This window comes from Ipomoea triloba, chromosome 11 (genome assembly GCF_003576645.1).
Source record: "Ipomoea triloba cultivar NCNSP0323 chromosome 11, ASM357664v1".
NCBI lineage: Eukaryota > Viridiplantae > Streptophyta > Magnoliopsida > Solanales > Convolvulaceae > Ipomoea > Ipomoea triloba.
In genome coordinates this window covers 6,715,550-6,778,206 of record NC_044926.1, presented here as the reverse complement: position 1 = coordinate 6,778,206, position 62,657 = coordinate 6,715,550, and the positions used below count along the sequence as shown (strand labels likewise).

The following is a 62,657-nucleotide window of genomic DNA, read 5'->3' as shown; positions in this document are numbered from 1 at the left end:
TATATATATATATATATATATATATATATATATATATATATATATATATATATATATGATCGCGCTTAGGTGCGAAGGAACTCCCAAGTGAAAAATGAGGTGAGATCTGAACTGCTAATCTAATCTAGATCAACGGCCTAGAATGAAGATTTAAAAAAAAAAAAATCAGCTTCCTAGAAGTATAATTCTTCAAATCTAAGGAGCAATTTTGCAATTCGCTGAGTTATGCACTCGTATCTTCTTCTTCTTTTTTTTTTTGAGTTTTCAAAGTTATACATAGTAAGTTCAATGTTATGTACGTAAATATTGAAAGTTATGCACTTGTATTTTTAAAGTTATGCACCTGACGATTAAAATTTATGTACTCGTAGGCTAAACTCTATGCACCCCAAGATGCAAATTTATGCACCTTACAATGCAAATTCAAACATTTTAAAGTTATGCACCCAACGGTCTAAACTTATGCACCTAAGTTCTAAGTTATGCACTTAAAAGAAGGAACAATATGCACTCGAAGAAGGAAAATAATGCACCCATCTTTTGAGAAGCTAATAAAGTAAAAGAAGATAAACTATGCACGCCAAGAGACAAAACGTGCATTCAAAGAAAGAACAATATGCACCCAAAGAAATAAAAATTGGACTTACACTAAATTACCATAATGTCACCGCATTACTGAAATTTAATCCTATTTTAGACCTAAGACCTTCACATATGATCCGTGACACACACACACACACACACACACACACACATATAATTCAGTTCGCGTGCGGTTATGCGGTGAGATGATAGTCATTATTGATCTTGTCAAAATCATCGTCCAGAATTAACAAAAGTACGAGTTTGAATTACACTCGAGTGAAAAACATTACTTGATAGTAGTCATAGTGCAAAATCTTTCAACATATATATAATCCGACACTAAAAATTGTGTCAATATATGAATGTAATCATGAAAAACTAACATTACATGCCTAACATGTGTAGAAAATAGATGACAATTCATACTTTGGCTTGCACAATGGTCATATTTTTATACTAGATGTTAGTCATAATTTACATAATTACTAAATATGGAGAGATGAGGTTTCAAAATCATGAAATCATCATTATCATCATCATCCAAGTGCACAACCTAATCATTCCATCAACAGAATCCAACCGCAGTAACTGAGCCCCGTGGTGTAACATTGACTTATATTTTTCCCAGCACTAACACCATTAATGGTGTTAGCAAGCCACCATAATAATGGGTATTATTTATTGCTATTGACCTTTGAAATAGATGTCCATGGATCTCTACTGTAATTTAATATTGACAACTAAAAATGAATTATGCATTGTTCTGAGTCTACTTTATGAATAGTTAGCTTATCAACCCTAATTTTGATTTATTTGACCACTATTAGATGTTTGACTTAGTTAAAAAAATTTAATATAAATGTTATGATTAATAAGTTTTTTAACTCCAAAATGCTAAAATTCAAAAAGCTACTCAAGCTAACTTTTTCAATTAACTTTTTGAGAAAATAAATTATACCAAACAACTATCAGGAGTTTTTTACATTTTTAGTCCCACGACTATGGTGTCACTTGCAGGATTGGTCTACGACTTTCAAACTAAGTGACACCATAGTAGTGGGACTAAAAATGCAAAAAACTCCAACTATCAGTTAACAACTAATTTACCAAACATTTTTCTACAATCAACTAATGTTATCAACTAGTCATACTTTTTAACAACTATCAGCTAACAACCATTTACGAAACAGGGTCATAGTTAGCTTATCGGTCAATTTTGGCTTATTTGACCACTATTATACTTGACTTGGTTAAACAATCAATATAAATGTTTGATTAACTATCTTTTTGTAATAGCTTTTTACTTCAAAACACTAAAATTCAAAAAGTTGTTCAAATCAGTTTTTTCGATAAGGTTTTTGGAAAAAGTCATTTTACAGTTAATCAACTATCAGCTAATTTACCAAACATCTTTTTACAATCAACTAGTCAAATCTACTAACACAATCAACTAATAACTGTTTACCAAACACTCCCACGGTGTTATTAAGAATGACTTACAAATAATTATTACAAAGATCCTACAGCTCCTACAAGTGAAATCAACTTAAGAACAGGCAGTGTGCTTATTCAGGTTTTTATTTATTATTTATTTTTTAAAATCATGTTTACCTTTAAAAAGGGGTCAATAGTGTTACCTATGTTTTTTTGTTTTTGTTTTTTTTTTTGGGAAAAAGTTACCTATGTTTTCTAGTTTTCTACTTTCCATTGAATAGTGAACTAGTGGTAACATAAATTAATTAAAATATCATGTGACCATAATATTTTTTTACCAACGTACCAAAAACATGGAAAGACTACCGAAGTTATTTAAACAAATAATTAAATTTATTAAATTTATTGTATACTTACTGTCGATCTAAAAAATGTTAAAATCATAGATAAAATAATCAATGTATTTATGCTTAATTTGACAAGAATTATGAGTATTTATGACTCTTTTGGGCTGTTTAATATTATAAAAACAATCAAATACATAATTCACCCTCACAATCATTACTTTAGCCACCTTTGAACACTACATATAATTACACAAAACTTGAATTCACTTACTACATACTAATACTTTTTGGGCCAAAATCATATTGGATGAACGCTGTATTGACTTTGGGCTTCCCATAACTAATTGGGCTTTGCTAGACAAATTAGGCCCTTTATTATTTCAAATACATTTTGGGCCAAGATATATTTCAATTTTTTATACGGATTGTGCCACCGCTGCAAAACGATGCAATGAGTAATATTACATGTATTTTCACATTACTCTTTAAAAAAAAATCATTGTTAATGTGGTATGTTTTTATTGATTTAGAAAAAAAAGAGAAGTTGCACTTTATATTCACTTCCTCTAATAAAACCAGACATGTGGCAAGAGTTTTACTTCCTAATGATACACAAAGTACTTATCATTTGGTTTCCAAAAAAAGTACTTATCATTTGTTGAGTGTAATTACAAGTGTAATACATTTTTAATTGGAATATTGATAGACAATTAGGAGATGTTTTAGGATATGATTGTATTTAAAGCATAATCCGAAAATAGTTATGTGTACTTAGATTGGTTTGTCTCCTTATGAATTTTTACTGGTTAGAATTAAAAGGCATGATTTAACATGTGCACATCCTAGAATAGTGATGACTACTTAAAAACAAGAAAAAAAAAAAAAAAAACGAAATGAGCGAAACGCAAAGATGTTAGATTGCGGTATGTTTATTAATGAGAAATGAATAGCGGTTGTTTCATAATTTCAGTCTGGTTTATACACATTATAGTATACGCAGTGTAGTAATAATGATCACGAGATGGGACCCCTGCCACCGGACCGGAGTTTCAAATTCGATCCATCGCCTTCTACCTTTTTAAATAAATATAAATACTTATTTTCTTTCAAATTCATCACAATCACAATTATATTTTCTACCACATACTCCATTTATACGGTTTAATCTCCATAATAAATCCTCTATAAATACATATGCATGTATTTTTAATTTGCATGTGGCATTTAGTATTATTATGTAGAGATAATTACCACTTATTTTGAATTTGACAAAATACTATAGAAGCCGAATTGAAATAAAAATCTTATATAAGGTTCTAGTTCCAAATTGAAAAATAAATAATAAATAATTTTAAATTAAGTGTAAGCACAAAATTATTATTATTATTAACATAAGAAATATGAATAACATGTAATATTATATTTCAATAAAAATAGTTTATCAAAAAAAAAAAAAAAAAAAGTGTTGCGTGTTGATGAAGTTCCCTCCCCTTCTATATAAGAAGCCTCCCGTTGTTGCTCTTTCTTCAACGGTAATTTTCCTTTTGCTCCGTTCCGAATCAATGGCAGAAGCCGAGGCGCCATGTTCGGAGCCTAGCCGCCGACCACTTTCCTCTAAACGCCCCAAGAGAGATAGAGATGAGCGGGTGACGTATAGAGGCGTGCGTATGCGGAGCTGGGGGAAATGGGTGTCGGAGATAAGGGAGCCGCGCAAGAAGTCTCGAATATGGCTGGGGACTTACTCCACACCTGAAATGGCGGCGCGTGCACACGACGTCGCCGCCCTCAGCATCAAGGGCACCTCCGCCATACTCAACTTCCCGCACCTCACCGACTGGCTCCCTCGCCCCGCTTCGCTCCACCCCAGAGACGTCCAAGCCGCCGCCGCTAAAGCCGCCGCCATGGAGGACCTCAACTCTGGCGCGTGCTCCTCTTCTTCTCCGTCGCAGGAGGAGGAGGAGGAACTGGCGGAGATAATCGAGCTTCCTACACTCAACGGAAGCTTCGAGTCAAGCTCCGAGTTGAAGCTGGTTGACTCGACGGAGTGGTGGGTGTTGGATGATGAATTTTGTGGGTATTTTGTTGATCATCAAGTAGGGGAAGGGGAAAGTGTGATTCTGTAATGGGATTAATTCTTGCTAAAAAAAATATGTTGGGTTTAATAATATAATCCATTTTATTTTATTTTGTAGCATTAAAGTTCATTGTGCATAAATATAATATGAACTTAATTGCATAATCATTTCATACATTTTAAATCTTTGATTTTTCCTGAAGTGTGTGTCAACCAAGCATAACTTCGCATGATATAGGTCTAGCTAATTGCTCAGCTCGTAAACAAGTATTAATAGTATCTGATATAATCCAAAATTTCAAATAGTACACATGACTTTACCCAATACAAAAAGTATTGTGCACTTAGATACTCATTACTCATTTTATTAAATAATTACTTATTTAATTTTATTTCACTTGTCATATTTATTATACCGTATTTATTAGTCGAACTAACTCTTTTTTCTTTGTTTTAATTTTTAAATATATCAATTTTACTGTATATAGTAACTCTAAATTAAATATTATAAAAAAATTAAATTAAAATAATTTAAGTATTATAAACTAAATTCAATATGTAAAATGAGACGAAAAAATATCATTATTTATCAATTTCCAATTACTAATTATTTTCTAACTTCGATCACAATCACTATAATATGTGTCTGCGTATATACACATCTGATAGTGATAATATGCAATGTACTTAATGGGGTTTTTAATTTTAATTCAATTTCAATGATATAGAGTAATGCAACTAATTAAGCCAAAACAATAATTAATTCATAAAATGTCGTTCTCATTGAACGTACTTTATGATTACTCCTTAACTAGTGTCATATATATTGCCAGGGAAGTGGTAGTTAGATATTTTTGTTTTTTGTTTCCCTCTCTTATTCCACAACTGACATCTTTTCTTGGATCCTTATGTACGATGCCGGCCTATCATGCTTAATTTTGATGTCTCTATTCCCCAGTTAACTCACATGTATATTGAAAATGTTGAAACTCAACCTCGAGAGTTTCTGCACATTTTTAATCATTCTGAAAATTTTATGAAGAAGGTTAATCACAAAATGTGCTTCAGTGACTCAAGAATTAAAAATTTGAAGTCTTATCCTACAATTGTCAACACCTCAATGTTTAAAATATTTACAAAAATATCATCACGTTTTTCTCAGATTCTCTTACTTTATAGTCGTTGATCTACTCCATATCAATGGAGATCCCACTTTACACACACACACACGCGCGTGTGAGAACCTATATTAACATGTGAATCTGAGAACTAATCCAGCCCCTTTATCTAGATTAGTGGACGGTGCATGTCATCCCACAATGCACACACACTGTGCATCACGTCCTGGGTTGACTTTTTTCGTGTACCATGTTCTAGGTTGTTGGATGATGCAACATCAAAGATATGCACAGTTTCTCAGGTTTACACAATATGGTAGGTTCTCAACATATATATATATATATATATATATATATATATATATATATATTGTTCTTGATGTAGTTCAAAGTCTTGACATAAAAGGCAACACATCACAACTCAATCAACCACTAGGTTAATGGTATGGTCATTGATAGCATAAATTATAAAAACATATAATTGAATAAAGTAAATCGATCAGATTCATCATATCTCAAAAAAATAAAGTGTGTATATCTGATATAATTCATGAGAAACTTTTAGGTATTGATGTTTGATAAAACATAGAAGAAAAGTGCTTTAAAGAGTAGAAGATTTTAAAATGTATTCACACTTTCACATGCCTTAATTTACCAAAATTGAATGAGATATTTCGTAGCATGTGATGCTTATTATAAACTTGTACTTACTTACCTAGGTCAAAGGGCAGGGGAAATTTGCTCGGACCGCCAGTGAGCATGCTAGGAAATTATTTGTAAAATTTCCTTGCAATTTTTCTTAATCAAAATTTACATTTTCTTAATGAATTGTTTTACAAAAATAAAAAAAAATCGAGCATATATAAGAGTTTCTTTTTTCTTAAATATTTGAAAAAGTTTGTGATTGCACTTGTGCCATTCTATATAAAGTTATCTTTATATCTATTATCTAGAGAATTCCTTGAAAATTTTCGATTTCAATATCAATCCAAATGCTTTTATTCTTATACCAATTAAATTAAAGCTAAGGTTGTGTTGTCTCAACTAAAGATTTCACATTTATTATTTTATATAGTTATGCTAGTAAGGTAAAAATCATAAAATACTAATTTATATATTAATGCCCTAAGAAATAATAAGCAGGGATTATTAGGATCCTATATTATTGCAAATCTATCTTTTATCATTTCTAACTTGACTACAATTAATTATTGTACTCTTATAAATACATATCTTTCTGTATTTTGTAAATTGGATTGATCAATATAAAATTCTTCGACTATTGTTCTCATCTGGTATCAGTAGATCAAACAATCAATGACTGTCAACCCTACTAGCACCGCAGTTAGCAAAACCACCACCACTGCTTCCTCCTCTCACATTGTCTCAGATATTGCCTCTCAAACCCCCGCCACAAAAACTACCTTATAGGCAACCCATAACTTTATATCCATTAAGCTTACTTCTTCAAACTATCTATTCTGGAAGACTCAACTTGTTCCCTTTCTCCGTAGTCAAAATCTCAGTAGATACATTAATGGCACATTAGTGTGTCCAACTTTGTTTATTCAGGCTCCAGATTGGTGCTCCATTGAAGCCAATTATATATGCAACAAAAAATTGAGTCCATCCAGATTCTTCTATTTTATCCACACCCATCTTGTCTCTGTCTGATGAAGTTATGTATGTTGAAGTAGGACATGCCACGTCCCGAGCTCTATGGCAGGCTATTGAAGCTGCATGATTGGGTCCTCTTCTTGGGTACAATCTCTAAGTCTCCTTAGTCAGCTATAGTCGTTGCGCTAAGGGGATTCCACTATAAGTGAGTATATTGACAAAGCCAAAGTTTTAATTAGACTACTTGCAGAAGTCGGATGACCAATTGGTCTGGATGAATAGAATCTCTATCCGTTCAAAAGCCTTCGCCCTGAGTAATGCGTTATCCTCTCCTCACTGACCACTAAGGAATCCATGACGATTTATCAACTTAACGACTATCTCACCGCAGATCAGTTCATCTACTATACGCTAATGACATCTCTTTGATCGCTCTGATCCCCCGGAGCCACCAACAGCAAATGTTGCCCAATGTGGACCATCCACTACCTCACAACTAGATCACACTGCTAATCAACTACATGGTTGTAGTCATGGTAATAGAGGAGGACGGGTTCGTGGACGTAGCCGTGGCTACGTCCGAAAGTGTCAAATCTACAACAAACTTGATCATACTGCCCTGCAATACTATAAGAGATATTCAGGAGCCTTCGATCCTAGCCTCAAGTGAGATAACCTATGCTAATGATCTAGCCACTACACTATTCTCTCGAAATTTGGTCCTAGACACTGGTTCCACTCATCATGCCAATTAGGATTCCTCTTCATTATAACAAGTGGAAGAGTACATAGGGAATGACGCTCTTCGAGTTGGTAATGATATAGGTTTGAATTTTTCTAGTATTGGATCGGAACTTCTCCTAATATTCTCCCTGGCTCGTGTCCCTTTCAACTACAAAATATGTTACATGCTCCTATCCTGATCAATTCTCTTCTATCATAGAAAAGGTATATGATTGAAATACTCAAAAGGTCAGGAATGTAACACTACAAACCAATCTCAACTCCAATTCCAATCAACAACAAGCTACATGCAATAACCTCATCTCAACTATATGAAAATCCAACACAATACTACAGTCTAGTTGGGAGCACTTCAGTATCTAACCATCACTCATCCAAATATCTCCTTTGCAGTCAACAAACTCTACTAGTTCAAGCATTCTCCAAACACTAATGAAGCATTGAGTTGCTCTAAAGCATGTTCTAAGGTATGTCAAAGGTATTCTAAACTATGGTTTACATTTTACAAAATCATACTCTGATGGTATCCATGCCTTTTTAGATTCTGATTGGGCGGGGTGTCTTGATGACCGAAAGTCCACTAGTGTTTTGTTGTATTCATTGACAAAAATTTAGTATCAGGTGTGTCACAAGCAAAATATAATGACTAGATCCTGAATAAAGCAAAACACAAAGTAATAGCTTATGTCTCAACTAAGGTATATAACATGGTTAGTTGCTCTCTTTCGAGAACTTGGTCTCACCTAAAACCATCCCGAATCTGGTGTGATAATCTTGGTGTTGCCTATTTGTGTGCAAATCTTATTTTTCATGCCTGAATGAAACATGTAAAAATACTCTCATTTTGTTCATGACAAATTAAAGTAGCATCAAAGGAACTGCAAGTGAATTACATCTCTACGAAAGATCAACTGGCAGACATCTTCACCAAACCACTCACCGCAGCTAGATTCAACGTTCTAAGGGACAAACACAATGTTCTCTCCAGAGAATGACCTTAAGCTTGAGGGGACATATTAGGACTCTGTATTCTATTCACATTAGAATTCATTCTTCCTCTCATTGTATTATTGCAAATCTATCTTTTATCATTCCTGACCTAACCATGACTAATCTTTGTACTCTTATAAATACATCTATTACTGTAGTTTGTAAATTGGATTGATCAATATAAAATTCTTCACAAAACTATTATTCTCATTGGCCGGGATGACAATTTCAATTTGTCCCGTGGATATCCACCGAAATCCCCTACATGGATTAGGTTAGATGAGGGTTTTATATACAAAACCCGCATAGAACCTCACCCGACGACCCACCATGTTAGTTTATATATGTGCGTGTTTATTTATTTATTTAATAGTAATAAAATAAGTACTAGTATATTGTTAATTCTAAAAATCTTTATATAACTCACGTTAACTTTTTACTAATTTTAGTTCTAGTAAGTTAATTTGAAAAAAAATTAACAATTTAGTTATGGTATTTGAATATTTTTATTATTTTATATTTTAATATAACTAGTAATTAAATTTTATTATGGGTAAATACTTTTAATATTATTATTACTTTTTAAAAAAATTAATAAGATAATAAACGATGTGTACTCGCATCCAATGAGGGGATAAGAACGTTTTGAAAAGGTCAACTCATTGCAAGTCGAAAGTGGGGATGTATGAAAAAAGTATAAAAGTATGTTGGGACTGCGGGTTCGAGGGTCGCGTTTAGCATCTTGCCATCGAATTGTGGCGCAGTGGCTTATTACCATAGAGGCATAGAAGGATATGCTTAAATGAATAATGTTCACCTACTCATTACAAATTGGTTTTAAGAAATAAAGATATATATGACAATCAGATAACCAAAGAATTATGTGATTAAGCATGTTTGACTACTGGAAAGTAAGCATAGTGCAGTGCTGAGATCCAATTAGTATCCGAGTCAAGGTCACGGATTTAATTAATTACCAGCTGGTTGGTTGGAAACATATTATATTGTTTTCCAAGTGAATCAATTCAATTAATTCATTCATTAAGAGGCATGTAATAAACACCACATGTTTAATGGTCATAAAACCCGGGCCTTACTTGGCATTAAATGCTACCTATTATGTGTGGCAGGGCCCGGATGAGTTTTAATTACTTGTACAGATAAGCTAAACCAGGTATTGGAACGGACAAAATCAGATTTCATTTTAGTATTATTACTCTCTTAATTATTAGATATTGCACAAAAGTTGATTGATACTATCAATACTAATATCGATTAATGTTATATGTTAAGTTTCTCCAAAATTATATATTCTTCATTATTATTATGCATTCTCCAATGGCATGTCAACAAAATAAATTTGTCTTATCACTCAACTAATCATCATTACTAAATTACCAATAGGAAGTCACAAGGAGGATTTGCACGTGGTATATATGATTTCTTAATTAGGTTGGAATAGATATAGAATTCTCAAGCTTTAATTTTGCAAGCTAGAATAAGTTGTCATGGTAGTTGGAAGATTATATATATTGTTTCTCACCATATTACTAAGTTTGACAATAGTTGTACTTGATTGTGTAGTTAAATTATATAATTGGATGTTAACCTCGATCTACATGAATGAATAGATTGCTTTTTAAAAAAAAAACAAAAAAAAAAAAAAACAGCATAGTGTATTGATATCGATATCTTGCGGGATGCAGAGACTAATACTACATACAAATAAATTGATATTTAGGTCCTTTGTATTAGTAAGAAGTTTAAATTTTGATGGTGAAATTTGTATTATATTATTAAATTTTGATTTAACTTAATATTTCTTTTATTGGCCACAAAATTTAAACGTCTTACAATCATACATGAAAAATAATTAAATTATTATTATTGAACTTTTTGGAATAAAAAGATATCCATTAATGAATCAGATCACAATTCAAAGCATCGTATAAAAATAGGGGAGCCCTACAATCATACATGACAATGGTTTCCCTAGCCATAAAGTAAGCAATGTGATTCGCAAATCATTTAATAAACATGAATCAGTTATTGAAAATTTAGCTTCTTAGCAGTTTCTTTTGTGTTATTAATGATCATCTCAAAATCAAACATTGAAAAATATCCTTAATATCATTTATTACTTGTAAAGTATTAACCTTTCTCAACTTGTATAAAATCATACTTCATCCCTTGATAAAGAACTAATTTATATTATATAAATTGTTAAAAGATTCTAAGTATCATCATTTTGATAAAAGAAATTAGATTAATGAATATCTCATTATCTTGTCAAAACTTGTAATATTGACTTGAAGGTGAATGGGAAAATGCCACTTTTTCTCCCTGGTATAAAAGCACTTTTTTCTTCCTGGGTTATTCATGTATCCACATTTGTCATCTCAATTATTTTGAAATGACGAGTTTCTCCCCTTTGATGTTAAATGGATAACTTTATCCTTAAAATAATTATTTCATTTATTTTTCTTCTCTAACAAGATTTATTTGGAATCAGTTAATTATATATAACCAGAAATAATTAAATTAAAAATGTTCTTAATTATTAAGTTTGAATATCAAATTTAAGGGTTTCTCGCCGTTCTTACCCTAGAGAATAATAGAAAAGGTAAATCGTGAGATATATCTCAACTGATCAAATACATACCTTTCTTTTTTAGGTATTGGTATGATTCGAACCTTGTATCTTACGGATGCTAGTAAAACAAAACTTATAAACTTATTTTGAGTTAAGTAGAAGTATGCCATGGGCAAAATGTTTTTAATTATTTTGCTAACAAGTGGTGGTTAGGATTTAGGAAGTTAATTAGGGTGTATTTATCTAGGCAAGACCTGGTTGTTAGGTCAATAGACAATAATAATGTATTTGTGGGCATTGATTATGAACTCCAAATTCATTGGTGAAAATAAATCAGCCAATGAACTATAGTCAATATTTGAAGATAATACATCATTGGCCACCATATTACAGAGACTATTTAATGATAAAGATTTGTGTTTCCCCAGATACGATCTTCTTTTATTTATTTTATTTTAATCATAAAAATATTATTTGTAGAGTGTCTCTACTATGAGACCGTCTCACGAATCAATAAAAGTATTACATTATTTCTTTTTCAAAAGTATTACATTTTCCTAGTAACAAACACTTTATTATTCCTGATTAGTATTACATTTTCATCTTGATCCGACCTATTCCATAGATAAAGATCCGTGAGATAATCCCGCACAAGTTTTTGTAGATATGAAATCGGAATATGTCACTACCATTCATATTTATAAATACTCATGCATTGATGCCACTTCCATAAATACTTAAAAATTGATAGATTTTGTTACAAGTTAATTAGATAAAGTAATATCAAATCATACAAATAACACTACCCTCACACCAAAAAAAAAAAATTAACACTGCCCTTACTTTATCGGATCGATTTAGTATATTATGAATTTGGCTGATAAACTTGGCTCTATTTAATGGAGCTTATTTAAAATAAATTATATAATTTCTATTTTGTGAAAAATTAATAATTTAAAATAAACTCAAAGATGGGTGTTTCATATATGTTTGCTTTGGTTATTTGGTGGGTTTGGTGATGGAAGAACAAGTTAAGCTAGTATGAGAACAACAATTTCATTTTCTATAGAAAGTTTTATTATTGACCAATCTATCTACAAAGTACATGAAGGAATGTATTTATAGAGATACAAGAGATAATTCTAGCTAGAATATGACTGGTAAAAGTATTGTTATAATAATTTTCAGAGATGAAATAGGAATCCTAAAGCTCATAAAATACGGAGTTCTAACACGCTCCTTCAAGCTTAAGGTTCTCTAGAGAGAACATTGAGTTTGTCCCTTAAAAGATTGAATCTAGTAGTGGTGAGTGATTTGATGAAAATGTCTGCAAGTTAGTCCTTTGTAGAGATATATTCCTCATTTGATGCTACTTTGTCACGAATAAAGTGATAGTCTATTTCTACATACTTAGTTCGGGCATGAAAAACAATATTTGCACATAGATACGTAGTACCATGATTGTCACACCAGAGTCGAGGTGGTTTTCCTACTATGAGCCAAAGTTCACGAATGAGAACAACCAACCATGTTACTTTTGATGAGACATCTACTATGGCTTTGTATTTTACTTCTGTAGTTCTATTGAAGAGCTAGCCACTGTCTTTGCTTACGACAAGTCCAAGAGATCAATTTTTTGTCAATGAAGACAACAAAACCACTTGTGGGTTTCAGTCACTAGGGCACCCTGCCCAATTAGAGTCTGAGAAGGGATGGACATCATCATAGTAAGATATTGTAAAACGCAATAGTCTAGAGTCCCTTTGACATACTTAGAAGTCGTTTGAGTGCCACCTAGTGCAACAAGTTTGGAGAGGGCATTAATTAACTCACAAAGTTTGTTGACTATAAAGGAGAGATAATTCAGACGATTGATGGTTAGGTACTAAAATGATCCAACAAGGTTGTGATACTGTGTAGGATTTTCATATGCACATTAATTAGCTAATTTAATTGCTTTCAACTTTCACACTTTTTAATTACTAACACTAACTTTGCTATAATTTTTAGCTAAGCATGCCAAAGAGAATCCTTCTATACGATTGTAAGAGAATAATAATGTAATATTGTATCCGTGATTAGATGATACATTCATTTCATTGTTTACTAAAATTTTTTTTTTTTTAAATAGTCTGCAAGCACTGAAAAAAGTAAAATATTAAACCAAAACCTTTGAAACGTTGAAAGTATATATGGTAGTTTCTCACTTTCTCAACTAACTAATCACTAATCAGGTAGGTGATTTTTATTATTTTATCTATATATATTGTTTTTTTCTTTCTTGTCTTTCTTATAATGTTTATGGGATATTGGCTCTGTTTGGTAATGTTCTCAAAATAAGTTAGTAGCTTAAAATAAGAGCTTATTTTGAAACGCTACTTGGGGTAGCTTTTAAAAAATAAGCTAGTAGCTTTTTAACTTTTTTCCATTTTTATCCTTATAATTTTAAATTAATTACATCTTTTACCCCTTTCAATTAAAACCATTTTAACATTTTCTTTTCATTATGTTTGGTTGTAATTTCAGTTTGGCATTTGTGTTTGAACATTAATTTTTGTATGAACTAATCTTATGGATTATAAACATTTTTTTTTACTTTATATATTTTTAAATACATGTTCTTACTTTATATTTTACTTAAATATATTGATTTCATTATTTTATATTTTAATATACAAACAAACCTATTTAAATTTAAAATTATTTAAATTGTATGAAGATGTCATTTTTAGTCTTTTTACATTTATCAGTTTATCAAAAAGCTAATTTTACCAAATACTTTTAAGTATGACAGCTAGCTTAACAGCTCTTCAGATTTCAGCTTCGAACTTATAGCTTTTCAGTTTTCAACTACTTTTCAACTTTCAGATTTCAGCTACCTTTTTAGCTAGGTTTGCCAAACATACCCATTATAATTATTTATATTATGGTGTAACTTCTAAAATGTTTTTGCACTGCCACATTACCACAATGAAAAATAATAAAAATTACAATTGAAGAGTTGATTGACAGTTCGACACGTACACAAAAAATGTTATTATTGGGACAGCAAGCTTGCTCATGAAACAACCCTATGTATTAAAATGAATGTGACTGTCAACTACCCACTCAATTAATATGATTTAGGGAAGGTCAGGCATTACAAGTTATCATATTAATCATTTGATATTTTGTACATCAACGCATGCAAGGTTAACAAGGAACCTCCTATTCATCATCAATATTCAATACACTTATTTAATGGATTACTTTAAAAAAAAATTACTCGGTAATAATATAACTCAAATCCTAATTAAGCAAAAAAAGTGTCTTACAACTTTAAGCCGTCTGAGACTACATATTGGAATGGAATGAGTCCTATCAAATCTCCTTACTGACAAAATCCCCTCACGGAGTTTATTACGTCACGTTATAACTCTCACCTTGCTTAGCCTAGTACCCGTAACCTGTTTGGAATCAAAAGCAAAAACCAATTGCTCAGATTTGGAGAAGGTCTAGCCAGGATTAATCAAAACACTTTCCAATGTTCATGTTTCATCTGTAATTACCTGAGTTGTCCATTGGGTTTCCAACAACGGCAGGTTCTGGCTCCTTAATCTCCACAACCACGGCATCTGATGTAAGGAAGGTCCTCGCAACTGAAGCTGCATGCTCCAGGCAACATCTTACCACCTAAATCCAACAAAATACACCTCATTTTTGTTGGTTCTTGAATAATACAGTCATACAGATTAACCAGATAATGGTTAAGAGATGATGTAAAGAAAATTGATAATTGGCGGTGTAAGTAATATAAGGGGTTAAGGTAGCAAAGTCAAGAAAATTATTTATATGTTATATTGAGCAAGAACTACAAATTAATTCCCATGTAGATGTATCCCTCAAATTAGTAATATCCTAATACCAAATGCATAAGATGAGATACTGTGTTTGAATGTATTTAAAGAGGAAGTCAACAAGAGACATGCCTTTGTGGGATCAATTATACCAGCAGCCATTAGATCTTCGTATTTACCGGTTGCAGCATTGTAACCATATTTGGGATTATCATGGGATAAGACCTGAAAAGAATTGTATTCCCAGTCACAAAATCATTTTGCACGCCAATGAAGATATTTGGCTACCTCATTACTGAAATGAAGAATTCATTATAATCTACCTTCTCAATTACAACACTTCCATTTACTCCAGCATTCTTGGCAATTAACTTCATAGGGTAGCTCAATGCTCTCTTGACAATGTCAGCTCCAACCTAAAAGCATGTACAGCTGCCTAATATATATACATAAATAATGAAAAAGACAGTTAAATATTCGAATTGCCTTACCCTTTGTTCATCATTGTCAAGAGATTCTTTAATGGCATCAACTTTAGCTGCAAGACGCAACAAGGTACATCCCCCACCAACTACAATCCCTTCCTCTACTGCTGCCTTCAATTGGCAAACATTCGGATTTACCTCATCAACTTAATAGGCACTAACTGAAATTAATAAGACTAGCTACATTTGTAGTTATTCCATTTGAAATACCTTTGTTGCATTTAGAGCATCCTCTACTCTCAATTTCTTTTCCTTGAGTTCAGTTTCAGTTTGTGCACCAACCTGAAAAAAGAAACCCAACATCAACACAGCAGAAGATACAATTGGACACATTAAAAGCAATAAAAACATTATCCTATATTAGCAGGGTTTACCTGAATGACAGCAACACCACCTGAGAGTTTTGCAATCCTTTCATTCAGCTTGTCTTTTTCATACTCTTGTTCAGTTGCCTGTATGAACAATCCAAATATACTTGAATTTCAGAAGAGTCCAAGCAATGGCCACATATGAGAGCAACAAATTATTTCGTTCAATTCACACCTCAACAAGGTTTCTAATCTGTGCAACTCGTTTGCTTACTACTTCTTGAGTACTGCCATCACCAACAATTGTTGTTGACTCCTTGGCCAGCACCACTTTAGCAGCATGACCCAAGACCTCACTCCCAGCCTTGTCCAGCGACAAACCAACCTCCTCTCGGATTACAGTACCTGAGGACAGAACACGCGGATAGCACCACTTCACAACAAAAACTTAGCAAACCACAGTAGTACACAATGTACTTGATAATAAACTGACCTCCGGTGAGAACGGCAATGTCATCAAGATATTGGCTTTTGCGCTCTCCAAAACCAGGAGCCTTTAAAGCAGCAATTTTTAGTGACCCTCTCAATTTGTTAACAACTAGAGTTGCAAGAGGTTCCTGCTCTATGTCTTCTGCAATTACTATAATGGGGTATCCTCCCCTAATTGCTTCTTCCAGGACATTAACTAGATCCCTTGCATTTGTTATTTTCTTCTCAACCAGAAGTAGCTGCCAAGATAATCACACGTTCATGAAGAATGTTCACAGCTTTCAAGTATAGGGAAAATGCTTTTTATTAGAAATAGGCAGACCAGGAAAAAAATTATAATAAAATGAAGAGCTTATGGGACAACACCTTGCAATTTTCATATTCAGCAACCATCTTCTCGTTGTCAGTAACAAAGTAAGGGGAGATGTAGCCACGGTCAAACTGCATGCCTTCCACAACATAAAGATGATTATCCGCACCTCTCCCCTCTTCGAGAGTCACCACTCCTTTCCTGCCGACTTTACTCATTGCTTCTGCTATCATGTTCCCCACTTCATAATTGTTTCCTGCACTGACTGCAGCCACATCTGCTAGTTCACTGTCTTCAACCTGAAAATTCCATTAACCAAGAAACAATACAACTTTAAATAACAGAATGAATACCACCAACATTTGAAAGAATACAATTTGAGCAGAAACTATACTATTAGATTTCAGGGGCAGTGACTCCATGGCCATCAACTTAAACATTAGAGAAATTGAACATAAAAATCTTCAGCTTTACCTCCTTTGACATTAGCTTGAGCTCATCCACCAGGGCTTTAGTTGTTCTCTCAATGCCCCTGGTAATCTGAATGGGGTTTGCACCAGCAGCCACAACCTGAAGTAACCAGCTAAAAAGGCTAAACTTGGGTGTGTTGACAATTTAAAAAAAAAATCTTGGAAATCACCAAACCTAAAACTAAATAGCATTAGATCATACAAACCTTAACTCCTTCAGTTATCAGACCTTGTGCCAGAACAACAGATGTTGTTGTACCATCCCCTGCTAAATCATTTGTTTTTGAAGCAGCTTGCCTCACTAAACTTGCACCAATATTTTCAACAGGGTCTTCCAATTCAACCTGCACTTCCATTTCAGGCTTGCATTAAAGTTGGATGCATATTTTGTTGAATACCATTAAACAAGTAGCATAACACTATCAAAACATCTATCATGTGCATTAGGATTTATCAATATAATTTGTTACTTTATATCATATAATATCATACAATCTTAAATACCATAGGATTATAGGAAGACTAATAATTTATTCAAAGCCAGGTTCATATACCTCTCTAGCTACAGTTACACCATCGTTAACAATTTTTGGAGAACCATACTTGCTCTCCAAAACAACATTTCTTCCTTTTGGCCCAAGAGTAACACCTACTAGATCTGCAAGTTTGTTCACACCTGCCTGAAATGGAAAGGCAAAGTGACAATTGGAGAAGGATGAAGAGAGAAAGCAAGCAATATGTGGTATAAAAGAATAAAGGAAGATTCTCTTGGGAGATTACTTGCAATTTCTTGATAGCAGAACCATCTGTGTTGAAGTACAAGTCCTTGGCCATAGCCCGAACCTTAGATCTCTTCCGCAAGACCACATTTTTCCTCCTACCTCCTAACGCATTTGGAGATAATGATGCAAAAGAAGATAACGCTTCAGAAGATTTTAAAGATTTCTTTTCTATCGTATGGCTGGCAGAGACAACTGCACCAACTGAAGACATGGCCGAGAACGTTGAAGCCATACTCCACAACTAATCTGTAATGTCATCAACCATAGCATTGTAAAAGTTCTGCTTTTGTAATAGACTAATAGTTTATGAGACATATAAAAACACATGATGCTGGAAAGGCTGGTAGGTAAAAATGTAAAAGACTACTCTAAAGTACAGTTCTAGAAATTCACGAAACTCTAGTCTAAGCAAAAACAAAACTTACAAAAGCCTTAACAGTTAACACTTAGTATATTTAATGCTTAAAAAGCTCTTTCTGGAGAGCATAGATCGTATACTAACCCAACCTCTATTAATATATTAGATACAAATCATTTCACATGTATTTATTGTGTCTTTGTAATCTTATAGAATACTTAGCATGTATCGTTTCAAGAAACCTAATATAAACCCAAGACTGTCAATCCACAAGTACTGCAGTTGACAATATTCTACAACCACATCCATTCTGGAAGTAGCATTCTCCAAATATTGCACATGAACGTATATCGCCTTTTCTATTGATTATCTCCATTCTCTATCAAGTTCTACCGCGCCGCGACTCTAATTCTAAGAAAGGAGCCAAAAGAGCTAAAGTTTGCGTAGCGAGATTATGGTCACATATCCATAGAAGTTCCAATTCACAAGGAATAACAGACAAATTCCCTAACAGACATCATGAAACTAAAAATTGAAGCAAAATGAATCGCAATGAAGTTCGCAGAATCTGAGCTTGAAACATTAGCGAAAATCTACGATACAGCAAATGAAAGATTCAAAATCCAGGCAGAATTGCAATGTAAAAGAAAAACAGAATACCTTATCCGGGGATTGATTGTTTGTTGAGTTGGTTTGAGGGCTTTGGAAAGTAGAGTGAGTATAGATAAGGAGGCTCAACTTCTTACAAATAGTTAGTAGGATAAGAAATTTCTAGAACTTCCAAGACGCCCGCAGTGTTTAGTTGAACTGTGGCCCAACATCCAAGTTTCTTAGTTGGGCTGTTAGTCCGATCGGATCAGGTCCAATTTAGTCCAGCCCAGTTACTCAGAGATTGATTATATATGTAACAAAATTCAACTTATTTAGTGCCAAAAGACTTTGTTGTTTAACGGCCTCTGTCTAACGACTTAACTTATAGAGTTGCTTTTTTTACTTCTCATGAGCAAGATATTTTATCTGATTATCGATAGGTCAAAGTTGTTATGACTTTAGACTCCCTCTATATAATGAATTGGTTAAAAATATTTGGCTCATTTGCTTACCAAAATATTATTACTCCCAACAAAATGTTGGATATAAACATGTTTAACTCAGCGTCTTGAGTAGATACTATCAATTAGTGACTAATTATGCATTAATCGATCTGATAACCTTCACATAAAATATAAAGTACAGAGTAATCATAAACTCATAATCATCATCATGGGATATAAGTCGCAGCTTTCATATGCCACACACAACTCTTCTACATGCTAATGAACCAATCCAACAAGCTAAGCTATCGGATTGGCAAAAACCATAAATATGCCCCGGCCGCAGTAGATGGCTTCTAAGTTCTAAGACTTGGACAGCCAAACGACGTCGGCGACTACCGAAACGGCGAGCAGAAAGCAGCTCATGAAGGCAAAGGCTATGGAGGCAGCGACCCGATCGCAGAAGCCACGGAGCGGCTTGCACAAGCTGGGCAGAGCCAAATGCCGAATTCCTGTATGGTTCAGATTGCTAACTCCCGCCGCCGCCGATCCCGCACTCATCATCGCATAGGTAAATACCTTCAAAATTTTAAAATCCAATTCAGAATATACATATATACTCTATTCATTTTCATATATACACAGCTATGGCGATCGATATATATATATGATAATATGAGTGTGGTTTGTTTGCCTGATCTGCCACACAAACGAGCCAAGCATGGTTCCGTGAAGGCGCAGGCGGCGATCTTCTTAGCAGCCTTGACCCGGTGATTAGCAGCTGAAGCATGGCGTGAACCGCCACCGCTGCAGATACTCCCACCAAATACCTCATACATACAATAAAATCGCCTCATAAAAGACATGAATTAAACATTAATAGTGATATTATAAACCCTAGCTAGCTATTTTAATCTAATTTTTCAAATTGGGAACAGATAATCTGATTTGGCATGCATCTATCATTTTAGTGTAGTGTTGAACCCGTGACTGAAAATACGACAAAAATGTCAAAATCTCCACCGACCTAGCGGCTAGCCTGCTACTAGTGCAGTGATACAGGGATGAATGCTCAGAAATTAAACAATATTCCGATTGAGAGAATAGAATAAAATTAGGTGAAACCGCCATTTTAGTGTAGCAAAGATGCTTACTCAAAAGCGTAAGAGAAGGACCACTTGGAACGGAGAGGGATATTGAATCCATAGACGGTGATGGTGGAAGCTTCCTTCGCCGTCACCATTAGAGACAAGGCCGTCACCGACGTTAGCACACACAGAGCTCGCAGGACGACGTCCATGATGTCAGCTTTCCGACGAATAGCACCTCTCTCGGTGACCAGAGGTCCAGTCATCCCGCCGTCAGTCTCTGCGATAGCCGCCGCCTTCGTCTCCGGCGGATCTTTTCCCTCCGTGTTCATCTCAATGACGGTCTCCGTTTTGGCTCCCATCAACATTCAACAATAATGGTGTGCTTTCTCTACGGAATATGGTAATGGGGTTTTCCTAAAAGTAGTTCAAACCGAGCATGGAAAGAACGGGACACGTGGCAGAAAAGTTTGGCGTCGAGAGCTGAGTTGGGAGTTCAAAGTTCAAAGAGAGCATCTCGTGAATGAACAGGATTAGAAAACTGATAAAATGTGATTCTACATGGAAGACCGATCAACATAAAAAACAATAAATAAATTATATAATAGGCAACAATTATAATTTGGCAAACCTATCTGAAAACTGAAAAGGTAGTCGAAAGCTAAAAAGCTATAAGCTGAAGGGTCCTTGACATTTTTGTGTGGATTTGACATGGATGAGCTGAAAGTTTAAAAGTTATATGTTGTAAACTGAAAATTGAAGAATCGTTAAATTAGCTGATTATACTTAAAAGTGTTTGATAAACTTAATTTTTTGATAAGTTGATAAATGTAAATAAATATAAAAAAAAACTAAAAATAACATCTTCATAAGATTTAAATAGGTTTGTTTACCTATTAAAAATTAACATTTTGAAATGAAACTATTAGCATAATCATGATCTATCATGCTATAATGAAATAGCAATATTATTACGAATCTTCTTCATCTCAATAGAGTATTAATAACTGTAGACCATTATTTATGGACTCTAATTTATTATTTATTTTATTTTAGTAAAAAGAAAGAAAGGGAATTATTTTTCAGGTTCTTCACCAAAATTCTTTTTGCGGCAAATCAGAACACCAAAAGAGAAGAAGTTGATCGGCCATGGTGGAGAAGGATTGGTGAAGGTAGTTGCACAAGTTAAGGGAAAAATTGTTGATCACGTACTGCTATGGTAAGGGAGGAAAGGATCATCAATTTGCCTGGGAGCAATTCTGAAGGGGGTGGTTGGAGATATCCCGGTGCGGCGACGATTTCCGCGAATTCTATAGCGGGTGCAGCTCGTATCTTTGGCAAATTTACAGCAATGCAACTTTATTCGATTTTCTATTCAGCGAGCAGTTGGCATCGTCTGGCCGGGCAGCATCGATCGTGACAACTGAGAACTCCTATTTGACACCGCAAAGCCCTTCGGTGGCGATGTGTTCCCTTTCGCAGCAGTTCGTCACTTCTGGTTTCTTGTTTAAGTTGGTAGCACTTCAATTCTTTTAATAAGTTATTAAACACTACTTCTAGTTCGTAAATTGTGCAGAAGTGTTAGCATGATTATCCTTTTAATTATATGTAGCTAAATAATTCTACAAGGAATATGATTAAATTACAATGAAGTGTTATAGTAGTTTGGGTTTAATATTGTCAATTAATTTAATTTTATCCTATGAAATTTATGTTGTGATTAATTGTGTTTGGATCTAGTCAATTCTAGCATACGTTAGTATATTTGAGGGGATTATAGAGTACATACCATGCCTAATAGTTCTATGCTACGTAGGATAAAATAATAAGTAATTTAATTGTCTTTGTTAGATTACCTGTTAGGTTCTTAAATCGGGTAATCTGTAGTTCTTTTTAAGTTTAATGAGTTTTAATTGTTTGAATAAGTATTAAGTACATGAATAATTAGAACACGTATCTTATTTTGGACGCCATACGAAATTGTCATATTGGAAAAAATAACGAACCTTTAATTGATTGACAGTATCCTAAAATGCAAAATTAGTAATTGTTATCCATTCATGTTCCTAGGTATTTCCCATTTTGATTGTTATTTGTTATTCATGTTCCTAGTAATTTATTACTTAGCTTCTTGAGTTTTGATTCAACTATTTTACATTTGAGTTGTTCCTTTATCTTTGATATTTGATTCCAGTACTTTAAATTATCAAGTCTTTAAAATTGCATTGAATCAATTTATTGTGAGTTTGACCCCTTACTTTTGCACACTATTAGGAAAATAGAATTTTCCTATGTTTGGTTCATAAAAAACTTTGACCACGGGAAAGTGTTTTTCTTAGTTTTGAGAGAAAAAAAAAAAAAAAAACTTTCAAGGTGAGGGGGTGGCAGTTTGTTTTCAATGAAAGTTTGGAAGAAAGTATCACATGTTTAGACAATTTTATCTTTATTACTTTTATTATCATTATCATTTTGTTGTGTGACATTTTAATCTTTATACTCATTACTTCTTACTATTCGAACCCCAATCAAACAAAAAATCAAATATAAACAGATACTACATTGTAACAGAGTCAATAGTATTAAAAAAAAAAATCAAATATTTCAAGTAATTTATTTTGAATGGAATTTCAATTTCATTTCCCTTTAAATATTTTTCGCAAACTAAATATGGTCTTAATGTATTTCTTTTTAAAAAAGGCAAAAACTTATGTGAGATGATCCATGAGATCAAAATGAAATGTAATACTAAATTAGGAATAAAATGTCTATTACTTATATGAGAAAGTATAATACTTTTACATCATGTAAAAGTATTACATTTTTCAATAAAAATATTACATTTTCCTTCACGAGTAACAAGCACTTACTAACATTATGTTTGTCATCAAAAGTATTACTACTTCCGTCCCATTTTATGTGTCTGATTCGGTTAAGGAGACTTGATTGAAGTTATTTTTAATTCAATTTTTCATTTTTTCATAATATTAAGTTTAGTATTAATATACAAAATTTATATATTTAGAAACTACACTAAAAGTACTATTAAACATAAAAAATTAAATTTAAAAAAATAAGTAAAAGAAAAAAAGAAGAAAGAATTGGTTTGACGAATAAATAGTGAGTAGAAAAATTAAAATGAGACAGAGGAAGTAAGTTTTTTCTTATAATAACAAATACTTTATTCATAATTAATATTATATTTTCATATTAAACTAATCCGAATCAATTTATCTCAGTAATAAAGATGTGTGAGACGTTTTAACCATAAAAAGTTAGAACAAAAATTCTTTTCCTGCCAAGTGCCAACAAAATTGGCGGGTTAGGTTAAATTGCAAAAACAGGAAAGGGTATATTGGTCGGTTTCCTGTATAAGTCACCGGAAGTCTCAATCATAGATATACAGGAATCCGGATTGTAGCTGGGAATTGGGGTCATCACAGATAGTACAGTATCAGAGTGCAGTGGAATTACCGTAGAGAGAATATCCCCTTACCCTCCACACCTCAAAAAGCTGAACCAGTGAGGTTGACCGCCCACTAACAATACAGCGTTCCACACTACCCCACCTGCTACAAAAACTCATCTTTCTCAGAAATCCATGATTATCTATTTGACTCAGACGCTCACTTATCTTTTCTCCGTTAAACAAACACTCATTCATTCATTTCATCGCCCCAAGATCGCCATCGCACAATATAACTTTCAGCTCCTTCTCCTCTATTTCTTTCATTTTTTTTTTTAATTTTTTTTTTCTGTCTTGACATGTGGGGTGTATAAATATTGGACTGTTGGTGAAACCCTTGAAGATGGGATTCTGGGATTTGCTCGTTTCTCTCAAAGCTCCGATCTTTAGGTGAATATCACGTTTTAATCTTTGTTTCAAGATCTAAATGTTTCTAAGCGTTCAAGATTTATGTGGAGGAAAGCGAAAGGGAATACTGGAGGCCATTTAAGGAATTTGATTTCGCGCATGCAGTGATTTTGGAAATGGTGATCAAAAGGGTGTGTTTGGGAGCTCTGAAATCGAAAGATTAGATATGTTTCTCTAGTGCTTTGTGCTGAGGATAGCGCCGTTTCCGTTCAGGAATTGCTTGTCCGCTGGTTTTTTTCGATCTTATTCTCCGTATTACTTAGTATTAGTTTTATCAAGTCGCCAACTCGATTCAGAGACACTCTCAGCTTTTTCAGAGCTCATATTTTTCTTCTTTAAACAGTTAGAAGAAGCACAGGTGTTTGAAATATTATTGTGTGGTGGGTTTTGAGAGAACATTATGTCGATACCCTGCAAAGATGGTAAGTCAGTATTGGATAATGGCAAGTATGTTCGCTACACACCTGAGCAGGTTGATGCCCTCGAGAGGCTTTATCATGAGTGCCCTAAACCCAGTTCCATGCGCCGTCAGCAGCTCATTCGCGAATGCCCTATCCTCTCCAACATTGAGTCCAGGCAAATCAAAGTTTGGTTTCAGAATCGAAGGTATTCTTTAGATTGCCTAAGAAATCCTCCAGAGTTTAGTTATTGATTGTATTATGCAAAACAAAACAAAAAAAGCATCTTTATTTAGATTCTGTTTGCATTATATTTTCTTGGAACTTAGTTAAACTTCTTTTTCTGGCCAAGCACTATGTAGTGATTCTCCCATATAGGAGGAGGTCATGAGATCGAGCCTCTACAATATTGATTCTTTGTGCTTCAATAGGTTGAGAAAGTATGTATGACCACATACTACAATGTAATAGGGTCAGTTGTATTAAAACAAAAAAAAAAACTTCTTTTTTTGTTAAGTGAAAGTATCCGTATTAAGTCTCTGTGTGTTTGAATTTATTGGTGTTATTTGCAATGAGTTGTTGGAGATTTTGTATTTGTGAAACACAGATGCAGGGAGAAACAGAGGAAAGAAGCTTCAAGGTTTCAGTCTGTGAATAGGAAGCTGACAGCCATGAACAAGCTTTTAATGGAGGAAAATGCCAGGTTGCAGAAGCAAGTTTCGCAATTGGTGTATGAGAATGGCCACTTCCGTAGGCAAACTCCGAGTGTGAGAATTTTTTCCTCATGTTCAAATCAGATTGTCAGTTATCACTTGTGAATAATTTGGCAATTTCATAGTGCTCAAGTGATTGTAAATTGAATTTGAGGAGTGAGGTGTTGTTTTCTTTGATTGCAGACAGGGATTGGTACAAAAGACACCAGCTGTGAATCAGTGGTGACAAGTGGTCAACTCCAATTGACACCTCAGCATCCTCCAAGGGATGCTAGTCCTGAAGGGTTAGTGGGTTTATGGTTGTTCAGTCTCTTTCTTTAATACTGAGGATCATGACTGCTATGATGCTATCCTTGTTTTGTGTTGGTGGGTGGCTTATGGAGTTTTGCATGCTCTTCTATTTTCCAGGCTGTTATGCATTGCAAAAGAGACTTTAGCAGAGTTTCTTTCAAAGGCTACTGGAACTGCTGTTGAGTGGGTTCAAATGCCTGGAATGAAGGTATATCATGAATTCATAATAATAATACTCTCCATTAGAATAAATAAAAAAGAATGGTGATTTATATCCCATTGGATGGACCTGAATGCAAATATTCAAACTAAATTATAGCTTCTAAAGCATCTTGTTGTTTAACTTTGAATACAAGTTAATAAGAACAAAATGGACCATGAACATTATTTTAGTGCATCATCAATTTTTATTGATTGACAACACTTGCCACTATCATGAAACCTTCAAATTTAATTTCAATTGTCTTCTTGTGTATCATTGTAATTTGAAGTCATGTTGCAATTAAATTTCTTTTGTTGGTATGCGTAGCCTGGTCCGGATTCCATTGGAATCATTGCTATTTCTCATGGTTGTACTGGCGTGGCTGCAAGAGCTTGTGGCTTAGTTGGTCTTGAGCCTACAAGGGTAATATGATTCCCTCTTTTGATGCTTTTCCAGTTTCTAGGGTTACTATTTGGATTTTTTTTATATAACTGAAGGCAATGTTTCTTCCAGGTTGTAGAAATTCTCAAGGATAGGCCATCTTGGTTTCGCGATTGCCGGACTGTTGATGTCCTAAATGTGATACCCACAGCCAATGGTGGGACCATTGAACTTCTATACATGCAGGTAAGCAACTCGAAACTCTTCTTTTCATGCTTTCAGGATGACTAGCCATGTGCCTGATAAGCTTTGAAATTTGTGTTATGGTTAGCTTTATGCACCAACAACTTTGGCACCTGCTCGTGACTTCTGGTTGTTACGCTATGCTTCTGTTTTGGATGATGGAAGTCTGGCGGTAGGCAATTCGTTTTGCCCAGCATTTTCATTATGCCCTGCTCTTTTTTTTGTGAACCGTTACATTTTTAATTCATGAAATGTACAGGTGTGTGAAAGATCACTTGGTAATATACAAAATGGTCCGAGTGTGCCGCCAGTACCAAACTTTGTTAGAGCAGAAATGCTGCCTAGCGGGTACTTGATTAGACCTTGTGATGGCGGAGGTTCAATTATTCATATCGTTGATCATATGAATTTAGAGGTCAATCAATCTTATATATACCTTGTAAATGCTCAATTCATACACTGAATACCACATTGATGTTTGATACAATCTAAAATCGATCTCTGTTAGGCGTGGAGTGTGCCAGAAGTGTTGCGCCCACTCTATGAGTCATCGGCAATGCTTGCTCATAAAACAACAATGGCGGTAAGAATTTGTTCTAACTTGTACTGTGGCTATCGGGAATATGAACTGGACGATGACGTATGTTTTGTTCCCTTCCAGGCCCTTTGCCATCTGAGGCAGATAGCGCAGGAGGTTTCACAGCCCAATCTCACGAACTCTGGAAGACGGCCTGCAGCTTTACGAGCTTTACGTCAGAGATTGAGCCGGTAGAGCACATGCCTTATATCTGCTCTCGGTTTAAGTTACTAAATTATATAAATTCCCTATATTCTCTTGGCAGGGGTTTTAACGAGGCTGTGAATGGCTTTACTGATGAGGGGTGGTCGTTGCTTGGTAACGACGGCATTGATGATGTCACTGTCCTCGTCAACTCCTCTCCGTATAAACTGATGGGTCTAGACCTCACCTTTGGAAACGGTTTTACATCCATAAGCAATTCAGTCTTGTGTGCAAAAGCATCAATGCTTCTGCAGGTCAGCTAATTAAAATATTAGCACATTATTAACTCCTTTTCTGCAGATAATTGTTATTTGTTACTGTTTTTTGAAGTTCTTAGAATCTAAAGAAATATTTCAAGGGCAGCCTTTTTCTTCTGTGGCTTTTAATGCTGTCGTGCGCTACTTTTTCTTCAGAATGTTCCTCCTGCAATGCTTCTGAGGTTTCTCCGGGAGCATAGGTCCGAGTGGGCTGAGAATAATATTGATGCTTATTCGGCTGCTGCTATTAAAGTTGGTCCTTGCATCTTACCAGAAGCCCGTATTTTTAACTTTGGGAATCAAGTTATACTTCCATTGGCTCACGCTGTTGAGCACGAAGAGGTGAGTAACTTTGTCTTGTAGGATCGCTTTATGAATGAACATAATCTGCTTCCCGTTGTTTATGTTATCGGAGCCTTACAATCTACTCGTTTTACGTTAACACTGTGTAGTTGCTGGAGGTTATTAAATTTGAAGGCAATGGCCATTCCCCTGATGATGCAATCATGCCAAGGGACATGTTTCTGCTACAAGTAAGTCCCGTTTCTTTGCATCCATGGCAACGTTTAAAACTGAAGTCAAGAATTGGTGTGATTGAATAAAGCGGTAATTATTGATTACCAGCCTCTCTAAGAGGAGGAAATGAGGATTTATTCCTCTCCTAAGACATCGATTCCTCAGATACCTTGGCATTTTTGCAGAGTTTCATTCTTTATTTATCTTTGGCAGCTATGTAGCGGAATGGATGAAAACGCTGTAGGGACGTGTGCAGAGCTCATATTTGCTCCTATTGATGCGTCTTTTGCTGATGATGCGCCTCTCCTTCCTTCTGGTTTTCGCATCATTCCTCTCGACGCTGGCAAGGTTTACATTTTTCTTTACCCAGCCTCGTTTCGGTTTTGGATCCATTCAGTCACCCCACTAGCATTATTCGACGTTTTTGTGTTCCTTCTAACATTCGCGATGTTACACAGGAAGCCTCGAGCCCCAGTCGCACCCTCGACCTCACTTCTGCTCTCGAGACGGGGACAGCGGAAAATAAAGCTCCAAATAGCCTCAGCACTAATAACAGTGCAACAAGATCTGTTATGACCATTGCTTTCCAATTTGCCTACGAGAGCCACATGCAGGAGGCTGTTGTGTCAATGGCGCGACAATATGTGCGCAGCGTTATCTCGTCTGTTCAGAGGGTAGCGTTGGCGCTCTCTCCTTCCCACTTGGGCTCCCACGCGGGCCTGAGACTGCCACTCGGGACTCCTGAAGCACACACCCTCGCTCAGTGGATCTGCCAAAGCTACAGGTGTACTACTCACTACACTACTCGCCGTTGTGCCTGTGATTCGACCAAATACTTGTAACCGCGTATCCTTGCCTATTTCGCAGGTGCTACTTGGGCGTGGAACTATTGAAATACAGCGGTGAAGGAAGCGAGTCCATCTTGAAAGCACTGTGGAGTCACTCAGACGCTGTCGTTTGCTGCTCTGCAAAGGTTCCCCCTTTCGATTCGCAAATTGCAAATTCCATTGGATTCATGGAATTTGGCTCCTTAACTAGTTCACTATACTATTTACATACTCAGAACCTATTTTACTTGCAGAAAAGCTAACAATGAACTCTCACAACAGACACCATTCTGCAAATTAATCTTCATTCTCTTCTAACAACTATGCAGGCGTCGCCATTTCTCGCATTTGCAAACCAGGCAGGACTGGACATGCTCGAGACAACTTTGGCCGCACTTCAAGACATAAGTTTGGAGAAGATATTCGACGACCATGGAAGGAAAACCCTCTGCTCCGAGTTCCCCCGGATAATGCAACAGGTTAGTAAATTTGCATTAGTAAACCAAGCATCTTTTTCGAGCTGTCATATACTCCGTATAATTTAGGCCTGAAAAACCTAACAGTCTTACCAACTTAGCTGAAGTTGCCCCTATTGTATATAATTCTTGATTTAACAAAATTTAGGCCTTGGGAGATTGATTGTTCGTTTTTGTTGTTGTAAATCGACAGGGTTTTTCATGCCTTCAAGGCGGAATCTGCATGTCGAGCATGAGCAGGCCGATTTCATACGAGAAAGCAGTGGCATGGAAAGTTCTGAACGAGGAAGAAAATGTCCATTGCATCTGCTTTATGTTCATGAATTGGTCATTTCTTTAAGCTGTACTTGTTATTATTATATTATCTCAACCCAAACCAAAACCATTTGACGTATGAAACCATGTTGTACGTACAAAATAGTATCAACTTGTGCACTGGAAATCTTAAATTATGACAATACATTATTAAATACCAGAATTTCATACTATTTATAATAATAATAGGTTAATAGGGTTACATTACATTGCAGTACAACTCCGAAATACATCATCAGTCGTCTAATTATACATTAATCATCAGATACTCAAAGTCCCGAGAGGATGACTAAAAAAAATTCCTTAGTACCCTTAATGGAAATGTCATAACTAACCCTAATGGGTGAGTAAATAAGTTTTTAGCTAAGACCAACCCAAAAAACCCCATACTAAAGGGTGATTATAGCAATGGCTTCTTTAATTCTTTTTTATGACGAGAGAATCCACTGTCACTACCTGAAAGTTAGGTATACACCAGAACCCTCAAGGATAATATTGTCTTATTCCCCAAAACTAAAAATAAATTAATATATACATTATATTAGGACATTCTTAGTAATTAGTGATTAATTATTAATGTTAAGCTCAGTCATGTCTCTGGTTATGGCGGGAATGCAACTGGAACTCCTGGCTATTCCGGCTTTGTTTGGTTTGCCTTTGTTATCCCTAGCGCTGAAGGTTTTGGCGGCCCTGAGACCTCTGGGATCTGCTCTCGTCTTCTTCAACATCTCTCTCATGGCTTCCGCCTGGTAAAGAACCGGGTAAGCCCGAGCGAACTTGTTGAACTTGGAGCAAGCGTTGATGTGGGAGTTGACGGCCTCTTCCCTTTTTCCGCCGTTTTTCTCCTCCTCCTCCTTCACGGCCTCGGAGCAGAGGCCGCAGATCCACCGGCCGGCGAATTTGGCGCGGACGCGGTCTATGTACTCCGGCGTGCAGTCCTCCGACATGCCGCAGCACTCGCATTTGGCGTCCTCCACCTCCGAGATCGGCGGCAGCTTGGCGGCGTCGGCGGCGGCGGCGGTGCACGCTGCCGCCACCTCCTTGCTCAGCTCGAAGGAGATGTCGGACACCGTTCTTTGCAGGTTGTTGTTGTTGTTGTTGTGGTTAACGACGTCGTTTCCGAGACGCGGAGGTTTTCCGCCGACACCGACACCAACGTTGTTGTTGTTGTTGTTCTTTGGTGTGGTACGAGAATAGGAGGTGAGCAGCACTGGCTCTCCGTGGGGCGCCATGATAAATCCTTATAATAATGTTGGGAGTTTTATTTGGGATAGGATTGTTACGTTTTTTGTTGTTTGGAGGATTAATTTGGGTTTGGTTTATGATGAATAGGGGTGGGATTTATAGAAGGAGGACAGGTAGGGTTGATGTAGTTGGGAGCCGAAAAGGTGAGAGGTTGTGGACCATGGATGATCACATGTCATTGTACCCATAAATATTGTGTCTTAATTTGAATGTGCTAGAGAGATTGTTCATGTGGCTTGAGGGGTTTCCAACAGAAAGCCATTGCCTTTCTCTATTAGGTTTTAATGATATGATCTCATCTCTAATACTTATGCACCACAAAAAAAATAAAGTGAAATTTTCACATTTCTTTACAATCAAGTTGGAGTTTAAAATTTGTCAAATAAACTCATTAGGAGCATTTAACTATATATAAGAAGGAGAACATAAAATCAAAGGTCCTCACACATAATGAGTTGTTAAGTCACCGTGATTTAATTACCTTCCATTATCATGTCAAGTCGAGATATGGGAGCCTTAGGGCTAGGGATGTAATCGGACCAACCCTAGCTATCTGGCTAATCAATTTAGGCTAATTGGTTTTTAACTTTCAATTTTAATAAAACAGTGTGTTTTCACTAATAAATATTAACATATATATCATTCAATCAATCTATACCTAAATTTATATATTCTAACTAAAAATAATTAATATACATATACTATAATATGATATTTATAGTAATATTCTTTTACTTTTCATTATTTATTTTCATAACAATATTGTATTTTGTAATACATATATTAATAAATTTATCAAAATTTTAATTTAAAAATACTAAAGATGAGCTTACATACATATAAATTTTATGTATATTTTGTTCCACATCACTTAGAAGAGTGGGACAACACAGCCAGGTAAGCTAATGCCTCTTTGCTCACAACTTCTATACGATTGTATCCATTACTTTTGTTTACGTTGCCCATTTGGGAGGCGTTTACCAATATAATTTATCTAATATTATATATAATGTACTAATGATATTGAGTTATGCGAATGCAAGTGGTAAATAAATTTCAAGATTTAATGAAAAACGTAACATAGAAAGTTGATCTAATTAATGTGGGTCGTAGGTTCATTGGCAAGGGACATGTAGGGTTATCCTTTACAACGTATTCGGCTCTGCAACTTGGTTTATTTCTTTTCGTAATTATTACATTGGGAGAATTATTGTTATTATAAACTAATATTATATAAATTTTGTTTGTTTTACATATTTGAAGAGAAAAAGAGGGGGCAAGTTGGTGGACATCACGTGTTGTCGTCGTCTCACCATAGGAACCTTATTAGCTTGCTGTTTCTCAACAACAGTGGATAGGAGGACAGAGGTGGATACTTCCATCTTGCCATCCACTTAAAAAGAAACCTATACTTATATACATATATATCCTATCCTAGTTCACGTGTCTAGTATATATAATTTATGTGTTGGACGCTAGCTATATCATATGTATAAGCAATAATAGAAAAAGATCATATCAGATTATGTAAAATATTTACTTGTGCTAAAAAAATGTAAAATATTTACTTTATGGAAAATGAGAATAAATCATATTTGTTCATTAAAAAAAACAAACAAACAAACAAACAAATATATAGAGTATTATTAGGTGGAGGTTTGGAAGGGTGAATTGAATCTAGAGTCCTGCTAGATATTAAACGTTGTGTTGATTGTTACGCAAGTATAAGGAAATAAAGTAATATATTTGTTACTAGTTACAAATTTTAACGTAGTGATAATCACTTGATTTATGTTTTTTTTTTAAAGGAAAAAAAAACTTTGACATTTATATAAATAAGTAAAAGTTTGAATGAATAAACATTGCATATTTATCACAAAACGATGTGTCTAGATTTCATAATCTAAAAACTACTCTGTATATGTTTAACCTCTCAAGGCTTAGCGTAGTGATTCGTCGTTAACTTGATGCTACGATCGAAGGCAGTGGCAGTATAGGAGGTTTAAATCCCACTGGAAATATGAATAGAAAAAAAAAAAAGACCTAGTATATAAAAATGTAAATTGTGTGAATAAAGACTAGGATCAGAATATGACCGATGAGCTAGTTGACTGCACGACTCGCAATTAATTACTTCTGCAGTGACTCTAGGAGAGTAAACTTAATGCCATTTAATCTCAAATGATGTGATCTTATACAAAATTAATGCGATTTTATGCAAAAATGATGATGCATTGAATTTACATACAAAACTAATAATACTCTTATATTATTTACCTATGTCTACGTAGGACAAAAGCATCGCAGTTCACGCGACAAAAATGGGAATTGTAACGTAAGATTAGCTAGGGATGTCACACTGTCTTTTTATCAGATCACAGGTTCCCCGTAGGGTGCAAGAACTATTTAAAAAAATAGGGTGGATAATTTAGGGCCATATGTACATGCATAGGTTTTGTAGCAACTAGTGGTTAATGGTATAGTGTACTTATACTGATCTTGACGTCTCACAAATATCTTTTAACGTATGGTTCTTTGTCGCCCTTAATTTAATGCAGGAAGAGAAGCCGTCCAGCTCAAATCATGCATGCATGCACGTACCAATTTGTATTCATTAATTGAATTGAATTGAATTGTGAAATATTGATGTACACATATAGTCATATAGTATATGTCAACTTTATGGTTTTTTTGCCTAATCTGTAAGACTCAGTCTCACCACATAAAATATACTATTATTGACAGGTAATTGTTAACATTTATTTTACAATGTATTTTTTTTCTTATTGTATTAGTATATGTTCACGTCTCGTCCTCGGACCTATGCTTTAAAGGGGGCTCACGCCAACCTCTATAATTGTTTATTTATGAAGACATTGATGCAATTATTGATTATCTTGCATTTAAGAAAACACTTTAAATCTTTTTCATGATTACTGTTGTGTATGTAACATTGTTAAAAACTTGTGAATCTTATTTTAAGTTATTTGACTTTAGTATTTTTTTTATTATGTAATTTAAATTTTAGTTATGAAAATACTCCATATATATTAACTTGTGAAAATTATATTGTGGATCAGGGTCCACCTTGCATGGTGGACCATTTTCAAAACAAATCATTTTATATTAGTGTCAACTACTGCATTGTATTTAATAACTAGTATTTTTATGCGCGATGCGCAAAATATAAATGCCCAATATTAGTACGTTATAATAAAAGTTTAAATTTATTTAGATTTTAGATGCTTAAATTATAACAAATGATGATAATAATAATAATAATAATAATAATAATAATAATAATAATAATAATAATAATAATAATGTAAAACATTTTTATAAATTTGATATTTATATTTTAAAAAGTAACTGACATATAACTCTAATGTATATGTATTATTATTATTGAAAAAAGATAAGAAAATATATGGTGGATGCATGTACATAGTCACAATAGTGTAAAAATAACGGAAGTTATAACGGTAGGGTGTAATTGTCCAAAATATTATATAGTACAACTTATAGGTTCATAATGTTCCTTTTATATGTTTATAGAAACAAAGCGTCATGTACAAAAATATTATCCTAAAGTAATGATTTTTTTTTAAATAAAAAATATCAATATGGGTATCATTTAAAAAATTTTAAAATCAAACTTTTTAATGATATATTTTTTTTACAGTAATTTTATTTGTACAACAAGAAAAATATAAAAGTAAATTTAAGTGTATATATATATATATATATATATATATATATATATATATATATATATCTGGGTATTGCATAAAAGTGCACACACCAAACCACTACAATAATTAACTCCGGGTTCACCTTGCAATGTTAACCCGTGTCCATTTACAAACTGAATGTTCACAATTTATATATTGAATGTTCATAATTTGAATTTTGAACACTTAGTATGTAAATTGTAAACATTCAATACATAAATTGTGAACATTCAATATGTAAATTGTGTATTTGGACATGAGTTCACCTTGCAAGGTGAGCCGAGTCCACATAATAATTTGTTGAACTACTATCGACGTGATGGCATACAGACAAATCAAAGTCAACTGTTAAAATAAATATATATGGATGAAAAACGCTCTGAAAATAAATAAATAAATAATATAAGCATAATAAATAGAATATTCTACGTAAAGAATCCTATTCTACCTTAAATACATTCCTAAAATCAAGTATAACATCCTAATCAAATTCTATCCATAATTAAATCCTATGCATATTCTCTATTATGCCCTTATTAATTATGATTCTATTAATCCTACCATATATGTCTGAATCAATCACATCCACTTAAATCTTTGCATCTAATAGATAGGATTTGTCTTAATGTCCTCCTTTTATATATGTTTATGTATGTATGTATGTATAAAGAGTAAGGGTCACACTTGTGGGAGACCGTCTCACGGATCCTTATTCGTGAAACGGGTCGGGTCGGGTCAAGGCACCATGCAAATGTCATACTTATATGTGCAAATGTCATACTTATATGCTCAAATATAACACTAATCAAGAATACAATTTTTGTTACTTATTAGAGAAAAAGTAATACATTTTTCATAATAAGTAATGTTGACAAGTGCCACTTACTTATAAGGGCAAATATAACACTTTTGAGTAAAAATGTAATACTTTTAAATCGAAATGTAAAAGTATTGCATTTTCCCTTAAAAGTCTTACATTTACCCTTATAAGTAACAAAAATTTTATTCTTGATTAGTATTACATTTGAGCATATAAGTATGACATTTGTGCATATAAGTGTTACATTTGCATCTTGACCCGACCCGTCTCATGGTGAGACGGTCTCACACAAGTTTTTGCCAAAGAGTAAAAATAAGGATGTGTTTAGGCAGTCGTTATACCGTGGTCACTGATACTACAGATCATCTCAAAAGATAGTGCTTTACATTTGTTTTTATATTATCGAATGAAACTGTAGTTATATCGAAATGTAACTGTTGTTGTATTGAAATGTAACTGCAGTAGTGTATATGAACTAATACTGAATAACAGTTTCACATTTGTGAATGAAACTGTAGTTATATCGAAATGTAACTGTAGTTGTGTTGAAATGTAACTGCAGTGTATATGAACTGATACTGAATAACAATTTCACATTTGTGTTTTTATATTATCGAATGAAACTGTAGTTATATCGAAATGTAACTGCAGTTGTGTTGAAATGTAACTGCAGTGTATATGAACTGAAAGTGAATGACGCGGAACGGAGGTGGTTTCATCTATCTATTTCATTAATCAAAGCGACGTCGTTTTGATGCGCGATCCACAATGCATTGTGGACCGCGGCCCACGATATAATTTGTAGTGTTTAGGGGCATGTTGCTATATTCGGGTTGTTATGCCGTGGACCCAAGTCCACCTTGTAAGGTGGACATGAGTCTACATTCACATACACTATACTCTACATTCACAATTTGTGAACTCCACATTCACACATTACAAGATTATATGTTTAGTAACTATACTCTACATTCACATACACTATACTCTACATTCACAATTTGTAAACTCCACATTCACACATTCAAAACTCTATATTCACAGGTCCTATACTCCACATTCACAACTTGAGAACTCCACATTCACACATTACAGGGCTACAAGTTGCTAGAACTTCTTAACTCTATTACAGATTCACACATGCATAACTCTACATTCACGATTTCTATACTCCATATTCACAATTTGAAACCTCCACATTCACACATTTTTGGGCAACTCTACATTCACACATTTCTGGGCAACTCTACATTCACACAATCATAAATCTACATTCACGATTTCTATACTCTACATTCACACTTTGAAACCTCTACATTCACACATTTTTGGACAACACTATATTCAGTAATATATTTACTAATTAAAAAAAAATTTAAAAAAAAAAGACAAAAACGACGTAGTTTTGGACCCAAGTCCACCTTGCAAGGTAGACCTGGGTCCACAGCATAATTTGCCGCTATATTCATCCTGATTCATGATATAATTATTGTGTTAACTTCATGCGGGGCCTATTTTGTTGCTACGCTTTAGATGCATATATTGGGCAGACATATGTTGCATTTTGCAAACATAATAGGTGCGGGCTAATCTAGAACATCATATTAGCCTCTTAGTAGGCATTGGGGCATAGCCCTTGGGAACCAAAAATTCAGAATTTCAATATGGGCCTGAAATGCATATGATCATCCTAGTACTATTTAAGGCCCAAAGAAGCTAGAAAATATCTGCACTTTTTTTTTTTTCTTTCTAAAAAAATTCACAATTACTATCTCAATATGCACTTTTAATGAAATCTATCTTGTGACATAGCTTCAATAGTTATTGTGTGCACCACATTTCAATATATATTTTTATAACTCCTAATGTACATTATTATAATACATAAAGTACATTATTCTAACACATAATATTTATTATTTTATCATAGAAGTTTCACTATTCTAACTCATAATGTACATTATTCTAAAACATAAAATACATTATTTTAACGCACAAGATACATTATTCTAACTCATAATGTACATTATTCTAATTCATAAAGTTCAGCGATATCATTTTGCTGTAGTTTACACAGTTGTGTACTTGTGTGGACCGTAATTTGTCACCTAGCTTATCTTAGGTGTAATTTGTCTTGTAATCTCAACGGGCAAGATAATAACAATAAGATAAACTACTAACTCAATTCAAGAAAATTAACTGGTAACTCCAATATAAGATCAAACTTAAAACTTTATAATTACCAAGATAACAATTCAATCAATTCGATTAGAATGACATAATTTCCAAGTCAACTCAAGTTGAATCCTTTTGAGCCATATCTCCATGAAAATCGCCACTAAATCCGTTGAAAGTATATAACAATGGCTTGACCTAGCAGCCGCTGCCTATCTTCCTTTTAATTTGTTCAAATTAACTTTGTTTGAACTTTGAAGACGAAACGGAATTCATAAAAACGTAGACAAATTTTCGTTAAAGTTATTACGTAATTAATGTGAATAAACTTCACGCAATTTCTCCAATAAAAATCTATTATTAATCTTTTTGTTTCAATTTCACCTTTTTCTTTTTTAAAGCCTTTCTTTCTTGTTCAAAACTTCAAATGATATGATACATGGAGAAAAATGATTCCCCCCAAAATAGTAAGAAATATAGAGGAGAAAGTTGAACTCCCCTTTTTAACACACAAAATTGATTTGAATTAGCAACTTTTCATGCATGTCCTTCCAACACGCACCGCCTTCAATTCTTATCCCTTTCCTCTCATTTTCTTTCTTTTGTTTCCTAACACATTTTATTCTCCTACCCTTAAAACAAGGCTTTGAGTTTTGAATTCAACTTTTGTAAATAGAGAAATAGACATTATTGAGAGCTCTTTTATGTGGAATTTGATATAATTAATTTGGTTCTTAATTAATAAATTAAAATCCTGCATGAATTATTATATGGACGTTATAAGCGGGTCTCAAAAGTGATGAATATGTATCTATGTATGTGATCTTTAGACTTGAGCTGAGGTTACTATATATGCATTCCTACGTGATGAGTTGTGTATCTTGATATAATCAAATGTCACATATAAAAGGGGTGTCAGTGTGAGCCGACTCGTCCCATTAGGCCCGCCCCACTTTGAACTTCTTCTTCTTCTTCTTCTTTTTCGCTGGCATTTGCGGGTTTAGCTCGCGGGCCTAACTTAAAAAAATTATATTTTTAATCTATATTCAAATAATTTAACTTAAACAATATTAAAATTTTCATGTTTAATTTTTTTTTTTTTTAATGTTGTGTGTGTATGTGTGTATGAATAGTTGTCTACGCGGCCAAGCTCGCGAGGCCCACATTTTTGCAGGTAAAATATTCTAGGCCTTAACCTGCCCCACGGCGAAGCTGTTTAGGGCTGGTATGTGGGCTTCAACCGACCTTGACACCTCTATAATTGAGGTAGAAGATGAGTTTGGCCCAAAAATTTTAAGCCCTAACGACATTGTATAATTAGTGAAAACTCTACTTTGTGAAATTTTTGGATCCTAATTAGGCATTCCGGCCTAATAATTCTTACCACCGGCCTTTAAATTCCCCAAAAAGAAGGAGAAAAAAAAAAACACGTGAAATTAAACCGCAACACAAAAAACACTGCATGGTTTCCTTTTAGTTGAGATATCCAATCCCACACAATGCCAAACAAAATAATGCAACTTAAAGCATTATTGAAGCAGAAGCAACGTGGTTGAAAATTGGTTCCGCAACTCTGATATAAAGCTTCCAAAAGTGCATTAAAAAAAACAACGTGCCAGTGCTATGCCCAAAAGATCTTAAAAAGCAAGATTATTAGCAAATAAACAACATATTAAATAACGCATGTTACGTTGTTAGCTTTCCGTAATGTATGTGTTAGGGTTTTGTTAATGAAGTTGGCAACAGCTGTTGTTGGTGCTAGGTACATCTGAGGAAACCAAACTATGCTGTGCGACTTCCACGACAAAGTTAAAGTAAGCAAAAAATAAAAACGTTCGGTTAACTATTCAAATCATACTTTTTCTGAATTTGGTATAGTGCTGTATGTTTAGTGTACACAAAACATGTGCCCATTGCATGTATGTTGTTGTGGTACGTTACCGCTTTTGGTACTTTTGGCCTCTACGGAATACACATCTAGTCCGGCCCCCTTAAACAATATCATTGGAACCAAAAAGACTCATGCTCATAACCTTTATTTTTAATAATGATAATATTATTATTATTATATATGCATTATTATCCCTCGTTATTGTATAGATATAAATTTTTTTAAATACAACAAACCCTATTACATTGTCGTATAATTCGCCTCCACTGAGGCTTAATCTCATGACATCCTATATGGGAGAGTCACTACATGTCATTCAAACATCAATTCTAATCTTGTTTTTAAGGGACTTAGACCTTACTCTATTGAATTGACACGGGTCGGTTATCTTTTTTTTTTTTAGGGATAAAAATGATAATTTTGACTTTTTATTTAGCAAGACTAATACAAATCATTAATTAACTTTTTCACATCGAAGTAACTGGTAGAGTTATTAATTCAAAATTTAATACTTTGACTATCACTCATTTCTAATTTTAGTTATTGACTTTTAATGTTACCACATTTAGTCCTTAAGTATTTAATCATTTTTCAATTGTAATCCACTGCTAGTTTTTCCATGTGTGAATCGTTAATATTTAAGGGTAAAATTGAAAAGTCATGACTATTGTGTAAATTGTTTCTCACGCGTGGGAAACAAAGCCTTAATTAATTTCCTTAATATAGTTGCCTTTATTTCACACTTAATGTTAACCGTTCACATAATGAAAAGTTTATAGTAGATTACAATTGAAAACGATTCGATACTCCAAGATGAAATTTGGGGTCTTTAAAACATTGAAGTCAATGATTAAAATTGAAAATGAGTGATAGTCGATGATTAAATTTAAAATTAACTCTAACTTGTATTACTAACAAGTATTAATTTTACAATGACATTTTGAATCAGTGACCTTTCGATTTATCCGTACGTAGATTAACAAACAAGTTTGCTTATGCGTTAGTTAGAGCTACTGGCTATATATAGTTCTCAGTCCGAGCCTTCTTTCTATTTGGTACATGTTATTCATGCTTAGCTTGTATATATTGAGCATACATTCAATGATATATTGAATTTGTCAAAAGAAATAATCCCACTCAGAGGCTAGTTGCAAAGTCCGAAAAAAACAACTAATGAAATTTCTAATCATATATTATTATCCATTAAAAAAAATTAGCTCATGAACGTGTATATGTTAATAACTAATGTATGTAATACTATACGTACAAGAAAACAAAACCTAGTCCGGAAAGATAATGATGTGCTCCACAAATTAACATGCATCAAACTATACAACATATCAAACTAAAGGTAACAACCTGCAGGTCCACAAGGACCACAACCTTAGCTTGAGGTAACAACTTAATTATGGTTTAAATCTCACTATAATTAAAGTTATGTTGTGTATAGTTGTCTTTCTTTATAAGGTTACACGTGTTATTATATTGTATCCGACTTGTGTACTGTAGCTCATTCTTATTTGTTTGTAATGGATTTGGTCGAGTCATCAAGATATACTAAAAATAGTACATATAGATGTGTTCAGGAAGAGTTAATAATAAGGGATTGTTCTTGATCGGCTACTATTATTAATCTTAAAAAGTTTTCTCTACTTAAGTATAATTATAAGCTAAGATTAGTGCACATGCATAGTTTAATTTGAACCCAAAAGTTAATGGCTCCTCGTTGCTTGTATCTTGTAAGTTAATAGGTACGGAGATGAGATAAATCGTGAGATGCGTTTCAAATAACTCCATACACACATTTAATGGTCTAATGATGTTGTCTAACTTGCCAAGTAAGCATGCTTACAGCTTGCACGGGCTTAGCTCACTGGTTCAGTAAATAATATTTTAAAAAAAACGAATTAATGTTCGAAACTCAGTAGTGACCAATATTTGTCTCTGCAATCTTGAATATACAAAAAAAATAGTAAAAAAATATGCATTTTTATAATTTGATAAGATTAAACACTTCTTTTTTATTTTTAATATCCATTATTGAGTGGTATGCTTATGATCCTCCTGAAAGGTTTCAACCATGGCTAAGGACAGATATTGTGGGGTTCGCTACACTCAGATTTTTTAAAATCATGCTACTACCCTCTCTTGTTTTAGGTTCTTTGTCTTTCCATGTATTTAAAAAAAAAAATCTTATTAAAGACAAAGAAAACGGATAATTACCCCAAAAAAAAAAAAAAAAAAAAAAGCCGTACAAAGTTGGAATAGAGAAGATATATGAAGGGCGAAAATGGAAAAATGTGGGTCAAAAATAAATAAAAGAAAGAAAAAGCAAGGAAGTTGTAATGATTGTTGTGTGGAGTGGGTACGAACACTGATATTTTTTGTACAATTAGGGCTTTCCACAAGAACGAGGTTTTTTACTTTTGTCTCCTAAACTTTGGATACTAGCACACTGGTTTTCATTCTTTTCTTTCTTGCTAAGTGTTTGCCACCTGTCACCCCCACCCCCCACCCTCCACGCAAACCTCCCTCGCTAAGTAAACTTCCCTAAACAGTGAAATGTGGGCCCCTAGCTTCACTTGCTACCTAGGGTTAGTTTTCGCGCCACTCCTACCATACTCATTTCTTATTTACCAACAATAATAAATATTTAATTCCTATATCATGTTGACCGATGATCTTATATATCATATATAACCATGTATGTGCCAACTACTCCCATTCTCGGATTCTAAATAGGTGATCATAAATTTGAACCTCTAGAAATTTAAATTTTTTTATTGAAAATATTTAGAAAAGCATAGAACATATATTTCATTGTAAAAAATTATGGGTATTTAAAACAAAAATATAATCATGTATGTTAATTATTTAAATTTAATATGATATTTATTAATATTATTGATCTCTAATATTTTTGGTAAAACAATGCATGTCATGCGTAGTTATATAGTCTGTAAAAGGTACTAATAGCGTAATCAGTAATAAACACTTTTAAAAAAATATTAAAAAATATATTTAAACTTAAAAATATCATTAGAAGAGCTGTAATATTAAGTTTGAACTTCAAATTTAAAGATATACTATTACTCTTATCATTAAGATTGGTAGAAAAAAATAAATTGTTAAATGTATCAGACATTACTAGAAAAAGTTGTAATTATATATTCACTTTATGATTAGCTGAAAATCAATATCATTGAATAGAAGATATTTGAGATGTTTTTCTACTTTATGATGAATTATCCACCACAAACATCAAATTTATGAATAAAAACAAAATCTGTTAGTAAATTTCTAGGTATTTAAATTAGTAATAGATTTTTGTATAAAATTTATAGATATTTAAATTATTAATAGATTTTTGTAGATAAATTAATGAAATCTTTAAGTAACTATATTGAATTGATATTTAATCTTCAGTAGATATTTTAGTATTTTCATGTAGTGATTAAACTAAGATATGACCAATAATTATTAATAACTTATTTTCAAAAAGAAAACAAGAATAAAATACTTTGTATAAAAAAAAATATAATTGATCAACAACACAAAGTCATGCAGAATTAACTCAAATTTTATAAAAGGAAGAATTGCATATTTAATCTTTAAGACACACGACATGCATATATAATTTCCATCTCTAATTTTAATGTGATTATAAATATATCTTTTGATTATTCATTAAAACAACTATTTTCACTTCCCAACAATATCTTAGAACACAAATGATTAATGTAGCCACTTTAATGGTTGATTGAAACTATATTTACAATCTAAAGCCTAAAAAACACTTATTACAGTATGTTGTAGAAACTAAAAATGTCATCTTTTTCTCTTCAAAATATATATATACATAATCTCAATTAATAACTAAATTGCAATAAAAAGTTTTGAGTAAAAAATAAGAATGGGCAACGAAAATGACCTGACCTAACAGGCTAACAGTGATTTGAATTGAAGTGGGGCGCAACAATTCAGACCTAACAATAATTGAGCCAAATAAAATATTGAAATGAATTTCCAACACGAAATATCAGTGGAGCGTGCCCCAACAGGTTACTCGCCTAGTCCCTACCTACCTAGTTTAGTATAACCTTAACGTACACTTGTTGACTCCTTTATATATATACCTCCGCCAATCACCATTTCTTCAATTCATTCTCATCCTTCACTGCAATCATATCCCAGATCAGATCAAGCAAGCATTCAAAATCTCTCTCTCACACTCTCAAAAATCAAAATAGAAAATCCAAGAAAAAGGAAGACGGCGGAAATGGAGCCCAACAATTTGCCCGTTATAGCCAAGAGATTTTGGAACGTCGTGAGAGCGGCTCTGTTCATGCTCCGACAAGGGATTTCCAAGAAGAAGCTCATGCTCGATCTTAATCTCCGTCTCAAGCGCGGCAAAATCGCCGCCGGAAAGGCCGCCGTGCACAATCTCATCTTCCACCCCCACCACCACGCTTCCTCCTCCTCCTCTCCCGCCGCCGCCGCCGCTGATGCTACTAAGAACGACAACTGCGGCGGCGATCTCCCCGGCGCCGCCGCCTTCGCCGACCCGTCGGAAGCGTACGAGTTCAGCTGCGAGAACAGCCCGGCGCGTGAGCGCCGCGGCGGCGGCGGATTCCACCTCCCCAACCTCAACTACCTCAGCATTCTCAAGAAACTGAACAAGCACCTCCGCATCTCCGCGTCCTCCGCGCACGCGCCGCCGCCCACGGAGGAAGAAATCATGATCGCGGCGGAGGAGATCGTCCTGCAAAGCGCAATGGCGTCCCCGGCTCTCCCCGGCTTCGGGAGGACTCCGTCGGTGAGGCAATTGCGAGTGACGGACTCGCCGTTTCTGTTCAGCGACTCCGGCAGCAGCCACGTGGATGAAGCCGCCGAGAATTTCATCTCCAAGTTCTACGACGACCTGAGGCGGCAGAATGCCGAGCAATAAAATCCTCATAGCACAATCAAGTTTGGATTTTGGGCTTGCATTGCATGGTGGAATAATATATCGGGCTTGGGCCGGGCCGGGCTCATTGATTGGCCATGAAGAAGATGGATCTGAAGCTGTACGTGTGAATAGTGCATGCCATTTCTACTTAATTTTGTGCGGTCACCCCAGCTTTCTGTTGCATTTTCTGCAAGTTTCTATTAGGTAGAAAAAAAATACAGGAAAATATGATGTAAAACCTTAAAAAAAAAAAAAAAAACAAAAAAGCTTTTATATATAATGCATGTATATTTTTCATACATACATAGAAGGAAATATATGTTTTCATGAGTTTCTTTATTAATGAATTGATTTAGTAAAGTTGTGATTGATGTCATTTCCAACTTCCAATACTTCTCACTACGTCGTAAGATAACTATAGATATTACTCGAATTATAATAAATTGTCTACAGACAGACAGTGACTTAGTAGATTAATAATTGTACTTAAAACTCTTTTTTTAGTCATATGACCTAGTAATGTTGTGATTGATATCAAACCACACGCAATTTGTCATGGATCGGAGATGGGGTTAAGCTCAATGTGTCTACAAGGCTACAGTTAGTCTAGCCTGGGGCGAAATCTTATGTGCGTCAAAACAAAAGATTATTATAATTTCAAAATACAATCTTAATTATTAAGTGACAGTAATTTTGTAAATAATTAAAAATAGGTTTGAAGATTAATTTGGGTGAATTTATATGTGAGAAGGGAAGGGGTAAGCCCCAAAAAATAAGGACAAAATTAGTTGTTACAGGTACCTTAAAATCTCCATCATATCCTTTTAAAGAAGCCCAATCAACTCAATTCGGAGTTCTTAGCTACCATATTTAACAAACCAATTACTCGATTATGTCCATGTACTAAAATGTTTTTTGAATTTAATTAGCAGAATTGAAATTAATATTAGTGGTCATCCAGAACGATGAATTGTTTGTTTGTCGGTAAAAGAGAAAGTAAAAAAGGCAGCAGAAGAACAAAGATAACTTTGGATTCCCAGCAAATTAAAAGCAGCTACCATAAAACATCATCGTTAGACAAATATTATTCTTATCTTCCCATTCAAGCTAAGCCACCATAATACTTCATAACTAACCACCAACTCCTAAATAGTACCATATCATCAACTTAACTTTTGGTGTGTGTGGGCTAAGGGATATGGTATAACATCCTTAGCTTGTATTCTTTTTTGGTTTGTGAGATAGAATGGGAAACCACTTTTGTCAGACACATATCCATATGAATTGAACATTATTTAATTAGTAAGTGAATGTGATCTATTATATTGTAGGACTTTAATTTGTGTTCAGAATCCCCACCAGACTTCACATACAAGTTACAATCATTTTATAGATGTTATACTTTAGTTTTCCATTCAATCTCTTCTTTGGAAGAGATATTAATAAACGATCTAAAATTACTTTTGAGTACAATCATACTAGTATTTAATGTTTTCTAATCTATCTTCTGATCCCAAAAGGTTGAATCCTCCACCCTAAGGGTACTTACGTCCCGGCCTGACAGAGAATATAATGTGAGATGATGTAAATTATGATATTCAGTGGCTTAGCAGATAAGGCCAAATATTAGTACGCCCAAAGGATCTGTCCAATTTGATAAATTTATAGACTCTTAGAGTAGTTTATCTCCTCATATTTTTTTCTAGCTTAAGATCATAAAAAGAGTTTCATTGAGAATAAATTTTTAGATAGAATTACGGACTTTCATGTAGATTGGATATTACACTCAAATTCCGGTATCATTATTACTGTATATTCCATTGTAATTAACCACATATTAATGAGATTTCGTGCAAGCAAATAAAATTAAAGGCGTTTTATTAATTTGTGGTTAGAAATTTCTGGCAACATCTTTAAGCAGTAAAACTTCGACTTTATGTTTTACATTTGTCATGATTTTGTTAATACATATTAATTAAAGGCCGAAAGTTTTGGTAAAACGACAGTTTAAAGACTGATAATGATTTTAATTAATATTAATTCATGAACACCTGTCAAGTATTATATGTCCATGTCACAACGTCTCTTCGCATTGCTTTAACGGTTAGCCTTCTCATGTCATTCACAATTCTTATGATCCTAATTTTCAACTTCTTTTTATAAGCTTTATTGCGCATTTCCCCTAAAGTTGAATAACTTATACTATTTTAATAAAAAAGTTAATTTCAGATTTGGTCATCAAACTATCATTTATTTTTAATTTTACTCATTAACTTTTAAAATTACCAAATTTAGTCCTTAAATATTTAATTATTTCTAATTTTAATCCATTGTTTGTTTTTCTTTGTGTGAATCATTAACATTAAGGGTAAAATTGAAAGGTCATAATTATTGCGCCAATTGTTTTTCACACTCAATAAACAAAGCTCTAATTTTATTATTCTAACAACCACAATGGTAACAGTTCACAAGGAAAAACTAACAATGGATTAAAAATAATTTTAAAAGTCAAAGACTAAAATTGAAAATGGGTGATAATCAGAGTACTAAATTCAAAATTAACCCTTAATAAAATTATACATTGTCAAATAATATATGAGAATAAATTTGTAAGTAGTAAAAGTACGTAAAATTATCATTCTATTTGTAAAAATGTTACCACTTATTTATTTATTTATGACAATCTATATTCTTGTTATTTAACATTATTGTAAAAAACAAAATGGTGTTTATATTAGTTGGTGGTACGTAATTGATTTGGACTTAATAACGACCGAAATTAAATTTGGCGAGACCAATGTAGTGGGTTACGTTACTTTATAAATTAAATTTTAATGTGTCATCGTACCACCATGCACCCCACTTTTAATGTTTTGTGTACGTAATGATTAATTTCGTATAGTCATTATTTCAAGATTTTGGCACTCTCTCACCTTTCAATGGTCTAAAATCTCCTTCTCTTTTGTACGTTTTTCTAGTTTTTCTCCAAAGTCCTAACTATTCTTTCTAGTTAACTAAATTTCTGCCAAATATCTTGTGCTCAAATAGTATATAGTAACTCTCCCATATGGGATGTCATATAAATTGACTAGATAAGTGTTTTATAAGTGCATGCAATCTTTTAATTAAATATTATGTTTTGTAGTGCATGTACTAATCAAATTAGTGACTTTTTTTGTAAGCAGTCTTTATGATACATTGGACACGTACTTCCTAATTAATTAGCTTTTTATGCACAAGTGAATATTCTACTTATATTTTTTTAATCAAAGTATGTCGAGATACTGATGATCTTACTAATCACAAATTTAATCGAGCTTTAAAGGTGGCGACCACCCACAGTAATTTTGAAAGTGATTATATCACTATAAACGTATTCTGATCATTATCCACTTACATATTTATTCATTACTATGATTACATTTATTATCGTCTTCTTTATTTATCACCATCTTTTTATCTTTTCTACTCACATTTACTTATATAAAAATAACTTATTTGCTTACGTATAAAGTTAGACATTATTCACATTATCAAAATTAAAATTTGAGCGTAACTCTACACTAAGTTTTAGATTTTGATTGAACTTAATAAATTATTAGTTCGGATATTTTTAGTTATGTTATATTGTAATACATGTTTCATCTGAATATCATATATTGAAATTTTATATATTTTAGACTTCAAAGTAAAAATTTTATATATACACACACACATTGCATGTTATTCAAATGATTATATCCAAAAATATTTTAAAATATTAACTCAAAAATATTAATATTATCTAAACTAAATTTTAGGTTATGATATATTTTGAGCTATGTTATATACATATATAAATTTTGTTTGGACATCAAATGTAAAAATCTTACATATATTAGACTTAAAAGTAAAATAATATATTTATTAATTCCATTTAAATCAAACATATCTAAAAATATTTTAAATATAAGATCTAAAAATTACTCGAAATTAAACTTGTATTAATTTTTAACGCTAGACTAAAAAAATAAATTTAAAAAATGAGTGTTAGTAAACAAATTTTCTTTTTTAAAAAAAAAATAGAGAATGAAAATTGAAACATTAGAAAAAAAGAAAACAAAGAATAATTTCTTAAAGCAAACGACCCTTACTTTCTTCTACACTTAAAAATGCTCACTGTTTTTTTTTTTAAAAAAAAATTATTTCCTTCTAAGTTGGTAATGTCATTGCTTTCAAAAAAAAATGGTAATGTCATTAAATGCAGTAATTGGTATATTATGCTTACTTCTTCTTTTTTTTTTTTAGTACTACTGATTCTGTTACAATGTAGTATATGCTCATAACTACTTTCTCAACTTACTGAAGCACAAAGAGTCAACAGTCGCCTCCACTGAGGTGAGAATCCACTCCCTTCCATGTTGAAGTGTAAACCGGATGCCACTAGACCACAAGATCTTTGGCATATATATTATTATGCTTACTTGATTGTATACTAATATTTCTTTTATTTTACATTTTTTTGGTTGGTATGTATTTATATTTGAAATTTTATTTGTGTGTATGTGGTGAAGGTTTTAAATAGATGAATTTGAGGCTTTTAGTTAGTAAAGGAACCACAAACTTCCACCATAGCTTTAAGGAATTATTGCCACTACTACTATGATTTAAACTTTAAAGAAGTGGGCATGGGAAGCTAATTAATCCAAATAAATTCACATATTTAAAAATAAATAAATAAAAGGGTGAAAACTTTTGCCTCAAGTGCATGGCCCAGTGATTCACATCTGGTCTGTGGATAGTTTGTTGTCACAATTTTGAGTACCACAGTGTTAATGTATATATATAGATAGATAGATAGGGATGAGTGGGACAATTCTATCCACTACGTTTTGTATGTATTATAGACTCCTTTTTTATGGGGTGTCTGCAGCTTTATTAAAGTTTTGGACTGTATTTCCCTCAATAATTGGATGCATTATATTATATGTATATTGATAACTCAATGTCAAAATGTCAAAAAAAAAAAAAAAAAGTGACTCGGAGTATAATTTAATAGTTGAAAGGGTAGTATATATGAGTGTAATGACTTGATAAATATCCAAGTTTGAATTTTGATAAGGTATATTTTCCGCTTGTATATGGTTGTAGACATGCTCGATATATTCACCTTGGGTCACATGGGGCCCATCCTGAGCAGAACAAATCCCGTCGGGGTTCGACCTCACTGAGTTTAAGTATAATTTTGCACCATTGAATGTATCACAATTACACTTTATGCCCCACAGTCGGAATTAACTCCTCGACCCCACATGCTCAAATCAGGTATACCTGAATATACAGTTCCTTTCATTAAGGGATAAACAACATTACCCTATTCTAACAGGTCACCTCACACCAATATACAATATATAGCAGGATTAATCGTCACCCACGCGGACCTATTGGAAGTGTTGCTGATCGCACAAGTGCATGTGGAACATGTGGTGGGCATGCTGAACACCCGACATGTGTGATCCCTCCTAACCTCTATAAATAGCACAGTTAATGCTTGTTGGGAGGACTTTTAATCTTTCTTATTAGGAATATATTTAAGCTTGGAAACCTCTGACCTATATATTGCCGAATTATGCATGTAAGCTTTGGGAGTTTTAGCCTTGAGGCAAAGAGCAAACATACAAACCATGTGTCACTGTCGCGCATTCCATGATTTAGCTCCTTTCATAACCTCATAGCAGTGGTGAAGGGTCATCCATAAGTTTAATGTTTAAACCTATTGATAACTCATATATATATGTTAATTATCTTAAAATTCATGAAAGTAAATTTCAAATTGTTTAAGTGATTTCAGGTTTACGCATGTACGCGTCTATACACAAAAGTTTGATGAATTATATTTGAAGTTTTGAACTGTATTTCCCTCAATAATTGGATGCATTATATTTGAATGGAGAAAAATAGGAAAAAAAAAAACAAAAACAAAACAAAGTATAACTAGCCCACCGCCTAAATCTGTGAGCACGATCTAAGAGTTGCATTATTATGCATAAAAAACCTAGGCTAATATAATTAAGAGAAAATTGTCCTTAAATTATAGGGTAATTATAGAATTCGCCTTTAAGTATTGGTCATGTTCATTTTTGGTCTCTAAATTATCATTGGTGTTGCACTTTTTGTCTTTGAATTATGCTAAAATTACAAATTTCATCTCTAATGTTTTATTAGTAAAGAGATGAAAAGTGCAACTCAAAGACGAGAAGTGAGTATCACCAACACTTAGAAGACGAATTCTACAATTACTCTATAATTTAGGAATGAAAAATGCAATTTTACCTATAATTAAATTAACTAGATGTTAAGATTGCTTTAATTGATTTGTTTGTTTGGTTCTTCTTTTCCTGGGATGCGTAAGCGAAAACTTTAAGGTTAGACATTGGGTGAGAAGTCGATGGGGGCAATAATTATAAACGAAATAATGGGTTTATTAGGAGAAATTAGCGGATATAATAAATAAAGAGATAACGAATACAGATTACATTAAAATTTATATTTATATATTGAGATAAAAGTTACAGGACAACAAAGAGAGATATAATTAACTAATTAAACGAAACTAGAGATGGAATAGGCTTTAGGCATGTCCACTATCAGGGACTTACTGTTGGAATAAATGTACGTGGTAGAAGATTACGATTAATGTAGGCTGATTTATATATATATATATATATATATATATATATATATATATATATATATATATATATATATATATATATGGAGTACAACCTAACAATAAATCTTTAATTCTAAGAATATCAATATCAGTTCATATTTTGCACAGTTTTTATTGTGTCATATAGAAGAAAAAGAGTTGGGCAAGAAATAAGACAAAAAGAAAAAAATGAAAGGCTGACATTGAGTCAGTAAATCAAAAAGACAAACAACTAAAATGTATCGCCACACTTTTCTTATGTATAATGGTAAAAGATTATAATAAAAACTGAGAACATATTAATCTCAATCAAACACTAATTGACAAATCATGTTGAAATTCGTCAAAGCATCTAGAAAGTAATGGTCCGTATAATGTCATTTTGTTCATTAAATCCATGTACCTAGTTTTTTTTTGTTTAATTTGGTTTCTAATTTTCCATACTTTAAATTTTAAAACAACTAAAGAGAATACTTAACAATAAGGTTATCACTTCCACATCCAATTATTAACCTATCATGACAATTAATTATTTTTTCTATTTGGTTTTTAATATAATAAACATAAAAAATAAAAATAATTTAATAACAAAATATAACAGGATAAGCTTACGTGGCACCGTATAAAATATGCCTTCTCCTTTTTATATTTTATCATTAAACAATATTAAATAAATTTTATTGTTATATTAAACATAAAATAAAATAAAAAGTATGGATTGTCATAACACCTTATAATAATTTGACATAGCAATAAAAAATCAACAATAGTAAGCATTATTTTTAATGACATGCTTGGTTCACATGAAAAAAATAAAATTTATGGGGGATTTTTTATTTTTTTTCTAAAATTTGAGGATTTATTTTTTTACCTTGTTAGATTGATGAATTTATTCAAATTGAAATTGAATTCCTTACTCATCTTTGATATTTGGGTTGTGTTTGGCGCACCTAGCTAAAAGGCTAGTTGAAAGTTGAAAGTTGAAAAACTACTAACTAATTGTAATTAAAGTGTTTGGTAAAATTAATTGTTGAATTATATGATAAGTGTAAAAAGACAAAAGATAAATTAAGATATTAAAAATTTGATTAATAAGCTTTCTATTATTATTATTAATAGCGTTTCAAAACAAACTATTATTTTAAGCTTCTCATGTTTTAGCAAACAGAGCTATTGTAGTTTAAAATAAGTTATAAGCTCTAATATAAACTCTACCAAACAAAGCCTTTATTTTTCACACCTTTGCCCTCACATATCTTTACAATGTAGGGGTATTTGAGTCTTTATATTAAATATTTAAACAATTTATTTTCCACAAATCAAATAAATAGAATTGATATTTAAAGTAATCTATTTTCTACAAAATTTAAATTCAATTTCTTCTAAATTATTTTCTTTTAGGAGCAAAATGGGTTGTAAATGTTTTAAATCTTGAAGTATAGGAATCAATTTGAAGAACATTAAGATAAATAAACTAAATTATACAAAATAATATAATTCAAAAACTTTTCAAGTACTTGACACTTGAAGTGTGATCGTTTGCCATAATCATGACTTTATATGTAAGAATGTGTGGTTTATAACTAGTGTAGTGGCTTAAGTGGCAAGTGAGTTTTTTTGGTAGGAAAGAATTATGGAAAGATTTGGTTTCAATTCTCACAAGTGACGAGCCTCTCGGAGCGAACACCATTTTTAATATGCTATAAGTTAAAATAAATTTATAATAATACACTAAAAATGTACATGTAATATATTAAAACGAATCTATATCAAAGTCCATCTTACTACTGCATGGACCTTAGTCCACGGTATAAACATTGGTCTACAATTGGGCTTGGTCCATTTCAAGTTCTGATCAAACAGGCCTTGTTCGGTTGTTCCATCTCTCCATCATTTACATTCCAATATTCAATATTCATGTGTCAGAGAAATTAGGCCACAGCCCAAAAGAGCCCACAAGATGAGTATTAGGCCGAAGACCACAGGTACACTGAGGCCCTAACTCTATGCCATAACACAATGTTAGGTCAGATCATCCGTACACCGACAACGTGCGACCGGAGGAAAGGGACAGCTCGTGGTCGGGGCTGCACATGGGGCCATAAAACAAGGGATCAAAAGATTGCCCCATACATGAATCCAAGTTTTTTTTTTTTTAAATGACATCCCACACCATAAATTATAAAGAATTGTTAACGCCGCACCATGATATTTCATAACTTATGTTTCGATTAATAAATTATTAAATTTTTTCGCCTAATTTTTTTTTTTTTTTATAGTTTTCCTTCAAGTTATAGGTAATAATAATATGCTAATGTAGAGGTATTTTGTTAGTGACGTATTTAAATAGGCTTAAAAGTATAACATTCATCCATTCCAAAATACCCAAATTGCCCAAAATTCAAGCATTCTTCCTTACATTCATACACGAATTTAAACTGAGTATTCCGGTCCAGTATGGCGGCTGAGTCAGGTGGTGCTATAGCGGTGAAGCTGTGGTGCCCGAAGGCAGGTGGTGTTTCGGCTGCCGGAGAGTCGCCGAATTATGGAAATTTCAGAAAATCTCCAGAAATCAATATGAAGGTGCAAAATTTGCCTACGGAGGTTCCAGTTGCAGAAAAAACATCAGAAGAGGTCTTGGGGGCTCAAAAAATGGTAGAAACATCACGGATTGAAACTGGAAAAAATGTAAATGTTCAAAATCAGATGCAATCAGCCACAGAGATTGTTTCTCCGGAGCCTTTAACAAAATCATACGCGGAAGTGGTGCAAAACCTTAACAAAGATTCAAATTAACAACAACGACAAGGGATCAGCGATTAAGTTGATACTATTAATCAAAATTTATCATGAGCGATTGAGGCAAACCCTAACCTACGCACTGAAAAATGTGAATTAAAACAGGGGAAACCCGTGGTGAAGATTAGAGAGGCAAATTGGAAAAGACTAGCAGAGAATGAGACTTTATTTGGAATTGAAATTCCTCAAGGAAAGGCCTTCGGAGGACACTGCCAAGTATAGCTCGGGCAAAGGTTGAATTAAATTTGTTGAAGGATATGATTGACAAAATCTGGATTGTGGTTGAGGCCGGGGGGAGATGATGAGGCAATGACTTGGGCATAATCTGATTGAGTGTCGAAGGGGGAGGAATCAGAGTAGTAGAACAGCTAGGGAATTACTTTTTTTTTTTTACCACTACTTTGGGTATCAATCTTGGTTCCGCCTTCGAGTTCTTCATCCATCTCTGCAAAGGACTTGACAAAATTTGATTTCAACTTGGTAAAAAAGGGGTGTTGATAAGGTCATTATTGTGGGAATTTTTTGTGCAGTAATTGGGCCACACCCAGGTTTGAGAGTATCATTGAGAGCGAAAGGTTTGAAGGCAAGGTATCGCGTACATAACGCGACACCTTGTGGCCGTAGGGTCCGTGCCCATCAGATAAATACTTCTATTTAGGAAGAATTGATACAAATAAGCTCCACACCAGATAAATAGCGGTGCCATGTCATCAAGGAAACAGGAAAACTTATAAAAAAAAATCTAGGCGAAAAAAATTTAATCTTTTGTGAATCGAAACATAAGTTATGAAAGGTCAAAGTGCAGCATGAACAATCCATTATAGTTCATGGTGCGGGATGATACTTTAGTCTTTTAAAAAAAAAAAAAAACAAAGCAACACTTTCATTCATTACTTAGTGCATCCTCAATAGCAATGACTTTTTGTGGTTTTTGAAGTGCCAATTAGGAGAGAGAAAATGAAAAGATAAGAAGGAAAAAATGGGAAGGAAGAGAAAAAACAAGTGGATGTCAAGCAAAAGAAAATTAAAAATTGGACATTAATGCACCCAAACGGCACGTGCACTGGCACATGGTGTACTTTTCACGCGTAAAAGGGGAAAGCATTTAACAAAAAATACAAAAATCGTGAAACCCAAAAAAAAAAAATTTCAAATTACTACAAATCTATTTTCATCTCTCTCCCCAACATCAATCGTTATATCCTGCACCACTGTATACATAGCAATGTGCACCACGAACGTAAAACGACGTCGTTTCGAAGTTAGTGGACACGAACGCGGAGGCGAATGACACTAGGGAATTCATTATCTATAATACACATAATCATTATCTAGAATACACAGAACGTTTGCCTAGAATACACAGAATGTTTGCCCAGAATACACAGAATATTGACACAAAATACACAGAATTCATCCTCCTAACATTCGAATGCACAAACACATCACAACCTGTGTTAATAACATGAATACACAGAATATTGACATAAAATACACAGAATTAATCCTCCTAAACATTCGAATGCACAAACACATCACAACATGTGTTACTAATATGAATACACAAAGCAGTTGCCTAAAATACATAGAACAGTTGCCTAGAATACACAGAATGATTGCCTGGAATAGACAGAATATTAACATAAATACAGACGTTAGTTTACAATGCTCAAAACGACGTCGTTTACGTACGTGGTGCACGGTATAATTTGCCCCCCAACATTATACCCTCTTTCCTCCGTGTCAAAGAAAACCCACTGAAATACACTAATGGGAATGTCCTTACATTGCGTTTGGTTGGGATGAAAGAGCCATCCCAACCAAAAGCTAAGGCTTTTGTTTTGAGCCATTCGCAGCATCAACATTTATTTTGAGCCATCCTAACTGAGATTTTCCCCAACAGATTAGCGCTTGTGTTGGAACATGAATCTAGTTATGCATTTATTTTGGTTGCAATTCTAATCAATCAAGTTAGTTGAATAGTAAATTTGATCAATATAAAATTTCAAGTTTAATTTTCTATTAAACATAAGGCCTATTTGTTAGGATTATATTATAGTGTTATAGTTGGACTCTATCACTGTAGGTATATTTACGTGTATTCCTATTCTATTGTATTGACTTCAGATATTCAATCCTCATCTGGTATCAGCTTCCCAGGTTTTTCTTGATTCTCATGGCTGAGCTACGCGACGATGGTTCTGTTAACGTCTCTTCGGAACGTACTGTGACTGCTCCTACCGCGTCACCTCCCGTCGCCGGCAACTCATTGTCTAGCGCTCACCATCTTGTTTCGATCAAGTTAACGCATCGCAATTACCTGTTTTGGAGGACCCAGCTGCTGCCGTTTCTCCGTGGCCAGAATCTTCTAGGCTACGTCGACGGCTCCGTTCCTTATCCGGCGAATGAACCCCCTGCGACTGGAACTGCTTCTGCTTCGTCTCCACCTCTCACGGCGTCAGCAAGATCAAGCCATTTTTCGATTCTTATCTCCTAGCTTTCTGAGGAGGTGATGCACCTAGCAGTGGGTAAGACGACGTCTCGCCAGCTATGGCTTTCCGTTGAGCAGTCTCTTGCCTCGGCGACGCGAGCTCGTGCTCTTCGGCTTCTCGGCCAACTCCAGGCACTCCGGCAGGGAGATACCTCCATTGCCGATTATCTTGGTCGGGCTCAGCTGCTCGTGGAGGACTTAGCGTTAGTTGGTCGCCCTGTCAGCCTCGACGATCGAAATCTATATGTGTTTCGCGGGTTGAGGCCGGAATTTCGGCCGCTAGTTGCTACGCTGACGACTGGTGATCCCGTTACCTTAACCGATAACTTTCAGATTTTTTGACTGCTCAGGAGTTTATCTGTGCAGAGGATGGTGGCGGTCAGGTGTTGCCTGCGGCAATGGCGGCTAGACGAGGAGGTCGCGGGCAGTTTGGAGGCCAAGGTGGTCGCGGTCGTCGTGGTCGAGGACGTGGCGGCCGAGGGCGGTTTGGTTTGCCGCGCTGCCAGATCTGTAACGCTCAAGGGCACACTGCCCTGAGCTGTTTTCGCCGCTACACGGATGCTCCAGGGCCCCAGGCACATGTGGCGTACGCTGGTGATGACTACTCCACTGCCGCTTCGCACCAATGGTTCCCAGATACAGGTGCGACGAACCACGCCACCCCAGATCCCTCCGTGATGTCCTCGGCTGCTGGCTACAATGGTTCGGATCTCCGTCGTGTTGGTGACGGCAAAGGTATGCCCATTGTTGGTGTCGGTTCTTCTTCGTTAGCCACTCATTCTAGGTCGCTTAATTTGTCTGGTATATTACTTGTTCCTGGCTTATCTGCTTCCTTATTGTCTGTGCGTCGTTTAGCGTCTGATAATTCTGTTTATTTTGAATTTCACCCGGATTGTTTCTTTGTGAAGGATCTTTTAACCAAGGAGGTCCTGCATAGAGGAGGCGTTTCGAGTGGTCTTTATTCATGGTCGGTTCTTAGTCCAGGTCCTACTACGATGGTTGCATCTCGTGTCTCTTCTGAAGTGTGGCACAATAGATTAGGCCACCCTCATTCGCGTGTTTTACGCCATATCTTGGATTCTTTATCTATTCGTTCTAGCATTAGTTTGTCTTCATGTTCTCGTTGTCAGGTTGCAAAGGCCTCTTGTTTTCCTTTACCTCGAACTACTCGTTCTAGTAGTCATGTATTAGAATTAATCTATACGGATATTTGGGGACCAGCCCCTTTATTATCAACAAATGGTTTTCGTTATTTCGTGCTGTTTGTTGATGATTATTCTCGCTATATCTGGTATTATCCCATGCGTGTGAAAACTGATTTATATGCAATTTTTGACCGTTTTCGTTTGCAAGTTGAGCGTTTCTTTTCGCGCAAGATTATATATGTTTAGTCGGATTTTGGGGGAGAGTACAAAAAATTGCATACTACTCTTTCGTCTCTTGGTATTACTTATCGTCAGTCTTGCGCATATACTCATGAGCAAAACGGTCGGGTAGAGCGTACGCACCGTCATATAGTTGAGACTGGCTTGGCGCTAATGGCTCAAGCCTCCGTTCCTTCGCGTTTTTGGGACTATGCGTTTGAGACCGCAGTGTTTCTAATCAACAAAATGCCCACTCGTGTCTTGAATAATGATACTCCTCACTTTCGAGTGTTTAAGTCGTGTCCCTCTTATTCGTTCTTGCGTGTGTTTGGGTGTCTATGTTTCCCTTTGTTGCGTCCCTATAACAAAACTAAGCTTCAGTATCGTTCCACTCCTTGTGTTTTCTTAGGCTACCCTGAATCGTTTCGTGGCTATCGTTGTTTGAATTTGACAACTAACAAGGTGTTTATCTGTCGCCATGTGCGGTTTGATGAGCACTCTTTTCCGTTTTCTGGTATCTCAACAACGGTACATGAAGGATATATTCAAGCGGGCCGGCATGGTGGATTGCAAGGCGCTAGCCACACCTGTCTCGCTAGTCACAGCTCCGGATGATGCTTCTGCTGTTCCATATGCCGACCCTACGCAGTACAGAAGTCTTGCTGGAGCTCTGCAGTATCTCACAGTTACTCGGCCTGATCTTGCATTTGCGGTGAACCGGCTGTGCCAGCATATGCATGCTCCCACCACCGCACATTGGAATATGTTGAAGAGGGTTCTTCGGTATGTGAAAGGTACGATTCACTATGGCCTTCGGATCGTTCGGTCTCAGTCTCTGGAGCTACATGCCTTCTCGGACTCGGATTGGGCTGGTGATCCGGAAGACCGGAAGTCCACCAGTGGATTTGTTGTTTTTCTTGGTGGTAATCTTGTGTCTTGGACTTGTCGTAAGCAGCGCACGGTAGCTCGTTCTTCTACTGAGGCTGAGTACAAGGCTCTTGCTGATGTGTGTGCTGAGGTTACTTGGCTGGTGTCTCTTATGCAGGAGTTTGGGCTTCCCCTATTGTCTTCTCCTACGCTGTAGTGTGACAATCTTGGTGCCACCTATCTCTGTGCGAATCCGGTGTTTCATGCGAGGACCAAACACGTGGAGATTGATTATCATTTCGTTCGTGACAAGGTGTCTAAGAAGGAGGTTTGTGTTAATTTTATTTCAACTAAGGATCAGTTGGCGGACATTTTTACCAAAGCTCTCGCTAGTGTTCGGTTCTCCTTCCTCCGTGGCAAGCTCAACGTTGTTCCAACGGTTGCACTTGAGGGGGAGTGTTAGGATTATATTATAGTGTTATAGTTGGACTCTATCACTATAGGTATATTTACGTGTATTCCTATTCTATTGTATTGACTTCAGATATTCAATCCTCATCCTATTGACGGTTTCAGCTCCTAATTTTTAAAATCATTTAAACTGGCGTAATCTAACTATTAATTGAGATGAAATGAATATATTAATTATTCCAAAACAGCAGAAAATGTACGGTTGGATTTGCCCGGTATATTGGTCCAATCGATTTTTTAATTATTCCAAAACAGCAGAAAATGTAGAGCTGGATTTGCCCCGTTTACTGGTCCAACTGAATTTAAAGAGATCCCAGCATGAAGTGGGATGTTGAAGCCATTTTTGGGTCTGACATAAATTTTGCAGGCCAAGTTGTTGCACCAGCTCTGCCAGTTTCACAGCAACAATTCCCAAATTTGGAATTATTATTGTTTGGACCGTAGTTTCAAAAATTATATAAAATACATTATTTTAATTTATAAAATATATAATTTGAACATATAAAGTATATTATTATACTTATAAAATATATTATTTTAACACAAAATACATTATTCGAGTTCGTTGCATAGAATCTTCAATTCCTTATACAATTTACCTCGAGTATAAAATTTATAAATTACTATAACACAGAAGCAAACTTTACTATGCATTGTCATGTAGTAATTGTGAGTTTCTGTCAGCATTTATTAAAAATATATAAAATAATTATCACTATATTTTGTGTAATACTATAAATTGCTATTTTGTTTTTCTCATGCATGTAGCATGTTATTCATGAATATGTAAAATGACTTCCACTATCTTTTGTCTAATATTATAAACTGATATATTTTATTTCTCATGCATGTAACATGTTATGTTATTCATGATATCATTAAAATACTTTCATTCTATTTAGTTTAATATAATCCTCACTAATTTATTTGATAATAATTTATCGATGAATAAAGCATGTTTGATGTTTAGATACCAGTCCATATTTTAATAACTAAGATTAAGAAAAAGTGATTAGGGTATTGTTGGTGATTTGGTGGGAAACTTTTTTGTTTTACTAGCATTTTTGGTCACTTCATTATTAATTCAGATAAATTTTTAATTTAATAATCAAGCAATCAAAACATGTTACGTGAAAATAAAAATTGTCATGTTTGAAACATGTGTAGTATTACATATGTTACTACTTATTAATCAATATTTGGTATCATATCACTCAAACAGTTGTATTACAAGAAATTTACTTGTATCTATATTTAACACCAAATAAAAATTATAAATTACAGTAACCCAACGACCTTAAATGGGTAAATTAGTGCCCACAAAAAACTTACTACATTGAATGTAACTCTATACTACAACTATCAAATTTGATTATTTATTCCTTATCTAAAAAATATATCACTTTTTTTTTTAGCATCATAGCTACTTTCACAACCTACCGAAGCACAAAGAGTCAACAGTTACTTCCACTAAAGCTCGAACCCAATCGGAACACCGGGTGCCACAAGACCATAAAGTCTTTGGCATCTAAAATATATCACTTAAGTACTAATTGAGTTGTATTTGCGAGATAAAATTGTTGATTTATGAATTTGGGATGTGGCGCGCGTGCGGCACGTTGCGGATTGAAGACCATAGACGCCTCCGACCTCGGCGGCCTACCAGAAACATGTGGCTGAGCGTGGAGTGGGGCCCCCAACCTATATTTAAGGACGCGTTTTCTCTTCCGCCATTAAAACCTTGGCCCAAACTCACACCTGAGACCACCGCACCTACCTGGGAGGCCCATTCCCATTTCATTTCTAATTTCTATCTAACAATTAAAATTTAGTCGGTTTACCAAAATTGCCCCTTCACTACACGTTCAAAAGTGATAACGACAGTCGTTTCCGTAGGTGAGAATTTTTATTTTTATTTTTTAATACTAGTAATACTGACTCTGTTACAATATAATATATGTCTATACATACTTTATCAATTTATTAAAATATAATGAGTTACTGCTCTGACTGAGATTTAAACTTGTGGCCTTTCAATTGAGAGTGCGTTATGCTACTTGACTACGGTGTCTTTGACTAGGTGAAAAATCCTAAGAATTGTCGAATCGGAGATGGAAAACCAAACCTGGTAAACAAGAAAGGTAATGCGTGCGAGGCTGCAACTATATTGCTTGTGGAGCTTAATAATAAAAGTGTATAGAATTGAAGGTGGTTGGATTTGACTAACAACTCCCCGACTTAGTGACTTACTAATTCAAACGGTGCGCCCAACCTTCCTGTTTTTATAAACCAATTACGTCGCTACCATGCATACGTGTCTTTTTTTTTTTTCTTTTTTTTTTTGGTTTAAGAAGAATCAGAGTTTTTACTGGATTATATAATCCAAACAATGTACTACTCTTCTATGTTAAGTAAACTAAATTTAGACTTATACTTAAAAAGAAATAGTCGAATATAGTACCGTTGGTTTTACGATCTAAGTAGTCAATGACGAGTTAACACAAATTAATTGAACAATAAAGTAAAAAGAATAATAATAACTTTTAAGAGGCTCAGAAAACTAAGAGGTGTTATAGCTTTGAAAGAAAAAAAAAAACATGGTATTTATTTATATAACTCAAACTGTCAATTTTGGACTTGGACTGAATATGAAAAGTAGATTTATCGAACAAAGTATTCAATTTACATGTTAGATTTTTAGAACATAAGAAAACAATCTCTCAAAATAATAATAAAAAAACGATATCCTAAAACTAGTTCAAAGATTTCGTTCATCAGCACTTCCATAAATGAGGTATTGTGCATGTTCTCCAAGTTTTATACCTTCTTAGTTCTTACTGGACTTGGATTGACCACTTTGGCCGAGTCTGATTGCTTTGGTCGAGGTTGAATACTATACCACTTATCCAACGCATCAAGTATAATGCACAATTCAATAGATATTAATAAGAGGGAAAAAAAAAAGTATAAGGGTGTGTATATAATATAAATAATCAAGAAATCATATTTTAAAAAATTAAAAATTTAAGTGCATGAGAAAGTAAACATGCACAAGTACAATATACAAGTTACTACTATGTTTAATGGATTTAATAACGTAACCTATGTATATGGGGAAATAAATTATGTCTTTAAAGTAAGTTAGTTACATAATTAAATAAAATGATATATGTATATATATATATATATATATATATATATATATATATATATATATATATATATATATAT

General features: G+C 34.1%; 6 protein-coding genes across 6 annotated transcripts; 3 read left to right on the top strand and 3 right to left on the bottom strand.

Annotated features, from left to right (window-relative positions):
• The first annotated feature begins 3,911 nt into the window (after positions 1 to 3,911).
• Positions 3,912 to 4,550, top strand: LOC115997428 (dehydration-responsive element-binding protein 3-like). Its single transcript, XM_031236981.1, has one exon. The coding sequence runs from the start codon at positions 3,929 to 3,931 to the stop codon at positions 4,487 to 4,489; it is 561 nt and encodes a 186-aa protein (XP_031092841.1). The 5' UTR covers positions 3,912 to 3,928; the 3' UTR covers positions 4,490 to 4,550.
• A 10,098-nt stretch (positions 4,551 to 14,648) lies between these two features.
• Positions 14,649 to 19,289, bottom strand: LOC115996654 (ruBisCO large subunit-binding protein subunit beta, chloroplastic-like). The gene is made up of 15 exons (XM_031236002.1): positions 19,201 to 19,289; positions 18,181 to 18,428; positions 17,955 to 18,080; positions 17,607 to 17,744; positions 17,405 to 17,500; positions 16,987 to 17,229; positions 16,625 to 16,859; positions 16,367 to 16,536; positions 16,198 to 16,275; positions 16,034 to 16,105; positions 15,830 to 15,934; positions 15,662 to 15,754; positions 15,471 to 15,563; positions 15,051 to 15,174; positions 14,649 to 14,948 (listed from the first exon to the last, which is right to left on the bottom strand). The coding sequence occupies exons 2-15, from the start codon at positions 18,412 to 18,414 to the stop codon at positions 14,935 to 14,937; spliced, it is 1,821 nt and encodes a 606-aa protein (XP_031091862.1). The 5' UTR covers positions 18,415 to 18,428; positions 19,201 to 19,289; the 3' UTR covers positions 14,649 to 14,934.
• Positions 19,290 to 19,708: 419 nt separating this feature from the next.
• On the bottom strand, positions 19,709 to 21,200 carry LOC115996655 (CASP-like protein 3A1). Its single transcript, XM_031236004.1, has 3 exons — positions 20,729 to 21,200; positions 20,269 to 20,404; positions 19,709 to 20,153 (listed from the first exon to the last, which is right to left on the bottom strand). Exons 1-3 carry the CDS (start codon positions 21,028 to 21,030, stop codon positions 19,938 to 19,940), a joined length of 654 nt encoding a protein of 217 aa, XP_031091864.1. The 5' UTR covers positions 21,031 to 21,200; the 3' UTR covers positions 19,709 to 19,937.
• Positions 21,201 to 24,933: 3,733 nt separating this feature from the next.
• LOC115996396 (homeobox-leucine zipper protein ATHB-15-like) lies at positions 24,934 to 30,096 on the top strand. The gene is made up of 18 exons (XM_031235599.1): positions 24,934 to 25,139; positions 25,539 to 25,698; positions 25,828 to 25,928; positions 26,053 to 26,143; positions 26,465 to 26,560; positions 26,651 to 26,764; positions 26,850 to 26,933; positions 27,021 to 27,176; positions 27,270 to 27,344; positions 27,423 to 27,529; positions 27,604 to 27,796; positions 27,956 to 28,141; positions 28,252 to 28,332; positions 28,529 to 28,663; positions 28,774 to 29,099; positions 29,183 to 29,288; positions 29,472 to 29,621; positions 29,812 to 30,096. Exons 1-18 carry the CDS (start codon positions 24,934 to 24,936, stop codon positions 29,956 to 29,958), a joined length of 2,514 nt encoding a protein of 837 aa, XP_031091459.1. The 3' UTR covers positions 29,959 to 30,096.
• A 144-nt stretch (positions 30,097 to 30,240) lies between these two features.
• LOC115996397 lies at positions 30,241 to 31,245 on the bottom strand. The gene has a single exon (XM_031235600.1). The coding sequence runs from the start codon at positions 31,163 to 31,165 to the stop codon at positions 30,500 to 30,502; it is 666 nt and encodes a 221-aa protein (XP_031091460.1). The 5' UTR covers positions 31,166 to 31,245; the 3' UTR covers positions 30,241 to 30,499.
• Positions 31,246 to 44,074: 12,829 nt separating this feature from the next.
• On the top strand, positions 44,075 to 44,743 carry LOC115995845. Its single transcript, XM_031234994.1, has one exon. The coding sequence runs from the start codon at positions 44,075 to 44,077 to the stop codon at positions 44,741 to 44,743; it is 669 nt and encodes a 222-aa protein (XP_031090854.1).
• The last annotated feature ends 17,914 nt before the right edge of the window (positions 44,744 to 62,657 follow it).

Excerpts from the sequence above, each read along its gene's own strand:
- LOC115997428 (XM_031236981.1), top strand. The coding sequence starts at position 3,929 with ATGGCAGAAGCCGAGGCGCCATGTTCGGAGCCTAGCCGCCGACCACTT.
- LOC115996654 (XM_031236002.1), bottom strand. The coding sequence starts at position 18,414 with ATGGCTTCAACGTTCTCGGCCATGTCTTCAGTTGGTGCAGTTGTCTCT. Across the intron at positions 16,106-16,197 it reads GTGGTGTTGCTGTCATTCAG|GTTGGTGCACAAACTGAAAC; the intron begins GTAAACCCTGCT and ends TTCTTTTTTCAG. Across the intron at positions 15,935-16,033 it reads ATGCTCTAAATGCAACAAAG|GCAGCAGTAGAGGAAGGGAT; the intron begins GTATTTCAAATG and ends TGCCAATTGAAG.
- LOC115996655 (XM_031236004.1), bottom strand. The coding sequence starts at position 21,030 with ATGTTGATGGGAGCCAAAACGGAGACCGTCATTGAGATGAACACGGAG. Across the intron at positions 20,405-20,728 it reads TCCTTCTCTTACGCTTTTGA|GTATTTGGTGGGAGTATCTG; the intron begins GTAAGCATCTTT and ends TGTATGTATGAG. Across the intron at positions 20,154-20,268 it reads TCGTTTGTGTGGCAGATCAG|GTATTTACCTATGCGATGAT; the intron begins GCAAACAAACCA and ends AAAATTTTGAAG.
- LOC115996396 (XM_031235599.1), top strand. The coding sequence starts at position 24,934 with ATGTCGATACCCTGCAAAGATGGTAAGTCAGTATTGGATAATGGCAAG. Across the intron at positions 26,765-26,849 it reads TTGAACTTCTATACATGCAG|CTTTATGCACCAACAACTTT; the intron begins GTAAGCAACTCG and ends TGTTATGGTTAG. Across the intron at positions 29,100-29,182 it reads TGGATCTGCCAAAGCTACAG|GTGCTACTTGGGCGTGGAAC; the intron begins GTGTACTACTCA and ends CCTATTTCGCAG.
- LOC115996397 (XM_031235600.1), bottom strand. The coding sequence starts at position 31,165 with ATGGCGCCCCACGGAGAGCCAGTGCTGCTCACCTCCTATTCTCGTACC.
- LOC115995845 (XM_031234994.1), top strand. The coding sequence starts at position 44,075 with ATGGAGCCCAACAATTTGCCCGTTATAGCCAAGAGATTTTGGAACGTC.